At 46.4% G+C, this 72,089-nt stretch overlaps 1 long non-coding RNA gene across 1 annotated transcript; it reads right to left on the bottom strand.

Moving 5' to 3' along the window:
* Positions 1-46,737: 46,737 nt before the first annotated feature.
* Positions 46,738-51,547, bottom strand: LOC119819174. Its single transcript, XR_005286237.2, has 4 exons — positions 51,417-51,547; positions 49,568-50,347; positions 48,332-48,521; positions 46,738-47,570 (listed from the first exon to the last, which is right to left on the bottom strand). It is a non-coding gene; the product is annotated as an uncharacterized LOC119819174 (long non-coding RNA).
* Positions 51,548-72,089: the final 20,542 nt, after the last annotated feature.

Here is a 72,089-nt window from a genome sequence, read left to right as displayed (position 1 = left end):
GCAAACAGACCTTCCGGGTTCAGTGAATTCTACCCGGACTCAGTGAAGAGTGGGCTGAGGGTACTTCACATGCAGCCCTAAATGATCGCTGCAGCCACTGGGGCGGCCCGGATCCAGCCCGCCGAGGAGGTGGGTTGTGAGGTAAGGCACTTGAAGTGGGGCTCATTAGCACTGACCTGCGCGTGCTGCCGTATTCCCACTCTCTTTATCCAGCTCATGTGTAGCCTTCATAAGATTCTGAGGACAATTTTAGCTTTTTATTTTCATTTTTGAGACAGAATCTCACAAACCCATGGTAGCCTTCAAACTCGATGGCAGTAAGTGATGCTCCAGAAACCTCTCCTTCTGCCTCTACCCTAGAATTTGGATTATCACTGTGCACCATCTGGCCCACTTTTATGTGGTGCTGGGGTTCAAACCCAGGGCTTCGTCCATGCTAGGTAAACACTCTACCAACCAAGCGACATTCCCAGCCCCCGAGACAGTCTTCTAGAGGATTGTTTGTTTGTAGTGAACAACACACATTCCCTGCTCCAACATCTCCCTTGGAAAATTTCTGTTTGAGGAGGTCTGTGAGGCTGGGGCTGGTTCAGTGCTGAGAACCGTGGAGGAGCACTCGAATGCTCCCGAGAGCCCTGTCTGCTTCAGGAAAGTGGCTAAGGAAATTTGGGGGTGATTCCTGGGAAAGTGCCAGCGGTGGAGCTGAGCATCTGGGGCTCATGTTACTTTGGAAGCTTGGCTGTTGACTACAGTGGAAAGCCAGCAGGGAAGGCTCGTCATGTTTACACTCAGGCTCTGTCTTGTAAAAGATGAATCCAGCTGAACTCCAGTTCCAGGGGAAAATGGAGCACCTATTGTTTTAAATGCAGGGCTTCGGCACAGCCTGAGGGTTTTTCAGATTGCTTCATCGGACATTTTTTAGAGACACTAGCTAGCATCGTTAGATCTTTTGCAAGAGGAAATTTACGTTCGAGCATTTTATAAGCCAGCTGATAAGACAAGGAATTTCCAATACTTGGGTTGATTTTGAGTTTGAGTCTGCTGTAGCATGGTTTGTTTATTTATTTAGAAACAGTGCCTTGCTAGGTAGCCCAGGCTAACCTCAAACTTGTGAGCCTCCTGCCTTGGTCTCCAAAGTACCTTTATTATAGGTATGTCACCACACCTGTTACCACACCTGTCACCACACCTGGCAGAGTCAAGTTTGTAAGTGGGATATTTTTTTTTTTCTTTTTGGTGGTCTGGTAAGTGGGGACTGAGAATTGAACCCACGGCTTCACTAATGCTGGGCAAGCACTCCACCGACTGAGGTATGTCCTCACCAAAGCCTCCGAATATGGGTCTTCCTTTTTTGCATTTTCCCTTGGTCCTCCAGCACTGGCTTGCTGTGGTGTCTTGCCCTAGGCAGAGCCCTTCTGTAGAGGGCACAGGGAAAGCTGTGAGTCACAAGCTTCTCTCTGGGAAGAACGCTTTGCTGCCCTGCTGGGCAGATCCATCAGGCCAACCCACTCGGCCAACAGTAAATACTGAAGTCCTTTGATCTTTTCCATTGGAAATTGTTAAGTCCAAATAGCTTAAATCTAAGCAAGAAACACCAGTTAATTGAGTCTTAACTCTAGGCATGTCTGATCTTTTCTATATCCTCCTGGAATTTCCGTATTTAATAATCTTGTAGGTCATTTCCCAGGGCTGGCTCTTGTTGTGTTCCGTCCGTGTCACAGGTGTCTCTTATATTACCCTAGATCTTTGGAATTATTGACTACAACTGTAGCCGTCCCTTGACAATAAAATTTAATACAATTTCAGACATTTGAAGAGGCCGCTAGGTTGTTAAAATTCTAGGCATTTCCCAAGGGTAGACAAGAAAAGAGTCAGCGGCCGAGTGTGGGTTTAGACTTGTTCAGCGTCCCACGAAGGTGGAGACAGCCACAGAACCTAAATGGTCTGCAAAATGGTCTCCGAAGAGAGTTCAGGCATAGGCATAGATCTCTGGGATTATCAGTTTGCCAGCAATCGGTAAAGCCCCAAAGATGGTAAACACCCAGAGAAGGCATAGGCCTTAAAGGGGCTAGCACTGTAGGCTGGGCAGAGAAAGATGACCCAGCAGACAGAGAAGCAGATTTGGGAGGGAATCTTTATCTGCCAAAGTTGAGGGCAATGCTAGGTGAGATGTTGCATGCCTATAATCCCAGTATTCAGAAGGCTGAGGTGGGAAGACCTTGCGAGTTCAAACCCAACCAGGCCACAGAAGCTGAGTAGAACGGAGGTCTTGCAGAACAGAATGTTGACCGTGTCTCTTGGAGAGGACCACAAAGATGGGAGTAAGAGCAGGGGAGAGAGAATGAAGACATGGTAGGAAGCCATGGTGTTCTCAGAACATAAGAAGGTCCTTGTGTGGAGTTGGGGTCCTCCAGTTGGAAGGAAGGAGGCCAGTGAAAAGTTAGATGGGACCGAAGGGAGGGGTCTTCAGTCTTGGTGCTCCACCCTTCTGATTGCTGCAGGGAACTGGGCCATGTGCTAAAATGAAAAGAATCTGAGTGTGTGTTTTGTATGTGTGTGGGCATGTGTGTTCAGCTGCACTTGCTTATGTGTGCATGAGTGGCTGGCAGAGGTGGATATTGGGAATCTTCCTCTATCACACTCCACTTTATTTTTTAGTTAAAAAAGTAATATTTTTATTAATTCTTAGAGACTTTTATACAATGTATTTTGGTCATTTTTTACCACCCTCTCCCCATTTCCTCCATTGTCCTTCTCTACCTCCCTACACACCCACCTTCATGTTTTCTCTCTGTCTCTTAAAAATTAAAAACCAACCAAGCACCATCCCTTTGAGTCCAGTCTGTGTTGGCCACCTACTCCTGGGCACGGAGCCTGCCCATGGAATGTGGTCGGTATACCCACTGTCACACGAAGGAAAACCATCCTTCCGTTTTCCGGCAGCAGTCAGATGCCAACAGCCCCTCCATTAGGTTTTTGGAGGTCTGTGTGTGCTGTCACAACTACTGAGAAGTCATCAGAGCTGCCCGATGGTGTCCGGAAATCGCTGTTGAAGCCATTGGCACCTCCGGCTCTTATAATCTTTGCCTCTGCTCTTCTGCCTGGATCCTTGAGCCTCCACGGAAGGGGGAGTGGTCCAGATATCTCTTTTAGGGTTGAAAGCTCCAATGATATTTCCTAGTCTCGGCATGTAGACCAGTTTCCATCTTATTTTGAAAGACCGGCTCTCTCATCAAATCTGGAACTTTTTCTCTCTGGTGAGACCAGCCAGCCAGTGAGCTCCAGTGATCTACCTGTCTTCACCCCTTCAGCCGCAGTCACGGACACGCATTGCATGTTTGGCTTTTACATGGATGCTGAGGATTCGAACTCGGGTTCTCATCATTGTGCAATAAGCACTTTATCCACCGATCCATCCTTCCAGCTCCCTTTTTTGAGATAGGGTTTCTTCTCTGTGTAGCCTTGGTTGTCCTGGAACTGACTCTGCCTCCTAAATGCTGGGATTAAAGGCGTGTGCCACCACCCCCAGCCCCCCCACTTTATAATGTATGGTCTCATTATGTGGCCCACGCTGTTCTCAAACTTGGGATTCTCAGGACTCAGCCACCAGTCCCAGCGTGGAAGCATTCACATTTGTCTTGCTGTTGAGACAATATCCTACACTGTAGGCCGGGCTGGCCTGCAGTTCTATATTCCAATTTGACTTTGAATTTGCAGCAATCCTTCTGCTTCAGCCTTTTGAGTGCTGGAATGTCAGGGTGAGCCACCAAGCTTGGATGGTCTTTAAATGTTTTTTTTTTAAAAAGGTGTGTGTGTGTGTGTGTGTGTGTGTGTAATATGGCTCAGTGGGTGAAGGTACTTGTCAGCACTCCCAGTTTGGTCACTCTTAAGTTCACTCCCCAGGACCCATTTGGTGAATGGAAAGAAACAACTCAAAAGTAAAAAAAAAGAAAAAGAAAAAAGAAAAGGAATCAAGTGCCCAGGGCCGTCCCCCGATGCCACACTGCTAGCCCTACCCACACCCACAAAACATCTTGGACTCTAATACATGCTTCACTTTCTTCTCAACCCCAAAGGTTACACTTAAGAGACAAAAGCTTATGACAAAGGTCACAAATGCTAAGGTCGCCCCGTGGAACCCATCATGGGAAATTCTGACCAGTCGAAGGCCTGATTGTGGTGCACAACCCGCCTTACTGTGGCAACTCTCTCCAGCCCTGGGCAAATCGTATTGACAAAAAGATTGATTGATGGCGGAGCAATCTGTGCTTTGCTAACCCGATGAATCAGCGAGCACTATGAGAATGTGGAGATCTTCATTGGCGAGAAAGTGGAAAACTCCTTAGGGTAGGGAGGTCCCCCTGAGAAATTGTACTGTTCCTGATGTAATAAGAGACTAGAAAGCCTTTTATTATGGGGTAGGTGTGGCAGCTGAGAAACGGAAAGAAAGAAACGTGAGTCATACAAAATCCTCATTCCATGTCCTTCGGCCATTGTCAATCATTCCCGGGAGATGGCTGGTGTACTCAGTGTGGTAGCTCTTGCAGCTGCGGACTGGAGCTTCCGGCCTGGTGGAGACGAAGCCACGCACTTGTACTACTTCCGGCTCTGTTTAACACTTGCTGCTACAGAGATGGAAACTTCCTCACCGGTAGAGTGGTCAGTCATGAGGGAAGCAACAGGAACAGCACAGGTGTCTGCCTCTCAGCTTCCTCAAAATTTAACCCCCCCCCCTCTGCTGGTCCCAGGTTTCTGCCTCAGACGTTGGGGTACTCCCGGAGGTGGGGGCAGGCTCACCCATTCTGCTATAGAGTTTAGCAGAAGCCTGCCTGTGCCTGCTCAAGCTGTTCACCACACCTTAGGGCTGGGCCCCAAGCAGCTTTTCAAACCTGATGGACGACCAGTCAGAACCTGTTTGTTGTTGACTAGTGGCCAAGTTGGAGGCCCCTAGTGCTGTGGTTCTCAAGATCCTGTTAATTGGCATGTTCAGAGACACAGAGCTGGGGACTCCAGAGAGGCACATCCCAGAGGGACATTGATCTTTCTTTAGCTAAACTAACAAGACCTTTAAGTATACTGCAGAAAATAAAGGAAAATTCAAGATGAGAAATTTAAAAAGTATGTTGGCTCTACTTAAATTTTCCAACTTAATCCTACCCCCCTTCATCTTGATTTATCACCCAGGCTGGATTTGAATTTTTACAATCCTCCTGCCTCTGAGGGCTGGGATCACAGACATGTGCCTCCATGCCTGACTCAACTCTTTCCTTTTCAATTCTTTTATTACATTGTATTTTGTGTGTTACCACACCACACAGACAGAGGTCAGAGGACAAACTGCCCTTGCAGGAGTCCATTTTCTCCTCCCATCAGGTAGGTCCTGGGCATTAGACTCCAGTTTCCAGGTCTGGTAGCAAGGTGCCTTTACCCACTGAGCTATCCAGCTAGACCTTTTCTCCTTTAAAAACAAAACTAGGCAGTAAACATTTATTACACATTTATTGGTTGCTTACGCCTTCTGGGTACTCTTTAGAAAGCAAAGAGTACTCAGGTCACTGGCAGGTTTGAAAGGACCCTCAGACCCCACTTGGCTCATCCTTACCAGAACATTTGTCTCCTCTCTGGAATCCTGGATCCTCACCAAGCTCTCTAAGAAGATTCTCTTGCTAGACACATTTTGAGGCTGTTCCTCCTGATGCTTCCAGATCCATGACAGCACTCCTTTCCCACCTGGTCCTGGGCTGCAGGCTCTGTCTGTCCATGCTCAAACGCAGTGCTGAATGAGCCGTGAGGAGGGACCACTGTGGGGAAGCGGCGGTGCTGGCCACCGTCACCGTTCTGTGAATAACCTTCTCTCTGTGCACTTGGATTTGGAACATCTTTTTTGTCCCTTATTTTTTGTGCAGTGTAGTTTTCTGCTAAACCTTCTAACATAGCTTGTGTCTTATTTACTGCTGTATAGATCATAATTAGTATTTTCTTGCTTCTTGAAGAGATTAAATATAGACCTGTTTCTATTTTTCCCAGCCATTCTGTGCATAAGCAAGGAGAAGAAAATAGCTTTCCTTGAGTTCACCTTCCTTCTTTGCCAGGAAGCCAGCAGGACCCGAGCTCCTCAGGGTGGAGTTAGGGGTGAGAGGTGAAGTGCAAGAGGTCATTCTGAATTTAGAGGTACCTGGCAAATCGCTTAATCCCTACCTGGGGAATTACTACAGTAATGTGAACTGAAGAGGAAGCATGCAGAGCCAAGGAGCAGGGAGGGCCAAGTGCACTGCAGGATCAGGGTCAGGGGTTAGATTGTCTGCTAGCAAAGTTCTAAGCTGAGTAGAGCTTTTGCAGAGGCAGCATTCCAGGAAACAAAGGGCCATACTTCCAAGATAAAGAAAGGAGAGCTAACGCTCTTAAAGCTTTAATGCCCTTCGTTCTCCCTAAGGAGTGTGAATGTGGCCTGTGTGTATGAGTGTGTGTATGTGTGTGTATGATGTGTATGTGTGAATATGTGTGTGTGTATGTATGTGTCTCCTCCCACCCAAAACATGCAGGGCGGGGGGCCTAAGCCAGGCTCAGCTAGTCAGACCCTTCTCTCTAGGACTTTGAAGAAGGGAGGAAGCAGGAGATTCAAGGGTGGGCAAATGGACTAACCTTCACTGCCATCTTTGCTGTCCACCACCTCTTCTTGGTTTCCAGTCCTTTTCCCAAGCCCCGCTCTCAAGACCTCCTGTCCTTGTGGACTGTTCAATCCTTGCTTAGAAACAAAATGAACCAGTGCCAGCTTCGGCTTCTGCACTTCGAGCAAAAGCGTCAGACAGGCTCGTCTGTTGGTCTGCTGCGGCCCCTCCAGGAGAGAGCTGTACCTAGAGAAGTTAAGATCAACCTAGCCAAGGGTTTGGAGCATGTTTTAAAGAGGACACAATTATTTGACCGCAAAGAGAAATCCCATGAAGTTCAAGTTCCTAAAGCGCTTCTCAGAATACACCCCAGCAAGAGAAGCAGAGCTCATTCATGTATTTAAATCAAGCTTATTTCTTCCCAGTACTGGGACTAAACTAGTGTATGTCAGGCAGGCGTTCTGCTACTAAGCTAGATCCAGAGACTTGTTTATATTTTGGTGGCAAGGTCTCACTCAGTTGCCCAAACTGGCTTTGAATTGGTGATCCTCTTGCTTGTCTTCCAGGTAACTGAGTTATGTATGGGATTATGTCACTAGGCCCTGCTTAAGTCAACTCAGGAGGGCTTTTTTCTTTAGATGGGGGTCTCTCCGTGTAGCCCAGGCTGGCCTTGAACTCATAGAGATCCACTTGCTTCTCTGCACATCTCCCAAGTGCTGGGATTAAAGGCGTCCATTATCACATCCTTCAACTTGATTTTAATTGTATGTTTTCTTATTTAAGATGAAGAAACTATATTCTCATACCTTCTAGACTATCTCCAGATTCCCAGGGCCTCGAGGGTCATTTGGGGGTTTTTGTTTCATGTTGTTACAATGTTTTAATTCTCAAGAGTCCTTTGGAGGCTCAGTGTGATGCTGTGACACCCAGGGGTGGTTCTCAATCCCCAAACTGCACTGGAGAGTTGAGACCACCACTGTCCTGGCCAGTGGTGACGGCCTCCTCTTCTTTTTTCTGTGGTAACCTTTAAGCATGAGGACCTTTGACAAGGCCATTGCCTAGATTTCTGTGTTCCCTAGTCTCCCACAAAGCTAAGATTTGAAGACTTGATAGGATCCCTAGGGCACTCCCAAGGGAAGGGTTCAAATTGCTGATGCTGGAGGAACCCTGACTCCCCCTTCCTGTTTCCAGGATGCTTTTAATCTGATAAACAGTCCACTTTATTTATATTCCCTTTATAGGACCCTCGGCACCACCTAATAAAATCAACAACTTGAACTTTGAGAATAGAATTTTCGAAGGATAATGTGAGCCAGGAGTGCTGGCATACATCTATTCCCAGCATTAAGGCAGGAGGACTCCTGTGAGCTTGTAGCCTGGGTTGTAAGACCTGCCAAAGTGGGGGTTGGTCATGCCTCACCACGAACCTCCATCTGAGCCAGATGTGCTGAGCTGCTTCTGTTCTTTGCTCATAGAGAAGAAGGGCGAGGGTCCCTCTAGGGAGTGGGAGGAAAATTTTTTTTAAATTAATAGATTTTAAAAAGGTTTGTCAATAATATTTAAAAGTGATGAGAAGGAATCTAGAAATTCTAAATGGTGTCAGCTCAAACAGAGGGGTTAATTGGCTTCGCAGCTGATGTCACCATCGCCTGGGAGTTCAGAGTTTCCTGAGAAAGGCTGAATGGCTCCTAAGCTACCATGACTGTCGCTCACCATAGCCTTTCGAGTTAGGGATGAGGAGTGTTTCTCTCCACACGCTGTAAATCAAGCCAGCAATTCTATCTCTAATTAGGATGGAGCCTGTATTCCAACTGAAAGCAAATATTTGTGTTACAAATGAAATGGCTCATTTTATAATAGAGTCTACCTCCTTATGGGTCTCGTGGTGTGGCTGCTTCTATGAATGGAACTTAACCTGCTGTAGACCTAAGCAGCGAAGCCGCTTGGGTGAGGGATCCCTACTGGCAGGTGAGCCTCATAATTCATTGAGATAGTTTTAAAAAAGCTTATATTATTTCTTAAACTTTCATTGTGAATGTTGATTCCAAGAAGCAAAAGAATCCACATTTTTGAATTTACATCCCAGGTCACTTCATACATATGTATATATGTTACCATTTCTGGGAGACACAGACATGCTGCTGCTAGTCACTCCTGATAGAGAACTAATGACAGACCAAACACAGATGCCTCTAAAGTCCAACTTGGTCAACCAGTGAGTTTGATTGGGTCACTTACAGGAACAGAAACGACCCAAAGAGAGCTACGTCCACCCCAGCATGGATGACAGCTCCCAGCAGCTGGGAACCTGGAGCACGAGGCATAACTTGCCAGCAGCTCAAGAGACTACAGAGTGTCTCTTTTAGGTAACTCAAGTGGTCTGAGACTTTTCCAGATGGCTTGGTTGTTGTCTGCTTTTTTTTTAGGCAGTTCAGCTGGTCTGAGAGTCTCTTAGTGATCCTCACAGCTTACATACATTTGGGGACGGAGAGGTCTGGTGTATTTGCTCACTTTCTGGGACTTCCTGAAGCCTTTGAGTTGCTTACTTCCTAAGCTTAGTTGTTTGCTTCCTTAAAAAGCTTCCCTGCAGGAAGGAAGGCTTCACCTCCCCTTTTAAAAAGCCCTATTGTCTCACCTCCTCTCTAAAATCCTGTCGAAGAGATCCCCTCCAAACTAGAGGGTTTTAATCTGGGAAGAAACTGCTACACAGCACTATGAAGGAAGATCCTGGTACAATTGATGCCGCCATGTCTTCAGAGATCCTCTACCACTGTAGACTTAAGTCACAGGGAACCTGATTCAAATGGTTCCACAGCAGAAAACGGTTTGTTGTTCCATTTCATAGGGACAGGGGTGGGTTGGTTCTGGGATTGGTTTGTTCAGGGGAAAGTCTTAGATCCTGCCCATTTTTGTATCTATCACCTTCTGTGTTGCTCCCCATGGCTATGACAATCAGATTTCCTGCACCAGAGAAAAAAAGTGGTTTCTTCAGGCCTATTTTTTTTTTTTTTGAACAGCCTAAGAATTCCTCCCAGTGCAGGCTCTGCTTGCTGGCTCAAACTGAATGGAGATCCCCTGAAGGCTTGACATTAAGATGACCTTTTCAGAACACAGGGTCTTGGGGGAGACAGCTTCTTTACACGGAAGGAAGAAAAGGAGTTAGCAGCTATTCAGCGCTGTATGTCATGTCAGCTTGTCTCCATTCATACGTCACACTGTAGAGTCCCTCAACTCCAGGGGACTGTCTCACCGCCACAGGTGTCTTCTCTCTAACCTGCACCCCATCAGCTGCCTCCACTTCACCTCTCCAGTGCTTTCTATTTAAAACTGGAGAGAATCCTGTTTCTGTGATCATGACTGGGAGATCAGGACACCACCTACTCATTCATTCTTTTGTGGTTCTTAAATTTTATTTGGAGAGGCGTTAAAAATAAAATACTTATTTGTTTTGTATTGATGTTCATATGCTTGAGTTTATATGCACCATATGTGTGTGAAAACCCTCAGAGGCCAGAAGAGGAGATAGGATCCCATGGAACTGGAGTTATAGGTGGTTGTGAGCCACCATGTGGATGCTGGGAACCGAACCTAGACTCGTTGCAAGAGTTGTAAGTGCTCTTAACTGCTAAGCCATCTCTCTAGTGTGCCCTGCCTTCATAGAATCTCATGTAGCCCAGGCTGGATTTGAACTCTCTATGTAGGCAATACTAACCTTGAACCCCTGATTTTCCTGCCATTACCTCTCAAGTGCTAGGATGATACGCTCCTGCCACCATGCCCAGATGAACATGTATTTACTAAATATCTAGTATATGTCAACCTGGATGTGAGCTGAGGGTATGAAGACATTAGTGCACGGCTTCTATCCTCAAGGACTTTATTCAGAATACAGGCAGACACAGACAGGAAGCCGCCCAGGGCTGAGGTCATTACCAAGCAGGGCTGCACGTAGAGAAAGGAGAACTTTGGATTCAATCAGGGCACTGCAAGTGCAAGGTAGACTGGAGCCCAAGCCGCATTTCTGATGTTTCCAAATTATTGACTGAAAATTTTTTTTTGGCTAATCATAAATCTATGATTAAAGGTTGGTGTGAAGCATTCCATAATAAAAGGAAAGCATCAGGTGGCATTCATACTCATGAGCTTTCGAAGGCATTTCTTGATAATGTCACAACTAATTTTATCAAAAGCATCGCTTTGGGAGCGTTAGTTACAACACCAGATGTTAAAACATAATGCTAAATATTCTACTCTCTTGGAATGTTTCATTTGAGCCTTTTTATTCTCTCTCTCTCTCTCTCTCTCTCTCTCTCTCTCTCTCTCTCTCAGAATCTTGCTCTGTAGCTCATGTTGGCTTCAAACTTGCGACCATCCTGCCTCCTGAATACTGGAATTACAGATAAAAGTCACCACGACAGCCGGGCGGCGGTGGCGCACGCCTTTAATCCCAGCACTCGGGAGGCAGAGGCAGGCGGATCTCTGTGAGTTCGAGACCAGCCTGGTCTACAAGAGCTAGTTCCAGGACAGGCTCCAAAGCCACAGAGAAACCCTGTCTCGAAAAACCAAAAAAAAAAAAAAAAAAAAAAAAAAAAAAAAAAAGTCACCACGACAGCTCTGCCTGTATCACTTTTACTTGTTTTAGAGCTGATGGAGAAAACAGGGGGCTACCATGTGATGCGGAGGGTCCTGGTTGTTGAGAATCACCCTGGGTCTCAGGTGTCTTCCCTTCTCCACGTGTCCATCCAGTCATTGCCGACACCGATTGTCCTCCGTTCCTTATTGTTCACAGAACATCTCCTCTCCTTCAGGGAGGCCCCGCTCCCATGATGTTCCTAGCACAACCGTGCAAATGATGCCAGAGTTTGCAATTTTGTCCCGTCCCTCTTCCAGATGTTGATCTCAAATTTCCACACTCTGTGTGGATATTTCCAACTGGGTGTATTGCTAGAAACACTTAAAGTTAGTGTATCCTCCCCCCTCACCATCCCATTCCTCTCTTGTTGGGAGCAGTGAGACCCCAGATCCTGAATTTCTTGCAATCCCCTGATCTGAGTGCCTACAGCTGCTCTGAGCACGAGACCTTCAGGAGTTCCTGATGGCAGGAGAGTGGTTTCTGGTGGGTTTGGCTGGGGCGTGGCTATCTCTATATAATCTGCCCCTGAACACAATAAAGAGGGCATTCTTGGGGAATTCAAAGGTGACCCGTGTCTCTGTCTCTCTGTCTGTGTGTGTCTGTGTATTTTAACTTCCAGCCTTTTGCCCGAAGCTCGGTAACTGGGTTTAAGCGCACAGAGCGCAGACACGGGGGCGCGGGGCGCGGCAATTGGAGGTCTCCACTGAGATTTCGGCATTCTCTTACTTTTATTCCTAATATTTATTCAATATGAATAAACGACTCTCACACGAATGTGATTCTCATCTTCTCAGCGAAGTGCTTTCTGATTACTTTTCAGGCAAAAAAAAAAAAAAAAAAAAAAAAAAGTAAATATTTCCTGAGTAGCTGTCATGGGACTTGGCCTTGGCCAGAGGGCATGAGGAGAGCAAGCTGCCGAGTCCTCTGTCCCACAAAGCATCCGTGCTAGGAAGGCACTCATGACGGTGGAGACGGACCTCTTGAACCTCCGACGTCCAGAACTCTGACTGTCTGGGTAAAGACAGAACGACAATAATGTGAGAATGTGCTGGGTGCAGCTGCTGTCCCAGGGGCTTAGCCCAGGACAGCTTTGTCTTGACGTGCAGTGTGGGAACGAGATTGGGTCCTCACACTCCTGGCTTTCCCTCCCCTCTGTTGAGACAAGATCTCATTTTGTAGCCAGGCTGGCCTCAAGCTCATGGTGATCCTTGTCTGGCTGATTTCCCTTCTTCCTCTTCCTCTTTATAAAAGTGTTCCTCCATACCCAGTTTATGTGATGTCATGGATTCTTTTGGGAGGTGGGGAGTGGGGGGCTGGAGACAGGGTTTCTCTGTGTAGCCCTGACTGTCCTGGAAATTGCTCTATAGACCAGGCTGGACTTGAACTCACAGAGATCCGCCTGCCTCTGCCTCCCAAGTACTGGGATTAAAGGTGTGCGCCACCACTGCCCAGATCTTGGTGTTAGGGATTTAACTCAGGGTCTTGTGCATACTGGGTGAGCACTCCACTTACCAAGAGATACCCCCTCCCTTTTTTTTTTTTTATACAGGAGAAAATTAAGGCACAGATGGTTAAAAAAAACTCACCCAGGGCTACAAAGTTCATCATCTGTTTACTTCCATTAAAACCAAGAATATAATTTTGTTTCAAATTCTGTGTGGCGTCAAAATAAAATATTTGACTTTAAATAGAACCATAAGTATTCATATATGCACTTTTCAGCAATATTAACATTCTGGAGAAATATGATAAAAAAACCTGCTAATATAATACAAAGCAGTGTACATTCTTTGCTTGCTTCTGGCTCACATGTGGCTTGGCACAGCTATCTTTACATAGCTAATTTTGTACATCATAGATTTGGGTATATTAATCTTGGTTATTAAAAATATTGCGTTAAAATATTATTTTCCTTGGATCATGAGCTTTTTGAAACCTCCTTAAATGTTGTGCCTGAGGCCAGTGCCTTATTCCAATCCCAGCCTTGATGGGAGTACAGTTCTGAGCCAGGCCATCCACCAAGTGTTGTACTTTTGACGGTTACTCTACCCATGTCCACCGTTGCTGGGCTTAAGTCCATGTCTTCTTTAGCACCGCCTTTTCTGATTAAACCATGAATGCCTTGACGGTAAACAGCATTCACCACTGGGCCTTCCAGAGTTTCCTGAATCCTCTAGCGTGGTGATTGGTCGGCACAATGGGTGTTTCCCAGGGGCTGGCATCACATGGAGCTTTGCTAGCTCTCTGAGCTTTGCCATCACCACCAGCTACCTTCACCACAGTTTACAGGCTTTTCTTTCTTTATGGCAAGTTCCCCCAATATTTGGGCAAGTGTCTCCAATTTCATAAAAATAATTATCCAAACAACCGGTGTCATATAAAGATGAGCATGACCATGTTTGATGAAGACACTGTGCAAATAAAACACTTTTTTCCACCAAATGTTTTTCTTTTAGTGAGAATTCTAACACTTTTCAGAATAATATGGCCTTTAAGGAGAAAAACTCCAATTATTAAAAAAAAAAAACAAAAAAACAAAAAAAACCTCCAATTATTTTTAAGATTTATTTTTATTTTACATGTATGAGTAGTTTGCCTTCATGTATGTCTTTGTACCCATGTGTGCCTGGTGCCTGAAGAGGCAAGGAAAGGGTGTTGGATCCCCTGGAACTAGAGTTAGGGATGGTTGAGAGTAGCCACGTGGTTGTGTTCTATGGTATTCACCAGAGTAGATGCTCGAACACGGGTTTAAAGCAATACAAAGTCCTTATTAGCTGGCTGGCAACTACACTGGGAGTTCGGAATCCCATTGTAGCCCCGAGCCTTTCTCAGGGTGAACTTCTGAGCACAAAATCCACGTCCTGGGTTGACATACTTCAGTTACAAGACTAGTCAGCCAGAAGCAGAACTACAGAAGCCAAAAGGCAAAGTTAGTACATTTAGAGACGTTCCCATAACTGGGCTTTGATGGATTAGCCCTTTGTTTTAGTTTTGGCAGGTAGTGCTGTCTACATGCTGAGTTTTACAGCCTGAATGGTACATCATGGAGTCAGCTGAGCTAAAGTCTAGAGGCCTACTAAGGTCTGGGGCCCTGTTACAGGAGCTAGGAATCAAACTCAGGTCCTCTGGAAGAGCATCTAATGTTCTTAACCACTGAACCATCCCTCCAGCTCCAACCCAGAGTTTTGTAAGTGAACAGATCTTGTAGGGAGGAGGAGAATGTTCCTTGGCATCATTACCAACGCTTGAGGCACAGTTGGTAGTGCTGGAGCCCGACTCCGCCCACTGGAGCCCGACTCCGCCCACGAGCTCTGCTCACTACCTTGTCCTCTTCCCCTGTGGCTGTACCCACTCCTTGTAGTAACTTCACACCCACTCCTTGTAGTAACTTCACACCCACTCCTTGTAGTAACTGCTCTACCGGCTGGTTGGGTTTTCTCTAACACTCCTTCCGGGAGCGAGCGAGCGGAGGCTGAGGATTTTCTCTTCTGACACTGGGCTACTAGAAACATGTTTTTTTTAAAGAGAGAGGATTAGTGGTGAGTGCAGCAATTTCTTCAGGGCACATTATATAAACTCTTTGAGAGCTCTCCCCAGGGTAGGGCTCTTGAAGACAAAATAAACAAAACACTGCACCAGGGAATTCAGTACAGGTCACTTGCTTGTTGGTTTCTTCACCATTCTTTCTCCTCGTCCCTTTCTTCTTCCTCCTCTTCCTCTTCTTCCTAGCTTCCTTTCCCTCCCCCTTCCTCCTCTTTCTCTTCTTTCCCTTTTTTTCAGAGTTTTTTTTTTTTTTTTTTTTTTTTTGGTTTTTTTCAAGACAGGGTTTCTCTGTAACTTTGGTGCCTGTCCTGGAACTAGCTCTTGTAAACCAGGTTGGCCTCAAACTCACAGAGATCCACCTGCCTCTGCCTCCCGAGTGCTGGGATTAAAGGCGTGTGCCACCACCGCCCTGCTCTCTCCCCCTTTTTTTCTAGACAGGTTCTCACCGTGAAGCCCAGGCTGGCCTGGCACTTGGTATCTTCCTTCCCCAGCATCCCAAGGGCCAGGATTAGAGGGGTATGCCCGCACTGCTGGTAACCCACTTTTGGAGTGCATTGAGTACTTGATGTCACATTCACTTGTTGGGCTGTCAAAATCTTCTGACCCATGCTCAGCTTCTCTTGGATTTCAGTTCTGTGTGCTGCACCTAGCCATTTATTTTCTTGTTTTTACAAAAGAGACTTCCGAGAGTCTGCTTGGAAGTTGGAGTGCTATGGGTGCTTCTGACTTATGCAGGGAGTAAGACATTGCTCACGGAGTGTCCAGAAAACACATCTGCACAAGACAAAGCACGGTGTGATCACTGAACTGCTGCGGGCATTAGGAAGTGCGCCTAAGGTTTGTCTTACTTGAAGAAATGGGAGGTAAGGAGAACTGGCTGAGCCCATTGGTTTGCTCTGAAGGTAACTGTGCCGAATGCCGCCTTTCTGTTAGCTTTCCCCGGAACCCCGTGCTGGTCTTGGTGAAAACACAAGCGCATACGTTGTGGGGTAGAAGAGCACCCCTGGAAGTCTGGAGGGGGGAGCTCAGTGGTTCAGTGTTTTTCTAGTGTGCCCAAGACCCTTGGTTTGATCGGAAGTGCTCTAAACAGAACTGAAGGCTGGAGGGATGGCTCAGTGGTCAAGGCACCTGCTGCTCTTCCAGTACCCACAGAGAGCAGCACGCAACCAACCATCTGCAGGTCCAGCTCCGGGAATGCTGGCATCTCTTCCGGCCTCCACTGGCACCTACATAAATGTGGCACACACAAACACACACACACACACACACACACACACACACACACACAAAATCTCTTTTTAAAAAAGGAGAAAGGAATAAATATGGAACTGGAGTCTGTGATTTTCCCAGAGCAGTCAATTAGCTGCTCTGTTCTTGTTCCCCATCCAAGCTACTGTAGACTGAGGCCAGGTTTAAAACCAAGGGGGTTAAAAACTCAACACTAACCAAGTCCGTCCAAGCATCTGCTCTAACAAGCTGAGCAAGTCGCTGAGCTTAGATTGAGGTGCTGGGATATTTACTCTCCACACACGGCAAAGAATTGGTGCAAAGTGAGGTGATGGGTGAGGTGGACATTTAAGTCCTGGTGACACAGTGCCACCTCTCTGGGTTTTCAGGGAAACCGGTGACGGTTTGTAAACCAGGCGGACAGAACTTCACCGAGGCGTCCTGCTCAGATGGGGATAAAACCGCAAGCAATGATCAGCATTTGGATTTGCCCACTTCTGGGTCAGTGCCTCACGCAAGACAAAGGTGAGGAGGACTTCCAGGGGGCTTGCGGTTACAGGCAGAGAGTCTGCGCCAACCTATGCAAACCTTGCTTCCCAGGGATACAAAAGCTTGCTATAGGGCTGAACCTTTCTGTCTTTCATCTTGAAGCAGGGTTGATTTTTTTTTTTTAAAAACAAATTAACAGCCAGGGAGTGTTTTACCTGCCTGACTGGTTCATACTGGTTCATATTCTGTTCAGGCTTGGGTCAGGAGTTTCTTCACCCTGCTGGGCGTGGAAGGCTGTGAGTCACAGGGAGAGATGATGTCTCCGGGCGTTACAGCCTGAATGGGGACTTCTCAGTTTGGCCTCCGCCATCTTGTTCTTCCTCGTTCTCTCTTGGATATTGACATGGCTGCTCGTTCCTAAGGAGAACCAGCGAGATGAGTATTCAAATATTAAATTAAGTCCTCTCTCAGTGGCCCAGCAAGTTTTTACCAGAAACTTAAACGGGAGCCCGAGGAAAAAGAGGGATGGGAGGAGGGAGGCAGAGCTGAAAGGGCAAAGGGAACGGAAACTTTTCTGTCTGTTTGGTGATGTTTCCTGTGTCCAGGATCATGGAGCCTTTGTGCACAAATAGAACAGGAAATCTGAATGAAAATATCCACAAATGAAGCTATTTGTGCCACTGAGCCTTGTCTTCCCCGGCTCTGTGACCTGCTTGGTCTAGTGTGGCTCAGAGGGGCCACCTAACTCAGTCAATTACATTTTACACTACTACCTCCCATTGCTACCCTCTTACAGGCCAAGGACTTGCCCAGAACTCTGCTGACTGCAACCTGGGCATCGAGTCTGAAGTAGGGGTGGGGAGTTGGGTAGGTGTCCAATGGGATAGTGAGGGCTAGAAGCCATCCACCAGTGCATCCTGCTTTTCCTGAGGCTTCTTTTGGTTTTCAGGCTCAATTACTGGCTTCTATTACCTCCCATAGGCTGGTCAGGGACACACTGGGCTCCTGGCATTCCTCCTGCCTCAACCACCCACATGCTAGGATTACAAAACCTAGGATTACAGGTGTGAGCCACCACACCTGACACTCCCACAAGACATTTCTAGAGCTGGTAGCTTGTATTTCTTACTGAAAGCACCCGTCCTCACTCCCCACTTCTTTCTCTTAATGATAGTAGTCTATCAAGAGTTACACCTGAAGGCGTTTAGATTAGGCATTCTGTGTACTTGGCTCTAAGCCTAACTTGACCTACAGGACTAACAGGGGAAATACCTAAAAAATACTGTTCAGGATCAGATGATGACCCCCCCCAACATTTAAAGAAGAATGTGTCTTCAGTTTTTCTCCCCCCCAAAATTGTTGAAGAATGCATGCTTCTTAATTCATTCTGAGAGTACAGCCTCAACCTGAATCTGAAGTCTGAAAAGAATACCGCAAGAGAATCAAGCTACCCTCCAGTCTCTGGGGGAATATAGGTTTGAAAGTCCTCTAATGAATGAAATTCAGCAACGTATTCAGAGGGCTGAACACCATGACCAAGTGGGGTTTATCCCCAAAAGGCAAAGTTGGTTCTACATATAAAAATTAATCAGTATAAACTAATGGATTAATAAAATGGAAGAAAGGACCAGGCGACCCTCTGAACTGATTCAGAAAACACGTCTGTCCTAATCCGATACCCTTTCATGTTATAAAACATCCAGTAAATGAACAACAGAAGGGAATGTCTTCATGTGACAAAGACCACGTGAAAAATTCGAGCAACATTACTTAGAGCGGGGAGGAGAGGCTGAGAATGTCTTCCCTTCAATTAGGAACAAGAGCTGCCGTCTCCTATGAATACTGAGTACAGTTCCACATGATCATGATTGTTATAATATCTGAAGTAGCTCAAGCAGGTAATTAAAGGACATAAGAGACACAGAAATTGGAAAAATAAGAAATAAAATGATCTGTTTGCAGATAGTGTGTTCTCATCTTTAGGACATTTTAAAGATTCCACTCATAAAAAACATAAAGCAGGGGCTAGGGATGTCGTCCAGGACACTTGCTAGCACGCATGAAACTCTGGGTTTGTTCTCAGCACCACAGGTAGTCAACTGGTGGTGGTGAACATGGAATTCAGCACAGGGGAGGTGGAGGCGGGAGGATCAGGAGTTCAAAGGAATTCTTGATTGCATAATAAGTCTGAGGCCAGTTTGGGCTACTTGAGACTTTTCCAAACATACACACACGCACACAAAAAACACTGCCATTAATACCAGCATCAGCACCACCAACAAAAATCCAACTAAACTGAAACATGAATTCAGCATACTTGAATGAAAATTAAGAAAAGAATTCCACTTCCAATGGTATCGTAAAGTGGAACATGCCTGGGTCATCTTAACCAGCATGGCCTATGACTTCTGCACTGAAAACGATGGGGTGTTGCTGTAAGAAGTTAAAGATGACAGAAGCACAGAGAAAGACACTCTCTGTTTGTGGAGTGGAAAATTCAATATTGTTAAGATGAAAATGGTACCCCAAATCATACACATACTTTATGCAATTCTTATTTTCTCAGTGGCATTTTTTTTTAGTACAGAGATTTTGAAATTTTTTTGAGATTCATAGATTCTGTATGAATCTCAAAAAAATTCCAAATAGCCATAATAATCTTGAAAAACAATAAAGTCAAAAAACCTACTATGAACCGGACAGTGGTGGCACACGCCTTTAATCCCAGCACTCAGGAAGTAGAGGCAGGCGGATCTCTTTGAATTTGAGATGAGCCTGGTCTACAAGAACTAGTTCCAGGACAGTCTCCAAAGCTACAGAGAAACCCTGTCTCAAAAATAAAAACAAAAAACCAAAACTCTTACTATGTAGTCATGAAAACAGCATCAAAAACAAAGCCAGAAAGCAAGTGCCAAAAAAGAAGAACAGCAGACAGAATGAAATGTTTGTGGATTATTGCTGGGGATGAAAAATGGTGCAGCTAACTTTAGAAATCAGTCTTACATGGCGAAAACAGCTTGGCAGTTTCTGCAAAAGGCAAAGTAAAATACTCTATAATCTAACTTTAATCCATATATTCCTAAGTATATGAAAAAACCTTGAAAGTAAGGACTCAAATGATACTGTGCAACCGTGCCCACAGCGGTGTTGTTAAGAACGGCCGGAAGTTAGAAGCCGCGGTCAAGGGGATTTGAAGATTGGTGCAAGGGAATCTACAAGGGACTAGCGAGCAGTCACAAGAAGGAAGGAAATTCCGAAGCATGCTATGAAAAGGGGCAATGTTGACAGCACCATGCCAGGTGAAACACACCAGACTCCAAGGGACAGATGTGGGAAGGTGCCCTGCTATAAGGTCCTGTCCTGGTCAGTTTTTTTTTTTTTTTTTTTTTTTTTTTTTTTTATCACTTTGCTAAAAGCTGAAGTCGTCTGGAAAGATGGAATCTCAGTTGAGAAAATGCCACCACTAGATTGACTTATAGGCAAGTTTTTGGGGGCATTTTCTTGATTAATTGCCCACAATGGGCAGTGCCACCTCTGGGGCACATAGTTCTGGGTTGTATAAAGAAAAAAAAAATGGCAAGTTGGGCAGGTCGCAGAGAGCAAGTCAGTGAACAGCTCTCCTCTGTGGCCTCTGCTTCAGTTTCTGCCTCCAGGTTCCCGCCCTGACTTCCCTTCTGTGATGGACTGTGATCCGATGAGTAAACAAATAAACCCATTCCTCCTCGTTGTTTTTGGTCATGGTGTTTTATATCTCAGGAATAGAAAGTAAGGCAAGACAAGTGCCGAGCACCAGATAGACAGGCCACAAAGGCTGGGGGATGGGAACTTGGGAGTTACTAATTCGTGGTACAATGTTCCTGTTTGGTGTGATCAAAAAGTTCTGAACATGGATAGTGGTAATAAATACACAACATCGTGAATCTGCTCAATGCCATTGAGATGTACATCTAAAATTATTATAGTCAAGACCGGGAAAGCATTACAGTGGTAAACTCCATCCTGTATATTTTGCCACAGTAAATCTGTTTTAACGCTGCACAGTCCGGGGCCCCATCCTGAGAAGAGCTGAGAGGCAGATGCGGCAGGTATGAGGCTGAGAGGCGGATGCGGCAGTATGAGGTGGGCACCCGCGGACGAAGATGAGGGAGGAAACAGGAGGAGGCAGAATCAGGGCAGAAACTGGTCTAACTTCTTCCGGAACATCCAGAGAGAGGACTCTGTCTTCTTGTGCGAATCTTCTCTTTCTCCAGGGAGTTTGGCCTTGTGGGAGGGTAGCCCTGTGCTGGGGACGTTTTCACATTCCAAAGGTGGGCAGCTGGAGGGAGCGCTAAATCCGTGGGAGCGTTGGCATGCCCCACCCTTGGGCAGATTAGTTAATTATTGAAAAGTGTTGCAGAAGCACACCCAGGAGCTTATTCACTGGCCGCGTGGGAGTTGACATTTCTGAGGGGTCACAAGAGCTCCTCAAGGAAGCTGCAGGACAAACTGCCTTCCACTGGTCAGGCATGCTGATTGGGTCCAGTCACTTGCAGAGAATTTCTGTATCCTGCCTACCGAGACAGAAATTAAATATATCTTGTGGTCCCGTTTGTGAGGTCTTTCTGTTTAGTAAGTTTATAAATTTGAGATAAAGTCTCATGTAGCTCAGGTTGGCCTCACACTAGATGTGTAATCAAGAATAACTTTAAACTCTTGATCCCCCTGCTTCCGAGTTTCAAGGGCTGGGATTACAGACATCCACCACAATGCATTTATTTGTGTGCATGGCCATAGGTGGGTGCATGCTACAATGCTTTTACGGAGATCAGGAACAACTTGCGGGGAGTTGGTTCTCCTCTTCTACCATGTAGGTCCTGGGAACTGAACTCTGGTTGTTAAGCTTGGAGGAAAACTCATTTAACTGATGAGCCATCTTGTTGACCCACTGTGCCCCATTTATGTGCTGTCAGGTTTATTTATGAACCCAGGGCTTCATGCTAGGCAAACCCATGAGAGCTTGTATGTTTACAACTCAGTGGGAGGTCTTAGATAAATGAATTGCAAGGTCTTTGATAAATAAGCCACAGCAAAATTAATTTTAAATTTTCTTGTGCTAATTTCTTTTATTATTTTTAATGTTTCCATTCAAATAATTTATATGGAAGCAAGATCATAGAATATATTCTGTTCTTGGATGGATTTTTTTTTTTTTTTTTTTTTTTTTTTTTTTTTTTTTTTGTCTGAGAAGGATTTCTCTGTGTAGCATTGGCTGTCCTGGAACTTGCTTTGTAGACCACTTCGCCATGCTGGAGTCAACTCAGAAATCTGCTTGCCTCTACCTCCAGTGTTAGGATTGAAGAAGTATGCAGCCACTGTCTGGCAGGATGGGTTTAAAAAACAAAACAAACAAACATACAAACAATGCCGCATTCTAGAGTTCTTTCTGCATTACTAGATAGGATTTTCTCTGATTCCCTACAATAGACACATTCCTTCCAGGTTGTGTGGCGGTAGCTGAGAAGCAGACCTAGGTCTTCTGGAAGAGCAGCCACTGATACCAACCACAGAGTTGATGCTCTAATCTTTAAGGATTATATGTTGCCATCATGTACAGGAACAGCCAGCACCATTTTAAATGTCATTGCCCTGATGTACCAGTTGGTCTCTCCATTCTAGCATATCAGTATAGACCACTTGTCATTTTTTTTTTGGTCACATTTTTCTTGAATTATAAAAATTTATAAAAAAATGTATAAAATACAGTGTATTGCTGAATTTGCCCGAGGTGACTTCTTCCTCATCAGCAGGTAAAGGAACAGAATAGTATCAGATGTCCCAGCATGCTGAAAATGACCAGTGTCCTGACATTTGGCTCCTATAGACTAGTCACGTCCATTTCTCCCTTTAGATAACTGGAATTATATCCTTCATTCAACAGCACATGTGAGCTACTCACGAACTTGTTTGGAGCTGTGAGATATTTATTCACGTTGCTCCATATTTCATTGTGTGAGCACACCATATTTATTTGCTGATGGGCAGTTGGGTAGTTTCCAACTTTTAGCCATGAGCATTTGTGTGTGTGTATGTCTTTCGGTATATGTGTGCACACACTTCTGTTCTTGTATGTATGTAAGGAATAAAACTCCAGGATGAGGAGCAAGCTCTGATCAAGTTGATCGATTTATCTGTGACTTCCCTATGACTACTCGTTCATTTACTGTTGGGTGTCTTGAGCCTCATTATTGATCTGCATGTGTCCCATTTGCTCTCATTTGAATTCTGTGCTATTTCTGCAAATAGTTCCTCCTAGTCTTTGTTTATAGTACTTTTTATTTCACAGAGTCTAATGCTTTTATATAGTAAAATCTGTAATTGGTTTTCTTTATGTTTTCTGCATTTTATATTTTGCTTGAAAGCTCTTCTCTGTCTCAAATTATAATAATCCTCGCTTGTTCCCTTCGAAGAGTCCTTTTATTTTAGTTTTGTATTAGGCTTTCTAATCAGTCTAGATTTTATTTTTGAGGGTGAGAAGTAGAGACTAATTAATTATCTTGCACTCAGAGGATGAATAAAATTAAACCATTTATTGCTTAGACCTTTTAATATCTATTTTTACCATCTCAAAATAGAGGATAGCATCAAAGAGATAAGAAACTATAAAAACATCTTTTTTAAAGCTCATTTTTTTTCCCACTCCAGAGGTCTCCCTTAAGTGACTCTCCTTATTGCCTCAGTGCATTGGAGAGAGCGTTCAGCCGCTGTCTACCCTGTTCTTCTAGAGCGTGGAATGTGGTCTCATGAATCTATGTGCCTAGCAGAAGAAATACACCATCCTGGAACCTCCCAGTAGCCTGAGTACACAGGGGATAGGAAGCCCACACCTCCCCAAGCCTCCAGTTCCCCTTAATCTGAGCAGAAGTCTCTGATTGTGTAGGTCCTCGGCTCCCATCCTCAGCAGAGAAAACTAGCTTGAGTTTTCAACCCCCCCCCAACTTCCTGTAATGACTTCCTCAAGCAAAGCTGACCAGAGGAAACCACGTTCTCGGCTGTCTGAGGGATCTTAAGAGGAAAGAGTGTCTTTGAAGCTGCTCCATTCTCCCCTTAAATCTGAAATGGGTCACACATGGGCAGGCCTGTGCTGGCTATGTGCAGACTCTCTGGGAGAACTGATCCGCATCCTGCTGGCCCCTCCCTGCCCCTACACGCTGGTGGTGAAGACTGATGTCTTGTTAGCTTAGTTAACAGGTTGTGGGAGTCTGTGTAGGGTGGGGAATGGAGACTTCCCTCTGCTCCTAACAAAGAGCTTGCTTGAGGCTGTGGAGCTGACTATGCTGGGCTTTGGGGATCACTCTGTTGGCTGAGCTCCAGCGGCGTCATTCAAGCGGCCTGAAATGACAAGTTCTGCTGCTTGCCTTATAGTTTCCCAGTCTAGGGGTTTGCTGGTGCTTTTCTGGAAGCAATGGGATCTTCTGCTTTTGCTCCTCACAGCACCAACTCTGTGTGTGTGTGGGGGGGCATGGTGCGTGTGTGTACATGTGTGTATATGCACCACAGAATTTTCTGCATTGGCATGTTTTTTACGGTGATGCAGACTCTCATAGCAAAGCGCAGCTGTCCTGTTGGGGCCAGTAGCTTCGGCTAGCTTTCTTCAGGACTCTTGTTTCAGCAGGATCAGAGGGAGATGAGCTCAGGCAGAGCCAGTCTACAGTCTACCCTTTTTCAGAGGAACAGGTGTATTTTTCCCACACATTGGTGGGGGAAGTGATGTCTTGGAGTTTTGAGGAAGTCAGGGGTGAAGTCAGCGGAGACAGTTGTTATTTATATCCATGTGATGTATCTTGAGAGTCCAAGCTTCCATTCTACCGTCATCACGGAACCAGTTCAGAGAAGAGGAAGGGCGTAGCTTGCCTTGTTGAACATCAGCAGCACTAAGAATGTCTAGTGTGGTGTGAATTTCGGGTAATCTGTACCGGGCTGTATGCTGTTAGAAGGGCGACTACATCTTCCTCCTTCAGCCTGCTCTGTGGATAAAATGGTTCACTTCCAGTTAGTTGATCCACTGAGACTCAATTCTATTTTCTTCTAATTTTCCCAACATGATCCACAATGTGAGCAATCTGGGGTGTGTGTGTGTGTGTATATGTGTGTGTATATGTGTGTGCATGTGTGTCTGTGTGTGCACACGTGTGTGTGCATGTGTGTGTTGAGGGGTTGAGTTATCAGATTCAAAATGAGGATGTAGGACTCTAGCAAGCACCAACAACATGGGGTTAAGAATCCCTGATTCTTTAGCATATTAGATAATGTCTTCAGTCACCAGCGTCCATCTTGACAGCGCTTGAGTTCCGACACTTTCTTCCCCCCAGGCTCTTTCCGTTATGGGAAATGAACGTGTCTGGGGACAAACATGACAGAATTGTGAGGGAGAAACTCGGCAGTGAGACGCACTGTATGATATGCTTGACAAGAAGAGAGAAACAACACACCTCAGCTTTTCCTCAGAGGGTTCTCAACTTCTGGTCAGAAACATGACTCAGAAGCCACAGAAGGGGAAGCACCCCTCAGCTCAGAGAGGGCTCTCGCAGCTAGTCTTTACTAAGGAGCCAACAGTGGTCATTTCCGCATAGCAAGATCTGAGGCAGAGCCTAGCCCTACTCTACTGGGTGTGTCAGAGACCGAAAGAGAGACTGTTTGTCCTTCATAATGAGAAGAATCGGGGTAAATGTCTAAAAGGCAAAAGTCTGTAATGATGGGGCAACGAGAAACTCTAAGTGGCGGGAAGCAGGCGTGCATTGGCATAAATATTGAGACTTTTCTGGGGTTTGCTTAACCCCAGCCTTTGAAAGTTTGCCTTTTACGAGAATGAACATGGTTTAGTAGTGAGCAAATATTAGTTCACGTAATTAGAACCCGTTGAGTTGAACAGGAAACATTCAGTGGAGTCTGCAGGTGCTTGCAAGCAAGGCTGAAGTAAGAACATCTTGGTATGTTGATCCCCTCTCTTTCCCCCGAGGGGAGTGTTCCTGGATTGGAGCCACAGGGATAAGAGGAGATAGACAACTTGTATGAACAGTACAGGAAGGCTCTGAACTTATCAATAAGGTTCCCACTCTGGGGAAGGTGTGAAAGGTGTCCCCAGATTTTCATTTTGTTTGTTAAAGGTATGTGGGCATATCCTACCCTACCTCTATCCTTTTTAGAATATGACATTTGTAAAATTCCTCCATCTTAGGGTTTGAGTCTATTATCAACTCCATTTCAGGTTTCACAGACTAAAGAAAGAGTTCATTATGACTTAAGATTAAAAAAAAAGTCAGTTCGCTTTCTCTGTGCCTTCATCCTCAAGCTGCTGCTGGTGGGCTCAATGCTATGTTAAGTCCTTTGCAAGCCAGGGCAGAGAAAAAAATCAATGAGCGGTTGTGTGACTCACCAAAATGCATAGGAAGATGTGATATACACCACGAGGAAAAAACAAACAAACAAAAAAGCCCTGGTGGAAAAATTGGTCTTCTTAGCGAGATTTATCTGTGCTGACATTCAGAACGAGCCAGAAACATGAGTTGAATACTGACAGATTAAAAAGAGGGTGTTTGTCACTAGTATGTCTATATTATTTGTGTGGGGGATGGGTACATGTGTGCACATACATGTGGAGATGAGAGGTCAATACCAGGTTCTCCCTTAGTCACTTGAAGAACCAGCTTGCCTCCATTTTAAACTTCAAAGCCATCTTAGTAAAGACAAAATAGGCGCACCCCTGTTTATGGTTAAAATTCTGTTTCTCTGGGATCAGGCTATGCCCCATCTGTAATCTTAACTAGAAATGGCTCTGATTGTCTGATCCAGGAGTGGCAATCATGTCTTTGTTTCAAAAAATTGTTCATAACCATCTTGCAACCTTACCTTTGTTTCTAAATGTTCTAGGACCACCTCTGACCAACTACCTTGTTATGACTTCCTGTTGTCATGATTACCTTGTTATGACTACCTGTTGTCATGATTACCTTGTTATGACTACCTGTTGTCATGATTACCTTGTTGTGCCCACCTTGCAATGCTGTCTTTGTTTCAGCAGGGTCATCAGGACTAGCTTGTTATGTTTACGTTCTGCTCCTGTAATCCTGGCTGTTTTGCCTTCCAAACCCCCCATTTGGAAACTCCCTACCCTGAGCTAGAAAACCCTTGTCCTTCTCATATCCAATGCTGACCTCTTGAACCCCACCTTAGGGGAAGGCAGCCCATGTACATAGATAAAAAAAGCTTGCTTTAATTAATTTGGCCGTGATGATTTGGGTCAGTAGTCTTTCTCCTCCTGTCTTTGGGATTACTTTATTTTGGAAACAAGGTCTCTCACTGAACCTAGGGCCCAGTGATTCGGATAGACTGGTGGTTTTCAGTCTCCAAGGAACTGCCTGTCTCTGCTCCTTCAGTGTTGGGGTGACACTAAAGTGACCAGCTTTTTCCTGGGTGCTGGGAATCAGCACGCAGGTCCTTCTGCTTGTAGAGCAAATGGTTTACCAACTGAACAGTCGTCTCCCTACCCGGCCTATTTCTGTGGTGTTTGTAATGCCGGTTGCGTCTATAACTATCCACATCCTGGTGCTGTTACAGAACTGGTCTAGGCTGGCTCTCTTGCTGATAGGACTGTCTTTCTGTGGGCCAGCTCTCTCCTACTCTCAACTAAGTGGCTTAAGGGGGATTGGCTTTGTCTGGGCTTTAGGTAGACGGTGACCCTGTCTGGTCAATAAGAAACTATTTCCTTAGCACTGTGATTGGTGGTTGATTCTGGGACGGGCTTGTTTCAGATTGGACTAGTTTGGGAGGTTTTTTTTGTTTTTGTTTTGTTTTTCTTAAATTATCAGGGACAAGGTCTCTTCTTTCTGCTTGGATCCCAAACTGAGGGACTCTCATTCTGAAGCTTCAGGGGACCCATCCACAGAGGGAGAAGTCTAGGGGTAGAGATATCCTTCAATGCTATATTTGAGCAGTTGGAAGTAGCCAATATATTCACGTTTTAAGTCATTTTGTGCTTGTCCCTAGCAAAGAAAACAATCCTACAAAAGTCTTTATTCATTTGCTCTCAAAAGAAACTGTGGTATGAGGAGCCGGAATACAGAGTGGGCTCCCTAAATCTTTGGCTGGTCACCTTCTAAATGAGCTTTTTAGCCCTCAGCAACTAAGACCCCGAGACTTGATTCTTCAGCTCTCTGAGAAGATTTTCAATCCGTAGCCGACTTCTATGTGCTACGTGTTTTTCCATGAATCAGAGAAGAAATATGCAGCCCTGTAGCCACAAAGCAAGCGAGCCCTGCCAGTTTGCCCTTTGTGTCTTTCCAAGTCTTGTTTCTCATGTATCACATGGGAGTGAAGTGTCACAATGACAACCCGGCTGGATGTATCAGCCGCTGAAGAGACTACCAAGAAAAGACTTATTAACTAAGAAGCAAGTTCAATGTAAAAGAACGGCACAGAGTCACGACCATGTCTCTATAACACATTTTCTGCTTTGTCAGGAAAACTCCTGGCTAAAGGCCACATCTGAAAATGTAAGAATACAATGGCTTTCCCTGAGGGCCGCTATGCCTTGGGTACTATGAAGATTTGCCCACAGTCTCTATGACATTCAACGGCTCACCAAGGTAAATTCTAACCCCGTTTTAGGTGGAACATGAGGAGGACACTAGTCACTACCAATCTCTTTTCTCCTTGGTCCCCACAGGCGGACACTTCCGGGGAGTGAGTGCTTCCAGGTCAAAGTTGAGACTCTCCTAGGTGTTTGCTCCCGACTAACCTTAGCTGTAGATGTCTTGTGACATAGCTCTGGTTGGTGAGATCAAGAGAATCTTCTGAGGATTTCTGGAAAAGAGATGCTTTCTAGACATGGATGCTGGCAGTTGTTTCTTCCGGTCTGGGATGTGGGTGTGAGGCTAGCAGTGAAGAACCCATGTGGTAGTCTTGAGCTAACCACAAAGAAGAAAGACATCCTTGAGAGTTAGTGGGACAGGAAACCAGACACAAGCTAGCATCAACTGCAGGCACCCAATTCTGCAACTCTCACCTGTAAAGACACAAGGGAGTGCACCCCTCCCACCTGAGAAATATCCAGCTGTCATCTTCTAGAGGTGGAAGGTGCAGGACAGACAACCTGGGGGAGCTGGAAACACCTGAAGGGCTGAGAATACTCCCAACGGGCTGAGAACATGTCCAAGGAGGCTGACAAACTATTAGTGGGGCTAAGAGCATCCTTGAAGAGCTGTTCTGGGGAGGCGCTAAAAACACACCTCAGGGGCTGAGGACACTCTGGAGGAGCTGAGAACACACCACACGGGCTGAGAACACTTGTGAGGAGCTGAGAACATTTTCGAGGGGCTGAGAACACTCCAGAAGGGCTGAGAACACTCCTGAGGTGGATGAGAACAAGCCCGAAGGGCTGGTAAATACTGGTGAGGGATTTGTAACACTCCTGAAGAGGCTGAACAAATACCCAAGAGGCTAAAATCACTCCTGAGGGGCCGAAGTCAATGATTTCAGTGGTCTCTTCATGTGCTAAAATTTACCCAGCCAGAGAGACTGAAGGACAGATGGGTCGTAATGGTTGATAGCTTGGGAGTCAAGCTGAGAGGACTAGTAATTTACAAACTGTGGAGTGTGGACAAGGCTTGTAGGTGATGGAATGGGTGGAAGGTCCCTAGCCCTGCTGACTGAGGTAAGAACATCCAGGCAGAGGTGTCTTTAGGTAGAAAGCAGGGTTCAGTCAGCAGGCAGCTTGGGTTCTGAGGTGGCTGTGAGATGCCAGGGAGGACACGGCTACGGAAAGATGCAGAGGTCCAGGCTACGGAAGGATGCAGAGGTCCAGGCTACGGAAGGATGCAGAGGTCCAGGCTATGGAAGGATGCAGAGGTCCAGGCTACGGAAGGATGCAGAGGTCCAGGCTACGGAAGGATGCAGAGGTCCAGGCTATGGAAGGATGCAGAGGTCCAGGCTATGGAAAGATGCAGAGATCCAGGCTACGGAAGGATACGGAGGTCCAGGCTACAGAAGGATGCAGAGGTCCAGGCTATGGAAGGATGCAGAGGTCCAGGCTCCAGAAGAGAAGTATTGAGTAGTCTTGGAGCAATTGGAAGCAGAAGCAGGTGAGGAGCACTAAGGGAGGACCTAAGGTATGAAAGCAGAAGAGAGAACCATGGCAAGTTGGGGTTCAGGGAGGAGGCGCTGGCTGTTTTCAGTCTTGCAGAAACCCCATTACTAAGGCCCTGAACTCACTAAGATAAAACACACGTCCCCTCCCCACAAGAATCCCTCTTCTGCCTCTCCAGAGTTGCATCCCGAAGTCTCTTTGGGTACTGTGGCTTCTGTGTCCTCACAGTGAGGACACTCGGTGCTCACCTTCTGGTTGGTACCAGGCATTTCTGAACCCATTGCCTTTTTCCTATTTATCCTGGCAGCCAGATGTAGGGCCCCAGAGTTGAATGTCCCAACACTGAGCTCTTTGGAAACTTCACATCTTCAAGTAGCTGGCACCACACTGGCGTTTCTCGCTCCCTGGCCTCCTCTTTTGAAAAGGAATATGACATTATTAATAAATGACATGATTTCCGTTGGGCGGGTTTGTTGGCAGTCTCAGCAGCATGCTCAAGCTGCTCTGAGCAGTGTTGGTTGTCAGTGACTCTAGGGGAAGTGGATCTGAGGGGGACTCTAGGGGAAGTGGATCTGAGGGGGACTCTAGGGGAAGTGGATCTGAGGGGGACTATAGGAGGCCTGGCTCTTATGTTGGTTCCTCATCCCCATTTCTTTGTAGTTAAAACAAACACAAGACTTTGTCAGCCTGTGTTTATCCTTGGCGATAACCTGGGCATTCTCCCTTTGGCTTCATCTCTTTGAACCAGAAAAAGAAAAGTTTTTTTCTAATGGTGTGTGTGTGTGTGTGTGTGTGTGTGTGTGTGAGAGAGAGAGAGAGAGAGAGAGAGAGAGAGAGAGAGAGAGAGAGAGAGAGAGGTGTATAGAAGCTAGAGGCTGACATGAATGTCTTTAGCTAGTGATCAACCTTATGTTTTGAGTCAGTTTCTTACTGAACCTGGATCTCACTGCTAGACTGGCTGGCCGGGGAGGCCCTGAGAGCCACTTGCCACCACCTCCCAGCCCTGGGATTACAGATAAACATCATCACGCCTGGGTTGTTCATGGACCCTGGGGGAACTGAACTCAAGTCCTCATGCTTCTTGCACAGCCAGTACGTGAGCTGTGCCCTCTCTGAGCTTTGGGGGTTTCCGATTTGGATTTCAGCGTGATGTTTACATTCTAAACTGGACAGAGGGTAAGGTGGGATGGGGGTGGGTGGGAGGGGTGAGGTGGGATGGGGTGGGTTGGAGGGGTGAGGTGGGATGGGGTGGGTGGGAGGGGTGAGGTGTAATAGGGGTGGGTGGGAGGGGTGAGGAGGAATAGGGGTGGGTGGGAGGGGTGAGGAGGAATAGGGGTGGGTAGGAGAGATGAGGTGGGATGAGGGTGAGAAGGGTGAGGTGGGATGGGGTGTGTAGGAGGGGGTGAGGTGGAATAGGGGTGGGTGGGAGGGGTGAGGTTGGATGGGGGTGGGTGGGAGGGGTGAGGTGGAATAGGGATGTGTAGGAGGGGTGAGGTGTCTGCCATAAATTGGAATTGAGGAAATGTATGGAAAGCCAAAGCAACAAAGTAGCATTTCAGAAACAGGGAATTTCTCATAGCATTTTTCCAAAACAGTAGATTTCAGTTACAGTAGGAACATGGATGGTGGGAATGCTAGGGGTTGGGGGTGGGGGGGGCCTCAGCTTGTTTAAAAACAGCCCGGCTATCAAGAGCGATGCAGCCGTGTAATACGATAATCAAGGAAAGAAAGTTTTCATGTTGCAAACACTTCAATGATTCACTCCAAACTGAGATCTTAAGGGTGGTTCACTCACCAGCTTGGCACTCACCAGCCTAAACGGCAGCCTTCTGGTGCCAGACACATGCCAAGGTAAGCAGGCACAGCAGAGGGGCAGTCCCGCAATCTGTTTCTCTCTGCCTGGCAACGGGCATTCATGCAACTGAGGCAAATCCCACAAGGCTCTCAGCCCATCCCTCTGCAGCTGCCTTCCAGGAGAGCCGGCTGGGATGGAAGGCTCAGCTGGAGACCTGACCATTTGCTTTTCTCCTCCCAAGTGTCTGACCTCTCCCGATGTGGTTTCTAGGTATCACCATCCCTCTCTGCTGCTGGGCTTGTCGCTCTGTGATGGCTGCCCCACTTGGGTCCTGCTCACTCTCTTTCTTGCCTCTGGGCCAGGTGTTATTAGATGAATGAGCTGGGGGAGGGGTGAGTGGAAGGCCCCGGCGCATTTTCAGGAAACTGCATTGTAATCCGCTTTCCGGAGAAGAGATGTCATTTTAAAGGAATTTCCAGGTGTGTGTGCGCGTGCGTGCGTGTGTGTGCGTGCGTACGTGCATGTGTGTATGTGTGTGTGGTGGGGGGAGATAACAGTAAGGCAGAGGAAGTTGGAGTAATAGGAAGAGGAAGATGAGGAGGAAAACAGTGGCTGCTGTTCTCCCAGGCACCCAGGATCACATGTACACGGCTGTCCTTATCTACCATGGTCAAACTAAGACACTTTAAAGCAACTCAAAGGAATATCGTATCACTCCGTTTCTTTCTCTCTCTCTCTCTCTCTCTCTCTCTCTCTCTCTCTCTCTCTCTCTCTCTCTCTCTTTCTTTCTTTCTTTTTTTTCTGAGACAGAGTTTCTCTTTGTATCCCTGGCCATCCTAGAACTCACTCTATAAACCAAACAGGCCTCAAACTCAGAGGTCCCCCCCCCCCCCACTGCCTCTGTCTTCTGAGTGCTGGGGTTAAAGGTGTGCACCACCACCACCACCACCACCCTATAACACTCAATTTCTACAAGCAACACTCAGTAATTCTTACAAGATTCTTTATCCCAGCAATCCCATTTTGAGGAATCTATAAAAGCTCTAGAAATAATAAAATAACACTAGCCATCATGTATCGGATAGTGAGTGTGTCCTGAGTGTGTATGCTGACTCATCCCCGAGAGCAGATGATATTATCATCACCCAGGACTGGTGGAGCAAGGGCTGTTAGGCCCTCTGCTACCAGGAGATCTACACCACTCGCCTGAACCCTCCCAGAGGCTAGTATCCCTCGTGTTGCAAGGCTGTCAGTGAGAAGAGCAGGACCCCAAAGTCTTAGCCTTACATTCCGTGAGGAGAGGCCACACGCCACAGAATGCACTGTGCCTCCGCATCTGCCCAGGGTCCTCTCCCCTCATCTCTCAGACCACCCCAGTCTCTCCTTTTTCTGGGCTCCTTCAGTGCTTCGTGGTTTCTTCCGTGGAGCATAGATGTGTCCAGCTCCTTTTTTCCCCAGGCACAGCCTGTCACTCAAAAATGTGGCCCAAGGGTCCGGTTCAGAATTATCTGGGGAGCATCTGGTCTGCAAGTGCTGGCCCACTGGATTGGAATTCCTGCTCCAGACTCTTGCTGGACCCTACCGTAGGAGAGAAAGCTCCCTGGTGTGAGTCTCCCAGGAGCCGGCAACCTGTCTCACTGCGGTCCCAGCTGAAGCACCTGGGAGGGAAATGAGAGTGAGAAGGGAAGAAACATTGAATGGGCAGTTGTAGGGTAGCTGGAGAGGGTAGAGTGTGAGAGCTTTCGCGGGAGAATGAGACAGAGCAGGCAGGCACTCTGTCACTGTCCTCTCCAGCCCCCCTTTCTCCCCCAGACACATAACTTCAGTTGCAGAATACAATCTTTTTGAAACTGGAACTCCAAAACACCAGAATGAGTAATTGGGTCTAAAGGGGTCACGGGGAAGTGATAAACTAACACACAGGCTATTTTAACTGCTGAGTCAGAAATCTCTAAACCACGTTATGAAATACACAGGAAGGAAAATAAGCAGATAATAGGGATGGAAAGAACCCTATCATAATATTTCCATCCACCAATTCTGGCTTAACACACTCTCAGGGGACCGGAGGATGCTCCAACATTACTCCTAAGAGCAGAAGGACTGAAATAAAGCAGATAGGTAAGAAAAGTCCCAGAAGAGGTAGACGCTGCTGAGAATCACTTGACCCTCACCTAAGAGCATCCGTGGTCTGTGTCCTTGGCTGCCGTGCTCCACCAGCAGACGGTGTGCAGCAAAGCAAGAATACCCCCAATATAAACTCAAAATAAAGACTTAAAAATCGACTTCATTTTCCCCTCCCTCATAGAAACAGGGCCTACCTAGCCTTCGTCTTCAAGATTGACTGACTTCATGCGTGTGTGTGTGTGTGTGTGTGTGTATGTGTGTGTAGGGGGGTACATGTTTATCTGGTGCACATGATGAGCATACATGTGGAAACCAGAGGTCAATCTTGGATGTTGTTCCACAGAAGCCAACTATCTTGTATCTTGTAGGGCTTCTCTCTGGCAGAGGCTTAGGATGGATGGTTCACAAGTCCCAGGAATCCTCCTGTCTCCACCTTGCAGGCTGGAATTGCAAACATATATCATCACACCCTTTGTTGCTGTTGTTTTTAACTTAAATTTGGATTTAGGGGACCAAATGCAGGCCCTATGCATATACAGCAAACACTTTTATGAGTTATCTCCCCAGCCCTAGAACTTTTTGTGATAAATATATGTACCATAATAAACATATTATCATTTGAACCATTCTTTTGTTGTTGTTTTTAGACAAGGTTTCTAGGCTGGCCTAGAATTTGTTATGAAGAGCTCACACAGAGCTCTGATTGCCCTTGTCCCCCAAGAACTGGGGATAAAGCTGTGCACCACTATGCCTAGCAATTTTTATCATTCAATTTTTTTTGAGACTGGCTGTCCTGGAACTAGTTCTTGTAGACCAGGCTGGCCTCGAACTCACAGAGATCCGCCTGCTTCTGCCTCCCGAGTGCTGGGATTAAAGGCGTGCACCACCACTGCCCACCCTAATTTTTTTTATCATTCTTAAGTGTGCAATTCGTTGGCATTAAACACATTTCTGCATGATCATCATGATTTTTAGAACTTTTTCTTTATCCACACAGGAACTGTACAACAAGCAATAGCTCACTTTTTTTCTCGCCCCTGAGTTCTACTTTATACCACTTTGAATTGGATTACTTTGTGTGTGGGGGTGGCAGTGCTGGGGTGTTGGCTCATGGATTACAAGTGCTTGCTGCACAGGCATTAGGACCAGAAAAATCTAGGTGCATGTACAGCCATAACCTTAGTCTAAAGGGGGCTCAGGCAGGAGGATCACCGGAACTCACTAGTTACCAGCCAGGAAAAAAAAAAAAACAGGAGCTCCAAGGCCAATAACAAAACTCAGCCTCAAAGGAATGAGGCAGAGAATGATAAAGGAGGATACCTGATGCTCACACATATATCACACTCACACACACACACACACACTCACACATATACCACACACTCACATACATATACACCACACACTCACATACATATACACCGCACTCACATACATATACAACACATACACACACCACACACAAATATACACCCACACACATATGCAACACATACATACATACACCATACACAATATACACCACACACATATGCATACACACATATATACAATGCACACATATGTATATACAACACATACACCACACACATATATAACACATACATATATACACCATACACACATATATACAATGCACACACATGTATATACAACACACACAACACACACATATATACGACACATATATACATACACCACACACAATATACACCACACACATATGCACACACACATATATATACAATGCACACATGTATATACACCACATACACACACACATATATATACAATACACACACATGTATATACACCATATACACATAGACACATACATATATACAATGCACACACATCTATGTACAACACATACACCACACACATATAGAACACATACATACATACACCACATACATATACACCACACACATATGCACACACACACACATATATATACAATGCGCACACATGTATATATACCACATACACACATACACCACATATACACATATACAGCATGCATGCACACACACATATATACAATGCACACACATGTATATACAACAATACACCACACACATATACAGCATGCGCACACGCACACACACACATACACACACACACACACACACACACACACACACACACACACACACACACACCAGCATGTCTGAGACAGTCCTTTGAGGCCTGACAACTACAGGGCTGTAGGTGGACCTGCAGAAATGCTGTCCTAAGCAGTGGCTACTTCAGAAGAAATGAACCCCGAGCTGCTGAACCCCACGTCTTACCCAAGGGGCTACAGACAGGACTGTCCTTTGCTCTGGAGGAAAATGCTGTCTTTCAAGGTTCCAAGTGAGACCTCCTCTTGCTTTAGAGACATGGTAAATTTATCTTCCAAGGCTGTGTGTCACCCACGCATCCTTTGAAAGATGGTCACATGTTGGGTGGCCAGTATCTTTGGTCACAAGTTACACAGAGATGTGGGAGTGTGCAGAATTATCTCCAGGAGTCCACTTTTCAGGGACTTCAGTATATGTTTTGGTCAGGGCTATCTCACATGTCTACCCTCTAGTCAAAAGAGGGGGCACGAAATCGAGTGCATCTGGGCAAATCGATGCTGCAGTAAAATTATGGTTCTGTCTGCAAAGAGGTTAGTGAGACTGACTGGCGCACCCTTGGAGCAACGGAAGTTCTGTGCCCGAGCGGTTTTCATCTGTGCGACGACCGAATCCTTTTCCTATGCTACAAAATAAAATAAAATCACTGCTTACTGATTTGTCCAGAAGTAACTTGCACAACTCAGACATAAAATTTGAACCTGTAGTCCCAAGCAAGTACCCTTTTATTTTATTATTTATCATTCATTCATTCATTCATTTATTTATTTTGTTTTCGAGACAGGGTTTTCCCTGTAGTTTCTAGAGTCTGTCCTGGAACTAGCTCCTTGTAGACCAAGCTGGCTTCGAACTCAGAGATCCGCCTGCCTCTGCCTCCCGAAGTACTGGGATTAAAGGCGTACGCCACCAACCGCCTGGCCCTTTTATTGTTTTGAACAAGTTATTTGACTGCATGGAAGTGCAATACGCAGTTTCAAGGCCAGCTGAGTAACGTTTACCTGTACGGTTCACAGGGGCAGAGTGCTTGCCTAGCATGGGCAAGACCGGGGTTCAGTCCTTAGGAGGGGGTGGGGAAACGCAAGTCACGTGGTGGTCTTCAGAATGATCTATTTTTTGGTGTTTTTGAAACAAGATCTCCCTCTCTCCCCATGTAGCCCAGGCAGGCCTTGACACCGTCTTCTCCCTCACGCACCTGAGATTACAGGCCTGCTATCCCACTTGGCTCAGTCTTTGTAATGAAGAAAAACTCTGTCATAAAAGGTCTTCCATTTTTTGGGAATATCTATAGTTAAACACACACACACACACATGCATACACACACGCACACACACACACACACACACACACTACCTTGAGAACAGAAAGAGATTTATAAATATGCCTTTTCTGGTATCATTTATTTTAAGAGTATTTTTTTTCACCCCATAACAGTCACTTGAGGCTGACAACGTTTCCATGGTAACCATGTTCTCAGAAAAAAATAAAAAGAAAAAACAAAACAAAAACATCACTAATGGCTGATAAATATCAACCCTTCAATGTCTCAACACCTTTGATTACAGCATTGGCTCTGCATGTAAAAGGGCTTCTTCATGTTAGGACACAGGCCACGCCCAGAGCGGCAAGGAAGCCCTCTTTGGATCTGGTACTGGGAGTGGGTGGGTGAGGAGGACCCCAGGGGGAATCTGACTCACTTCCCCCACCAAAACGTCTTTCTTTCCTTTTCAGCAGCACGGTGAGCTCGGAAGCTGTCCTGTGCCAACAGGGAAGGGGCGGGGCAGGCTGGGAGTGAGCATGCCTTTCCCAGAGGCCCGGAAGTTTGCAAATGACTTTTCAAAGCCTTTGCTACATGATTTTGAAATACAAATGCTCCTCTCATGAAAGGGAGGGAAACTTCTGAATCAGGGCCCTACAACTTGGTTGATTCAAATCTGAGTCAAGGGGCATCATGGGAGTAGTGGGCAGGACTAGAGCAGGGCGGTTGACGGGAGGTTTGGTGGTTTGGTCGCTTCTGCACTAATGGGGAGAGAGCATTGCTTTCAACAAGATTTGTGTGTGTGTGTGTGTGTGTGTGTGTGTGTGTGTGAGAGAGAGAGAGAGAGAGAGAGAGAGAGAGAGAGGGAGGGAGTGGAAGGGAGGGGGCGGGAGTGGGGGTGGGGGAAGGCTTGTTAGAGAGAGCAACTTTGAAAACTTAATTTTCCTTGCCAAGAGCTAATGGGCCCTGTGCAGTGTGCATAAAATTACATTCTGAGCAGCCAAGAGAAGCCAAAGGGAGGCCTCTGCAGAGTGAATTTGGCATCCATCTATCAGCTCCATGTGAGACAATCTAGAGGCTCTTGCCCGTAACCAAGAAAACAAACAAAAGCCCCGCGAAGCTTCACTGGGCAACAATCGGTCACTGGAAAGGAACTGGAACCAAGGGAGAGTACTTGCGTTCCATCCACGGTCTCTGAAGCCCAGGAGCTGATAGTGAGGCAGGATTCTTCCCGTTCCATTGAAACTTAACTAAGTCAGCACAGAGGTGTGGAATTAGGAGAATCTGCACGCAGACCACCCAATCTCCTGATGTCTTAAGAACTTTGAGCAGAATAAAGGGATTCCAGAACTATCTTCTTATCCTTGTCCCGTGTTAGCAGAGGTGAATGTGTTTTGGTGAGGTGCAGATCTAGGAGACAATACAGTTGGAGAAAATCCTTCATCCATCCCCATAGCCAACCTTTGTGGTGCTTTGGTCAACAACTAGTTAGGCACTGTTTGTTCTCTCAGACTTCCCAGGTAAGATTTGACTGGGTGCTCATCCTCCCTCTCCAAGAAGGTGAATGTGACAGCTGAAACAGGAGTTAGGTGACTTGTACAATATCACACAGCCAAGGTTACAGTGTAAAAATGACACACAGGGTCACTCTAGTTTGTGACTCAGGAGTGTCGGAGAAGAATGCTACAGCATAAAGGAGAGAGAAAATCTGACTGTTGCAAACTGTAGGGAAAGGCTGAGGCTCCTTAAGGCAAAGACAGCACACATACTCATCAGAGATGTGTGGACAGCCCCCCCTCTCCCGCCCCCAGCCTCAGAAGTCTATCCAGGGTTTCTTTGCTGTCAAGCTCACGTGTCCTCTGCTTATTGGGGTGGCTGCAGCCACGGAGAGAAGCCCAGGCTGCAGACTGTCCCAAAGCCCTGGCTAGTCTCCTCTTGTGCCAACAAGGCAGAAGAGGAAACCATTTCTAGATAGCTTCTCCTGCAGAATGACTTTGCCGAGGTGAGTCCTGGCTGTCTGTGCTTCTCAGCAAATCCTCTCAGGCTCCAAAAGGACTCATCACTCTGATAAACATCCAGTTCCCCAGTGCCCTTGCATTCTGGTCCTGGGTGGTGGGGGCGGGGGTGGGGCAGAATCCTTCCCAGTGTTCTTTTTCTGCAAGACTCCTGATGGGCTAACAGTGGCGATGTCTGAATACCAAGCATCTTATCAGCAAAATGCACCCCGAGTTTATGCTGCCTGCTGTCCCCTGGGGAATGGAGCTCTGTTTAATCCAGACAATGAGTTTGGAACTGGGATGTGATTGTCTGGTGTTGGGAGTTAGAAAGCTCAGGCTGACACCTTTCTCTGGAGTTTCTTTACCTGCCCTTCATACTGGAACAACCTCAACCTTGTCAGTATTAATCCTCTGGTTATTAAAGCTAAGACAAAGTCTCCCACCCCACCCCCAGCACAGTATGACAATGTTTTGATTTTGAAAACACATGGGCACCTCTAATAAAGAAGATAAATAGATCAATTAACATGGTTTAAAAACCCAGTATCAAGCCCCGTTGGATGAACCCACAGTATGAATCTCTAAGGTTTGGTTTAACCAATGTTTGAGCACATAACATAGGTTAGCTATTCCTCTGAAGATTTGATGAAAAGGAAACATCACAATTGGGGATAATTGTTCACATCTGCTTGGCGATGTTTCTACTTGAAAGGACAATGTGAAATTATGGGTTACAATAGATTTCAGTTTGTCATGAAAATTGAGACAAGAAAATTCAAGTCAATGAAAGGCGCCTACTTGGAGAAGATATTCTCTACAGAGGACTCAAGGTAACAGGCTTTGTTGGCAGACATTGTTTTCTTCTTTGATTATTTGGCTTTCCCCCAGGTGAGGTGGGAGGAACAGACGCTTTGACTCTAGGGAGACAATAATTCCTTTTTTGTTGCTTGCCTGCCTTATTTGTGCATCTCATTATGATTGCAAGGATGTCTGTGGCACCCCAAATGTCCAGTGAGGGGCCTGGAGGCCTTGACAGAAGTAACAAAGGAACCCATCCTCCCAGCTCCCGCTGTCCCCAACAAAAGCATATCTTGACACCCTTGATGCTTGGAGACGAACCTCTCCTCAGCTGCTGATGCTGACCACAGACTGGCCCAACCCAGGGGACTGAGAAGGTTAATAACCACAGTCAGAAGCCAGGTACAGAGGAATGACCAGCACCTGGAAAAGCACAGTTTCTGGGGGAAAGATTGCAAACAGAGATAGGGGATGTGCATGGGCTCTGGCTGGGGTGTGGAACAGGCTCAAGTGTGACAAAACTTTTCCTAGGGAGATACTATACGCACGTGTCTGTCTGCACAGCTAGATAGGGACCCATGACAGACCAAAGTAGGATAACATTAAAGTCCAATTTTGTTTTATTGCATTCACTTGTGGGAATATGAATGAGTGGTTACTTGTAAGAGGAGAAATGACTCAAAAACAGCTGCAAATCTAAGGCCCACCCCAGCATGTGTGATAAGCTCTCAAAACTAGGAACCTAGACCATACTATACAGCCTGCAGGTAGCTCAACAGGTTGGGGTGGCTTTCAATGTGCCTCAATTGGTCTACACCTCTTCCAGGCAGCTGGTGTGGTCTGAGAATCTGCTTTCTAGCTTTGCTCGTCTGAGAGTCTTCTTTTGCAGCTTGGTTTGTCTGACGATCTTTGCTGCTTTTACTGTTTACTCTGGAAGGGAGGGGCCTAGTGAATTTGATCAGTTTCAGAAACTTCCTGATGGTATTTTGAGTTGTTTGCTTTCCTGTTTAAAGTGCTTCCCTGCAGAATGGAATCTTTCAATCTCGGAAGAAACTGTAACACCATCACCCAAACTAGTGTGGTGCAGCTCATTGATTGCACCAAGTTCCTTGTGGTGAATTGGAACTAGTTACCCCCTCGCAGGAGCATTGCTGGGAAGTATGGGGCCTAGCTGGAAAGGAGAACAAAGGCTTGTGGGGACAACGCAGGGTGACCCCCCATGTCTCTTGGTCGTCCTATCAGATAACCTCACTTGCTTTTTTGTTTATCTTGAGGCCAAAGTCTTTCAGATTTTATGCTTTCTAGTCAGAAACCTTAGACCCACTGATTGAGTCGAGATGAGGCATGAGGTTTCCATAGCACCTTTCCCTTCTTTAACCTCCATCTATGTGCTGTGGGCTGTGGACCCAGACCCTGAATTTTTTGTAAACAACTTGCTATGCTTACAGCTGCTCTGAGCAAAACAACTTGTTTTTCCTGTGTTTGCAGCTGCTCTGAGCATGAGACCCTTAGGAGTTCCTGATGGCAGGGGAGTGGTTTCTGGTGGGTTTGGCTGGGGCGTGGCTATCAGTTAAGGATCCTTATAAAAGCTGCCCACAATAAAGGGGGCATTCCTGTTTCAAGGATGACCCATGTCTCTGTTTTATGTGTCTTTGTGTGTTTAAATCTCCAGGCCCTTGCCTGGCTCGCGAACGGTCCTGTAGTGCAGGCTCCGCACCACAGGTGTAGTACCGTAGTACATGCAGTAGTATGGACAGGGCATCTAAGAACTCAACATCGGGGATGTCTTGAGTTCTAGGAGCCATATCGCCGCCAGGTCTTGCCTGAGATGATGAACATGGCTGGAGAGAATGGACTTGGCATAAACCATCAGGATGCATGCACTCGTGCATGGGGCAGATAGGCTCTTTATGAAGGTTGGGAAGCAAGTATGAGGCTGTAGGATAACTGGATGGGTGAGTTTTGTCAGTGATGAAGGAATGAGACCTGAGTTGGGCATCAGATGAGGGTAAACAGGTGTGCATCGCTCAGCAAGGACGCCGAGGGCTCTTGTGAACCCAAGGGAAGAGTAGAAGGGCCGGGGAGCATGTGGAGGACTGACTGGGTTTGCAATCCTGGAGTTGGGTCCCATTGAATAGGAAGTCTACGGAGAACAAGTAGTTAGCAGTTTGTAATTGGAGTGCATGTGGGGGGGCACTATTAAGATGACAGGAAGTGAAGGTAGGGGAGATGGTTCAGTGAGTAACAAGCTTGTGCACGCATGAGGACCTGGGTTTGGATCCCCAGTGTCCATGCAAAATTGGACATGGCGGTGTGCACTTGTAACTGGGAAGGGGCAAAGATTCATGTGTCCTGGGGGCTCATTGGCCAGCCAGTCTAGCTTAAATAGCGAACTCCAGGTTTAGTGAAAGACCTTGTCTCAAAATAATAATAATAATAATAATAATAATAATAATAATAATGTGAGGGGGTTAGAGCACTGGTTAGAGGGGTTAGGCTCAGTGGTTAAGAGCACTGGCTGCTGCCCTTCCAGAGGACCCAAGTTAGATTCTCAGTACCCACATGGCAGCTCACAACTGTGTGTGACTCCAGTCCCAGGGGATCTGATGTTTCTCTGGCCGCACACTGTAGGCAGTGGGCATGTGTGTGGTACACATGCAGGCAAAACACTCATAACATTAAAATAAGAAATAAAATAAATAAGGTGAGAGACACATGATGTTGGCCAATAATCTCTACTTGTGGATGTACAGGCTAGGACACACACACGCACAGACACACACACATACAACACCAGGAAATAAGAATAAAATCTCTGATCCTTTTCCCACCCAGCTAACTCTCCATCCCTACTGCTCTCCTGACCCCACAACAGGTTCTTGGGGGCATCAGTTTTTCATGGTAAACATGTTGTTTTCACGGTATGTTTTCTTTCCCCTCACAAGAGCAGAAGACTAAGAGGTAAAGGGGACTCCAGAACAGCGGGGGCTCCCTCACAGACCCCGGATTAGGCACATACCACACCCAAACGCCTGCTTTCACAGAGAGATCCTTTATTAAGTGGGGAAGAAAAGCTAAAGTGGCTGCTGTCTGACTCAGGCAGAAAAACAGTAAATGACCTAGGCAGGTGCAATTTTTAAGAGAAGAGGGTAGGCGTTGTGAGAATGGGCTACGAGGTGGTGGTGTAAGGAATAGGGGGCCAGGGAAAAGGGGTCAGGTGTAGTTGTCTCAGGGAGACAAAGGACTGCCTCTGGATTGAGAGGGGACAGATGTGGCACGTGGGCAAATGGCGGTTTATAAAGGTAAAATGGGAAGCCCCGTGTTAGGATGAGGTGTTTAATTTTTAATTGGGCATGTTAATTAGGTGAGCCAAAGGGGGCTTTTGATTGCTGATCTTGGTAGTCCGCCTCGGGGAGGAAGTGGTCAAATAAGGGCCTAGACCTTGGTAACTGGCTTTGGCCAGAGGTACGAGTTTGGGTGGGCTAGTATCCCTTCGAGAGGTCTATAACCCAGACAGTTCACAGCATGGCACCAGGCTTGGTCAGGCCCACCTGAGCTGCCAGCTTCCCAGCAGTGTGGTCACCGCCACCACAGCCATTCTGCCATCTGCCTCAGTTGCCCCAGACTCCCATTAAGAAGATCTCACAGAGAAGAGGAAACACTTATGACAGTTGGTCCATTATCAGCCCCGTTATTCCAGCTGTGTCTCTGGAAGCACCCGACATGGAGAGCTCTGTCGCTGAGCAGATGTGATGGCCTTACGGGTGGTTAACATTTCCCAAGCCTCGTTTTCCCACATCTGTGAAATGGACTCATAACGTGTTGTTTTAAACTGGCATTTAATTTTTTTTATGTATGTTTATGTCGCTATAATCTGTGATGAGGATTAAATGTGATAACATGTTTTTGTTTGGTACAATTCTGGTACCATGGCAAATCAAGGTTAGGAAAGAGGAGGAGGGGAAAGACCCTTTTTTCTTTTTACTTGATTCAGTTCTGCAAATTGGGATTCTGTCTGAAGTCACCCCTCAGGCGGGTATTCCACCAGCTCCCCAGAACCCCAAGAGAAGATAGGGCAGCCCTTTGTGTGAGAGAGAGGAAGAAGGAGAGGTTCCATAAAGGTATTTTGACGCTAGGGTTATTCAAATACCGGCAGTGGCAACCAGACTCTAAGGGTATCTGTATGGATACAAAAAGGTTTCCCTGTCTTGGGGTTTCACAAGTTTTCTTTATGTGGTCATTTACACCACCTGCAGAGCCACAGGGAGGACATTAGCCCTGTCTAAAAGAGGCAACCTGAGCACAGAGAAGTCTTCACATACATGTGCATCACCCTCCCTCCTCTCCTAAGGAACAGCAGTTCTTATAGAACTGGAGACAGAATCCCCTTGCGCAGAGAGAATGGGGTTTTAAGTGACAAAACTTCAGTGTGAAGACCCCATGCACCGGGTTGTGATAAGCATAGGACTGTCCTTTTTATGCGCTTGCCACCCTCTAGATTACTGTTGAGGCCCCTCAGTGGATCTGCCTCCAAGAAGTTGTACGCTGTAGACGAAACCCCGGATTAGTCAGAAGCTCTGCGCTCTCACCTCTGTCTGGCCAAAGCTGCTGTGAGCCCTTGAAAAAGTCACTTCACCCGATACCTTACTTGAGACACTCAGGAGGGACATTTGAGCATTATCTGTTATAGCCAGTCCTGACTGCTCATGTGAATTCTCTCTGTGTGGTGATGTATGTATGTGGCATATGTGCTTGCTAGTATGTATATGTCTACAACAGCTTGTGGAAACAGCGGTAGATGGTAGGTATCTTTTCTTGATCATTCTCCACCTCTCTCTCTCTCTCTCTCTCTCTCTCTCTCTCTCTCTCTCTCTCAACTGCCATCTCTCACTGAATCTGAAGCTTCTCATCAGTTCAGCGAGGGAAGGCTAGCCAATGAGCTTCGGGGGACTTGTCTCTGCCCCCTCCTCTCACCCCAGCGAGAGATCACAAGCAGCCTAGCACACCAGGTTTTTCAGTGGGTATCAAGCTTATACTTGCAGGCAGCCCCATGCTGGTTGAGCTATTTCCTCAGCCTTTGGGATGGACTGATCCAGTGTCCAGAGACCCACAGTAGCAGAGAGGATGGGGTCCATGCTGGGAGCTGAACTCTGACCCTTCACTGCCTGAAAGACATGCCAGGTCGGAAGGTGGGAGGCGGGGCAAGGGCTGCAGAGCCCGTGTTGGTTGAGTTGGGGAGCAGGAAATTGTGTACATGGGTAGTGGTGACTGCTGCTTTCTACTCTGTCCAGCGACACCCTGGCTAGTACAAGGCAGAGAAGGGTGGTTATCTTGCCTCACAACTTGACTGGAACATCTTTAGCCCCTGACCTAGAGCTGCATCACCAGGTATCTGGGGGTCAGGAGGGAATTTTACACTTGATTGAATTAAGGCACTGGCTTTCCTGGAACTCCAGCTTACAGATGGCAGATTGGGGACTTCTTGGCCTCTGTACCCCATGAACCAGTTCCTCACAATGAATCTATCTATCTATCTATCTATCTATCTATCTATCTATCTATCTTCTATCAATCATTCATCTATATATATATATATGTCATCTATGTATCTATGTAGCTATCATCTATGTATCTCTGTGTGTATCTATCTAACCATCCATCCATCCATCCACTTACCTACAGAAAGAAAACCTCTAGGAATTAACCCTTGGCCTTGACATTGTGAATAGCCAAGACACATTGACTATGATCCATAGATACTCTGTTCATTTTAGAAAGAGGAAAGGAGATAAATGAGGATTCCAGAACATGCCAGGCACAATGCAGACTCCACTACTCAAGAAGAAATGAGAAGTTCTGAGGAGCTGGCACAGTGGGTAACTTCACAGTGGTTTCATATCAGCTCTCAAGTCCCCACATAAATGTTGTGGTTTGGGTGATGGGGAGGGAGGAGCAGAGGACCGGGGACTTGATGTCCAGCCAGTCTGGCCAGAGCTGCAAGCTCCAGTTTCAGTAAGAGTCCTTATCTCAAAAAAATGAGGTGGAGAACAGTTGAGGGAGACACTGAACCTCAGTCCCTGGCCCCACATGTGCATACATGGGTATATGCACTCCCCGTCACACACATATGTACACACCTACACGCAAGCACACACACACACACACACACACACACACACACACACACAGAAGAACAACTACTACTACAATAAAAAAAGAATTTCAGTTTTGAGACTGCTGAGTTTGCACCTGATTCCAGAGTGTTCTGGATCAATAGGGATGCCTCCTTACCACCAGGCTAGGCCTTATAGAGTAAAACCAAATGTAATATGGCTGTTGGCAATGGACAGTGGTCTTGTCAGAAATGTCACAGACATGGCCCTTATGGCCTTCTTCAGAGCCAAGTAGTTCATTTCCATAAGAAGCCGTCCTCTGGGTCTTGTTCTCTGAATGGTTGACAATAGATAGCCCTCGTGAGTGGAGCTTAGCCCTATTGCTTAGAAGGCTTCTACAGTGTTTGGATGAGAGTGGCCTCCATAGGCTCATATATTTGAATAGTTGGTCTCCAACTGGTAGAACTGTTTGGGAAGGATTAGGAGGTGCGACCTTGTGAAGGAGGTATCACTGGGGTGGGCTTTGAGGGTTTCAGAAGCACCCACCATTCCCAGTTAACTGTCTTTTGCCTCCTGGTTGTGGATCAGATATAAGCACTCAGCTGCCAGTCCAGCACCATGTCTGCCTGCTGCCATACTTCTCACCAGGACGGTCTCGGACATACGCTCTAAAAATTGTAAGCAGACTCCCAGATACATGTTTTCTTTTATAAGCTGTCTGGATCACAGTGTCTATTCACAGAAACAGAACAGTAGCTAAGACAATAGCCTAGAGGGCCTCATAGGAGTAGCAAGCTGTAGAGGTGCGTCAAGAAGGAGCTCCCCGGAACTGTACCCCTAAACTTAGAGCTTGCTTCTCAGTGACATCCAAACTTGAGAAAAATAGAACACAATGAGAAACACACACGAGCTACTTGTCACTAGCCAGGATGTGGCAGAAATCTTTCTGAAACCACAATGCTGCCATTTGCCACTACTTCAAGTAAGTGATTAGTGGGTTTCAATTTTAAAATAAATAGGCCAGCCAGCCACTGACCCTTCTCTACATTGGCTGCTGTCATCATACTCAGTCACTGCCTGTAGGCCTATCATTCTGTTCTGGAAGCCCGTCATCAGCAGCTGGCAGTCGCTCACACTGTGCTTGCTCAAAGTTGCTGTTGATGGATGGTTGGATGGCAACTTCTTTCTTTGACTGGTGTAATGGCAACTCAGGACTGAAAAAAAATGTGACGTTTACAGCTCATGTTTCTTCCTGGGAACAAGGGATCTGACAGAAAACACCTACAATATAGACCAACCTTCAGAATTGTTTTCATTTCATTTTCCGTGACATTTAATTAAACATTTTAAATAAGATTAATTTTAACAATTTTTTTTTAAAAAAAAATGGCATATGCGTTTGGATGAAGGAGGGTGAGAAAAACCACCTCTGCAGAAGAGATGGCCCCGAGTGGCTGCCGTGCTGGATGTCACTGTCCCGCATCCTCTGGAGAGCAGGCTCATCCCAGCCAGGAAAACACAGCTGTGGCAAAGAGGCTCCGAGCTGGCCTCTTCAGCGGTCCCCTAGATGGTAGGGGCGCCTGGCACGGCTCTGCAGTTTGGGGCCACTTCACAGGCTGACCATCTGTGTACTTCAGAGTTTGGTTTAGAATTTGTCAGGGTTTGTCGCAGACACCTTTATCAGCCTGCAGGTCTCCCGAGGGTTCGTCAGGCTTGCCATGACTTAGACTGTGAGGATCAGAAGCTAAGAGTCACAGAAATAAAAACAAACAAACAAACAAACCATCAGTGTCTGGTGACCTGAGATATTGAGCATATGTATACAGTTTCTCAGCATGTATTCAGCCTAATCATGCACACATGCCATCTTGAGTACAGTGACTTTAATTTTCTCCTTAATTTTTTTTACACTCATTTGTGTATGCATGAACACTTCGACCCACTAAGCCAACTCTCAGATCCTATTTTTAAAAATTAAAACATTCACACACCTATTCTAGGATAATACATAAAAATTATGTAGCGTACCAGCCTTAGTCCATTTGGGGCTGATATAAAAGAATATCATAGACGGGGTTACCTACAAAGAGCAAAAACCATTTGGCAGGATTCCCAGAACCTACTTAAAGACAGAGGGAGAAAGCCGGCTCCACAGAGTTGTCCTCTAACCTCTATATGTACGCTACATATAGATAATATGCATACACACAATAATTAATAATGATATATTTTTTTAAAGAATTCATTTGGCTCCTGGCTCTGGAGTCTGGAAAGTGCAGGCAGCCCAGGCTGCAGCTGTTTAGGGTCTCCCTGCAGCATCGTAACATGGCTAAAGGCCTCATGACCTGCGAGAGCCAACCTACTACAACAGTGATCACGGGAGTGGGCTTGTTAAAAGGTCTTGTAAAGGTTCTTTGCAAAAGTCCTTTTAATACCTCCTTTTGTTTGTTTTTATTTTCTGAGACAGAGTATCACTCTGTAGCCTGGGCTGGACTTAAGACTTACTGAGTCACCCAGCTTGGCCTTGAACTTAGAATCTTCCTGCTCCAGCCTGGGGTTTCAGTTCTGATGCTTCCCTGGACACTGTTCACTAGGCATTAAGTTCCCAGAACGTGGATGCTGGGGGCGAGTTTCAACCACAGCACCATTTCTATCCCAAGTAGCCCTTCGCCACCTCCGTGAGGGAGCAGGATGTCTGGAGAGAAAGAAGAAAGTAGGGAAGTCAGAGACTAAGGCGTGGGTAGGGGGAGATACCGCAGCATGCCCAAGGCAGGTGGGGACTCCTATTGAGCATTCCCGTGAAGACCCTAAGCCTAAATTAAAGGTAGAAACCCAGAAGAGCATCGGAGGGCATTGTAAACTTCACTGTATTGTTTCAGAGGTGAGGAAGAAACATTCTTCCAGACAATTCAGGCTGGGAAAATACAGTCTTTGAAGTAACTCGGGCTTCTTGGCTGTGGCCTGTCACTTTGAAGTTCCTAACTCACCCTCCTGAGGAAACTAGGAGGCTCCTAGTGGTTGAAGCCAAAGTTCCATGGAACAGAAAGAGCCAAGCAGCTCCTGGCAGGAAGCTAGGCTGAGTCGCTTTGGTCGGTTGGAAACCTCTCAGTGTTCCTCTGAGGGCAGGGCAAGAGGGAGTATGGGCTGTGCTTCAGCCGAGGGTTAGATTCCCTCCACCCTTACAGCAGGCAAAGGGGGAGTGGGGATGAAGTCATGGATGAGCAGGAGGTGGGGGTCACCATGGAGGGTTTCAAATTCACAAAGGCTTTTCTGCTGAGGGGAAGACAAGGGCGCTGGCCTAGAGAACAGGCCCCAGAAATCCTAGCCTTGTGGTTTTAATTACCCAGTTAGTCATTGGTTTACCGTCATCCAACTTTAATAAGCTAGACTGTGGCCTGTGAGAGGAAAAAGAATTACCCAAGTTTATTTGTGTTTTGCCACCACGGGCTACGGAGCAGCCCGAGGTAGGATCCGCTAAGGCCACCAGACCTGAACAGGGGTGGGTTAGGGACCCTGGATGGCCTATCTTTTTTATCTTTGGAACTGTAGTCTTGAGCGCACGACCCCAGACACTAGCCCATCCAGTTAAGCTGGAAAAATTTAAGAGCCAATTGTTTATAAACTGCTCAGGCAAAGACTTCAGAGCACAGAGCCTCTGAAGGCAGACTCCAGATTTTCAAGCCCTGAAGGAGGATGGTTTGGGTGGGGGGCTGGGACCCTGATTGCCCTCAGATTGCTCACCCAGTTTTACTCAAGAAGCAACAGTCTCCATGGCCCCTGAAGCCCTGTCAATGCCCGGGAGGAATGAGTGCACCCGGCTGGCACCCTCTAGGGTAGAAATCGGCAGGGTTTTGTGCCCCCGACCTTGGAGCAAAGCCTGAGCTCAGTGCGCTGGCCCCTGCCCGAGCTTCAGCTTCCACGTCGAGAAACCTGATCCTCCAGACTGCAACACTCCACCCCTTTGGCTTTTCACAACAGGGGTGCCTGTTCCCGGGCTGGCACAGCTTTGCTCAGTCTCCTGGCTTCAGCTTCCTTCCTGAGCACCTGATGGCTCTTGGTTCACTGCTGTTATATCTGTCTGGGCTTTCATTTCCACTGTTTCGCTGCAGCTGCTGTGACCCAGCTCCCAGGCAAGACTGTCGACGCCAAGGCTGCCGCTAGCAGGAGAGGACACCTCCATCTGCCAGCATTTGAATACTTTCCTGTACACACAAGGCTCCGGGCTACCTGTGCTATTTTGGTTTCCTTGACCGGTGCAAACCAGAGGCACCGGCCAGGCTTTTCCTAGGGAGAAGCGGCTCACCACCTGCGCATGTCAGGAGCTCACCACACTGGTTTCTCTCTGAGGCCACCTTAGCGGTGACTTCCTGAAGCTCCAGCCAACTTCCTGTTGTCTTCACATTCTGTTCGCCTGGGTTCTTAAGGTGTTTCAGTTCAGTCAAGATGCAGGGGCAAGCTGGGCCTGGTGGCGCACGCACTTGGAGACTGCAGTAAGGCTAGTTTGGGCTTCATTGGGAGATTCTGTTGTGAAAAAACAAAAACCCAATCAATTAAACAAACAAAAGCAACAGGAAAACAGCCCTGCATAGGACTTTTTGACTGCTGGATCCTGGGTGTCACATTGCACTGGACACACAGGTCCCCAAGAGTACTCTGGAGGAGACAGTGTGCTTAAGTCATCGAAGGTGAATTCTAACAGGAGTCCAACCTCCCCCACCGAAAAACCAACCAACCAAAACCCATCAACAACAAAGAATTCCATCAGCAATTAAATGTACGACTCTGCCTATTTATCTCACTCTTTGTGATTCCAAAACACAGATTTATATACTAAAGGTTCTGATGGGTCTTATTCCCGTTCTTCTCCTTTTGAAGCCCGGCATGATTCTGACCACAACGCTTTTCATTTTATACCTATTTATAACCTCAAAGACCAAGTTAATGTCTTTTGGACTGTATTTTAGGAAATTATCTAACAGTAGTTTTCAAACCTAGGAGGTCCCCGATGCTTTAAGAGTGTTAGGACATAATAGCATTTTGGGTTGTCACAAATCTTATGAAGTGCTATTGGCGGTGTGTGTGTGTGTGTGTGTGTGTGTGTACACGTGCAGGGAGCGGCAATAATAAACTTCCTGCAGGGCAGCCTGGTGTTAAGCCAAGTCCCAAAGTGCCACTTCATTCCGAGATACACTGGGGGAGCAGGATTAGATGTGTACTTAGTACGGTGTTTTGAAGGTCTCTGTGATTCCGACACCCCTTGCTCTGGGACCCCCTCCTCGCTTTTTGTTAGGTGCTGGCAAGGACCTTTGAGTCCCGTCCTGTTCTGTCCCCACCCACCCTTCTCCAGTTCCTGGAGAGGGTCCAATTTCGGTTTTTGTGGGTCTGAGCCCATTTGGAGTTGGCAGAAGCAACCAAAGGGCTTCGGTCTGTGGCTTCATCTATTCTGGCGGAGAAAAAAAAAAAGGCTGCGGTTCAATTGGTCCCTAGGGAAGGCTGGGGACGCTACTTTATTATTTTAAAAAACAACATTAGCCTCTCAGAGTGGAAAGGAAGAACCCGTGGCTCTAGCCTTAGAGAAAGCACCTGGTACCTCGCCAAGGTCGGGAGACTGGAGGAGAACCGTGAGAACAGAGTGGACCTCCCCATCTTCCCAGAGTAAGGCGACAGCAGCGGGCCTCCCCAACACATAGAATTTGCAGCTCGGAATCACTTAACTCGTGTCAAAACAGAGAAGGCCCATGGCAACTGGCGAATGTGCCCAAAGAGGCAGCGTGTGTTTTATGAAAACAAAGGGGTGTGGTTTCCGGGCCAGAGGCCCGGGGCTGGGGGTGGACCTCAGGCCTGGAGCCCGCGAAACTCGCTGCCAGCCGGAGCCCTAGCACAGCCTGGCTGTCCAAGGAGCCTAGCAGCTGCAGGGTCCCCGCGGGCCGCCCGCGGGCCACAGGTGCTGTGTGGCTTTAGACCCTGGAGCAGGATGCCCGGGAGGAGGTGGGCAGTCGACCTGCCTGCGTCTGGGTTCCTGCTTTCAACGGAGGAAGTCGACTGCCAGGGAGCTCAGAGCAGGAGGGCCGCCCAGGGATGTTGGCTCGTGGATTGTTTGGACGCTTGCCTCTCTTTGCTTCCTTCCCTAGAGCGGGTCAGGGGAAACGAAGGCCTTTGAAAATTTTTGAAAGTGATCTTTAGGGCAACGTTCTACCAAGTGTGGCGTGCAGATTTTGCAGACACAGACACCGAGCTCCTAGAGAAAGGTTTTTAGTTACCTTGGCTTGTTGCCAGGCCAGGAGGCCTGCTGCTTCTGCTGCCTGTGCTGTTTGTGCCTGAGGTCTCTCACCGTCACTCCTCTCTCCCCTTTTTAAAGTCCCCTATTGAAGCATATTTTAAAACTTTGTTTTTCCAGTGTTAAAAGTTATAGCTGGTCCCGGTGGTGCACACCTGTAATCCCATCACGTGGGAGGCTGAAGCAGGTCGGTCTTGACATGAGTCCGAGGCTACACTGGAGTACACAGAGACACACTACCAAAAACAACCAAAACAAAAAGCCTCAAGAATTGTAAATACTTAAGGGAAAGTGGAAAAGGCGCTCTTGGTATTGAGTGTTACCGCCCATCAAGAGCATTTGACAGTTTGCCTGGCTCTCCATAGAAGGTAACTTTAAATCACTGTCTCTTATGAACTAAAGCCTACACATTTATCTACAAAATTAGATGACCCTGCATGAGACAAGCAGTTAGACTCATTCCCTGGTGCAGACAGATAAGGAGACGGATCATGGCTAGGTTATAAAGGTGGCGAATTTCCGAGATTGCCAGTTTCTTCCTCAACCTCAAGCCTGGCAGCTTCTGTCTCCTACCAGTTGGCCCCCGCTGATGGACTGGCTCAGCAGGTTCAAGACCAATCAGGACAATCAACCATCTCTTCAAACTGACCAGTCCTAAATTAAGGGGATAAGACACTTTAAAGGCTTCAAAACCCCCAAACCTCAGAAAGAGACTGGGCTTCCCACCTTCCCGAGTCCTCCCTCGGGTTTTGCGGAGGATCTTTCCTGTGTGTATGCACTGCGTGTTGTCTCCTCACTCCAATAAATTCCTTGCTTCAACTGCTGACTTGGGCTGCGGTGTTTAAGATTTCTCTGCTGCAGCCTGGTGCGCCACAGAGGTCACCTGCTTTTTAATCCTTCAACTGGCTGAGAAACAAACCTGACCAGAGACCCCAGACTGTACCATTACCCCCCCCCCCTCAACCTGTACCATGGCCCTCCCCCGGGACTGTACCATTTCCAGACCCCCTGTCTGTATCAGAAGTTTAAAATGTAAATGACTTTTCTGTGCAAAAGAAATGCAAATCATGGTTGTGAAGTATGGGAAAAAAAAGAGAGAAAAAAAAGACCTCCCCAAATATATAACCCCAAAGGTTACAGTTTTGGGGCCCCATAGGACTTCAATCATATTTAAAATTTTAACTTTGCAATGTCCTACAGCCCTCCTGTTTGTTCTCTGAGTGCATATTTATACCTCCTTGCCTTTTGTCCCATGCTTGTCACCCACAGATGCTTTAGTAAATGAATGATGTGAATCATTGACACCACTTCTTGTCAAAACTGATACATTCCTCCTCCCTATAGACCCCAGCCTTCTACTACAGCAGGCATGCACACTAACCATCTACTGTTGACTCTCTGACACCAGCGAGTCCCTCCAGAGCGTATCACGACAGCAGTAGGACCTAGGAAGATTTATGCCCCACCTTTGCAGCGTAAAGGATCTCTCCACCTCAGAAATAAGCTAGAACTGTCAGGTATGAAAATGCGTCATGCCTCTCCAAGTAATCTATCTCTCTCCTGCATATTTATTAATATCATATCCATGGTCTGAGACCACGGTCTTGGCCCTCAGAATGCCTGCCATGCCCTCAGCTCTACTAGAAGCCTTTGCTCCCCAACCCCCACACATATCACCCCTAGACGGAATGAGCTGCGGCTGTGTAGCTGGCTGTTCCTAGTTAGAGAGCTCACAGAGGACGGCTCAGCCTAACCAGCCCACTGAGAGCCCTGCCTTGGCAAATGTAACAGGGAGACTCGCAGTGAGTACAAGAGAGAGACAGAGCTCTGATGCTCAGAGGTCAACAGACAGATAAATAGTCAGAATGGAACAGCCAAGGAGCCCCGTGGTGGAGCTTGGAGGAGCTGCTGGGCTGGTCAGGAGACAAAGTGGCTGCATTTATTTATTTAGACAGGGTCTTTCTTGTCCCCTAGGGAATTCTTCTGTTTTAGCTCCCTGAGTGCTGGAATCACAGACACGTGCCCGCGCAGCTGACTCAGCTGTTTATTTTATGGGCTGGGAATTCAATCCAGGGCCTTGCACTAACAGAGAGCACTCTGGTTCTATCACACCCCCTTGCACAGACAGACAGCACTCTGGTTCTATCACACCTCCTTGCACAGACAGACAAGCACTCTGGTGCTATCACACACCCTTGCACACACAGACAAGCACTCTGGTGCTGTCACACCCCTTGCACACACAGACAAACACTCTGGTGCTACCACACCCCCTTGCACACACAGACAAGCACTCTGGTGATACCACACACCCAGCAGTTGTTTTTCAGGACTCCATTTGATCTCATAGACTTTTATTGAGCTCTACATTTTTCTCTGCTCCCATTCCTGCCTCTTCCCTCCCCTTCAACCTTTTCCCATGGTCCCCATGCTCCCAATTTACTCAGGGGATCTTGTCTTTTTCTACTTCCCATGTAGATTAGATCCATGTATGTCTCTCTAAGGGTCCTCATTGTTGTCTAGGTTCTCTGGGATTGTGATTTGTAGGCTGGTTTTCTTTGCTTTATGTTTAAAAAACACTTATGAGTGAGTACATATGATAATTGTCTTTCTGGGTCTTGGTTACCTCACTCAGTATGGTGTTTTCTAGCTCCATCCATTTGCCTGCAAATTTCAAGATGTTGTTATTTTTCTCTGCTGTGCAGTACTCCATTGTGTAAATGTACCACATTTTCCTTATCCATTCTCCGGTCGAGGGGCATTTAGGTTGTTTCCAGGTTCTGGCTATGACAAACAATGCTGCTATGAACATAGTTGAGCACATGTCCTTGTGGCACGATTGAGTATCCTTTGGGTATATCCCCAAAAGTGGTATTGCTGGGTCTTGAGACAGGTTGTTTGTTTCCTAATTTTCTGAGAAATCACCATACTGATATCCAAAAGGGCTGTACTAGCTTGCACTCCCACCATCAATGCAGGAGTGTTCCCTTTTCCCCACAACCTCTTCAGCATAAGTTGTCATCAATGTTTTTGATCTTGGCCAATCTTAGAGGTGTAAGATGGAATCTCAGAGTTGTTTTGATTTGCATTTTTTTGATGACTAAGGATGTTGAACATTTCCTTAAGTGTCTGTCTAGGATGATTATTTTAAGGCAGGGTCTCATGTAGTCCAGGGTGGCCTCAAACTCCTGATTCCCCTAAGTCTTGGGATCACAGACCAGACCAGACTGATCACACCTGATGATACGGTGCTGGGGACCAAGCCCAGGGCTCATGCGTGCCAAGTAAACACTCTACCCACCGAGATGCATTCCCAGCCCTTCCTCAAGGACTTTCTAGGAAGAAACACGCTTCTTTGGTTAGACCAGTTCAGGTTTGATCATTCATTCATTTTTTTCCCCACAAGCATATCACAGATTCTAAGACAAATAAGACAATGTTTAAACTGCTAAGGAGCTCTCAATCCTGCAAGTGTGGTGAGAGAAGAGAGGGGTTTGTGCAGGGGTGAAGTGTGAGGATGGGTGCTGTGTACATCACTCGGTGGGGGTGGGATCCTGGGCTGTGCTGGTGGAGGGAGAAGGAACTCCATGCTTTGGCTGCCAGCTTCTCTCCTCTGGTTTTCTTAGCTCTGGCCAGGAACTTCATGTAACCAAAGCCATATGTTCAACTTGGAGTAATTAAAGGGCAGCTTCAGCCAAAATTTGGTGCTCCGTCTGATGTTTTTGGTGTTGTAATGCCTTTTTTTTTTGCTTTAAATATTTGTTAATGTAAGTTGTTATATTTAACCCTATGGTATATTCTATTAGTCGGTAAAATTTGAACATTGAGAGACTTCTGGTTCCAGTTTTTTAAAGTGAGAATTATTTGTGGCCTTTTCCATGAGAACATTCACTCCTCTAGGTTGGTCTCAAAGGGTTTTCAGTTTTGGAGATGACTGTAAATTTTGTGGCTTTTTTTTCGATAGATTATATATAACCTAGATTGGCTTCAGAGTCACTATGCAGTCAAAGATGACCTTAAACTCCTGGTCCCATCTCTCACATACTATTACACCGCCATACCGCATGCTCACAGTAGACTTAACTGGTTTTAGGACTCATTAAGAAAGTGTAAGGTAGTGTAAAGCACCAGTCCTTTCTGTCATCCTTTCCGCCGTGTTTCTAATCCTGAGTGTCCTGGCACCAAGGGTAGCAAGGCTCTGGGGAAGAAGGACCCTTATCTAGAAATAGATATCCCACTGTGTGCACCCAACCCTGCAGTCAGGCTGGGTGTGCACTAATCCAGATGTGCCCTCTAGGCTGTGGTGTTCTGCAGAAGCAATGGATAGGCTGGCCCGTTTCCCTCTCCCTCGAGGATCCCCATGGTGCTGGTGGGAGAATGCCAAGTTTGCTCACTTTTATTTGGTGTGGGGCTATAAGCTGCTATAGTGAGGAAGAGTTTCTGGGATTTTTTTGTGAGGCCTGTTTCAGCTTCTGCTGTTTTATTATTTATTTTGCTTATTGTTTATTATTATTCTCACTGTGTAGTCTAGGCAATCCTCTTGCCTCAGCCTCCAGAGTGCTGGGATTACAAGTGTATGCTGTAACTACTGGTTTCAGCTTCTTTTATAATGCACATGAAGGCAACTTCTACTCCAGATGTTGTGTGTGGAAAGGCCAGCAACTTTTACACCAGATGTTGCATGTGCAAGGGCCAACAACTTCTACTTCTGGATGTTGCATGTGCAAGAGCCAGTAACTTCTGCTTCCGGATGTTGTGTGTACAAGGGCCAGCAACTTCTGCTTCCGGATGTTGTGTGTGCAAGGGCCAGCAACTTCTGCTTCTGGATGTTGCATGTGCAAGGGCCAGCAACTTCTGCTTCCGGATGTTGCATGTGCAAGGGCCAGCAACTTCTGCTTCCGGATGTTGTGTGTGCAAGGGCCAGCAACTTCTGCTTCCGGATGTTGTGTGTGCAAGGGCCCGCTATGTTTCTAGAAGTCGTTTTGGTGATGGTTTCCTACAGGGAGCAGAGACTGTCCTCCAGGTCCTCAAACTGTACATTTAGACCAGGCACTCTCCAGATACAAGCAGGGTTTGCCTTGCTATGTATCATCAGTGCTTTCCTGAGAACGGGTCATCTGGGCATATCCCGGAAACACGCTGGGGCAGGGTCATGCTGACCCATGAGCTTCTCAACCTTCTTGTTTGAATTACTTTCTTTGTTGCTGTGATAGAGTGCCAGACAAAAGCTCCTTAGGAAAGAACAGTTTATTTCGCCTCTCAGTTTGAAGGTAAGGTCTGTTCTTCAGGAAGTCATGGCTGGTCACATAGTATCCAGTCAGGTATCAAAGAGAGAGGAATGAGGAAAGGGGGCCTCTGTTTACCCTCTTCCTTTTTATACAGCCAGGCATCCCAGATCACAAAATTGGCACGACCCACATTTAGGGTAGGTGTGGTTATAATTTAAAAACAGCGCGTGCAAATGATGCCATCATGCGAAGGGTTTACGTGGAGGGTTTATTGGGAAGGCATAGGAGACACAAAGACCTGCCTGCTTCTTTGGAAGAGCTGCAGGAAAGAGAAAGGGGAGCTGGTGGAGCTTGTCTCTTAAAGGGGAGGTGTAGCATATAATGATGGAGCAGCCATAGGACCCCGGGCTGGCCAGGGTACTGCCTTAGTGCGTCCTGCCAGGTCCCAAAGAAGACTGGCATAACACCTGAATGCTAACAGTCTTCCCTTTCTGTTTATTATAAAAAAGTTAAAGGTGAGGAATAACAGGTGGGACAGGAATGAGGCTGTCAACTTCTCGAGACTGCTTCCTGCTGTCCTGGGGCATCCGAATCTTGGGGGGACCTGAGAAAGCTGGGGTGCTGGCCAAGCCCAGGGACAGCTAGCTGTTTCACTGTTCTCCGGGCTCTGGGGTGCTGTCCAGTTCCTCTTGGATCTGGCAAGATGCTGGCAGAGCAGAGGATAAGGTTAAGTTTAGGGGAAAAATTTTTTCTTAGGTCCTGGTATTTGAGGGAAGGGGTCCCAAGACTAGGGAAAGGTGGGATGGTACTTACCTGGAGTGAGTCTGCCTCTTCAAGGGGAGGGGTCCCTGGAACTTACAAGATTGTTTTGGGTTTATTAAAAGGTAAGTTTTTAGACACGTTAGAAATGGCAATACATTCACACCAGAAGTGATTCTGGTTGAAAGCATGAGCACTCTCTCCCTATCCAGAAAATTGTGGCAGATGTTCTTTGCACAATGAAAAGCACCTTTTAAGTCGACAGTTAGAGAACAGCCTAAGGGAATTTGAAATACTGAGCTGTGGCTATGATAATATAGTGGTATAGCAGAATGGGTGGTACCCTGCCAGAACTAGACTAACAACCTACCAGAACTCTGTCAGTTAGTGTTGAAGTTACAGACGGTGACGGAACGCGAGAGAGGAATCGGGAGCATGCCTCATTCTTTCACGCATCTCAGGTCACTTTCTCCTTATCACCAGTTAAGCTTTCCCGTCTCCACATAAACCAACCTTAAAGCACCTTCTAATTCCCCAGGGAGACAGGTGGCTGGCCACTGAGGGCAGTCACTGCGAAGCAAGTCCCTTTAAGCAGAGCAATGGGAAGAAGTTGCACTGAAATCTGTTTTGTGACTTTTCTCTTTTCTGAGGCTGTGTCCAGACTTAGTATTAACTCTAGAGAGCGAGGCCTGTGACCTGAATTCTACACAGAGAACAGAGAAGGCAGCTGAAGCCTTGGTTGCTGCTGTTAACCTGACAAAGCTTCCTCTAGCCTAGCCCTCAGATGGGCATCAGAGTTCTGAGAAGGATACATTTTACCGGAGTTAGTGATTAAAATGACAGAGACTTACTCGCTGGCTACCTAGACAGCCACCCCAGGGTCCTCCATAGTTGTTGAGGGCAGAGGTCTCAGGGCAACCTCTGCTTTTGGCCCGAGCAGGTCCAGCAGACTTGTGGAGGACCATCCTATTGGTGTCTAGGCAGCTCGAGGCAGCCGATTTCCCAGTATCCTGTTGTCCGTGATCTGAAGAGGGTCTTGACAGCAGCTGAGGTGAAAGACAGCTTTTGCTCAGTGACTGGTGCTGTCACTTCTGAAGCAAGTTCCAGGTGGAGGTTCTTCTGTTCCCATCCATCTTCTTTGGAGGAAATGGGGGTGTTGCCAGGAGCTGGCATGTCTCTTTATTACAGAAGCTCTTTAATTAAACATTTTAAATGCCATATTCTCAGATCTCTGAGCATTTGAGGATTGTCTGTCTATTAGGTATATCTGAATAGATAAACTTTGTTTCTACTTGTTTTAAAATTAACTCTGAAACCATATACTAGTCTTATCCCTGTAATTAATTATATCAGTACTTAGTGTGAATTCAATTAAAGAACTTAATCATTTAAAGAGTGACTGTTTTCTTGTATTTCTTAATAGTCTACAAAATGATAGCAGCTTTCATAGACTGGAAGTTTCGTGCCGAACACGTGGCAAAAACATAAGTACTTAGATGTAAATGTCTAAGTTAGCTTTTGTTAATCTGAATAGATCTTCTTAACCTTAAATTTAGAATATATTTTAAATCAGAGTTGAATCGCATATACAGTATGTTGTAACAGTTCTAACCATATATTTTTTTTTATCATTGTCCTAAAGTTCAAAACACCAATCTAAAATGTTTGAGACTTGTTGCTTCTTAATCTAGAAGGAGATACACTAAACAGAGCTCATTAGGACTAAGTATACTCTTTCACTTTAGTCAAAGATGGCTGCCAGCCGCACGGCTGCCTACCTCATGATGAGGTCACCAGCCAAGATGGAGGAGAGCCATGTGGTGGCTGTTTAAAACATGTCTTTTTAAACAATAGTTACATACATACATATTCACAGTTTAATCCAAGTTACATACGCATACACACAGGGTTAAAAACTAGCTTACATTCAGACATACAGAGTTAAACCCAAGTCATATATGTGTACACACACACACACACACACACACACACACACACACATCTTAAACAGGAGTTGAATAAAACAAAGGGAAAACCGGCTGGTGTGTGAGCAAGATGAAGCTGGCTTCTCCATCTCTGACTCCCACACTGAAGCAGACCTACACGGGACATTTAGAGAGGGGAAGAGACAGACATAAGCAGGTTTGGGAACAAAGATAAAGAAAGTAAAGAATTCTTTGTGTGGTCCAAGGACTACTGAGGCCAGATTGGATTGGAAAGGAGTGGTCAGTGGGTCTCCAAAAGACATCCCAATGGGGCGAGGGGCTCTGTGACACAGCTCCCAATGATGAGGCAGAGGAGGATTGAGTGGGCACAATGAGTAAGGTAGAGAAAGAGAATCAAAAGGCCTGAATGTGCTGGCACCCCAGGGATCCAGGGAGGATCAGACTGAGTGGGCACAAGCTGTGTAGTGCCCACTACAAGAACAGAGACCAAGAACTCTGAGCCTGGGAGAGACACAGTTGCCTGGCACCAGGATTTGGAGAAAAGCCAGGTGAGGAGAGGATTGTGCTCGAGAAAGGAAGCCTCACATCCAGGACAATGCTCAGAGCTGGATAGCCCTGCCAGAGACTTAATTGCCAGTACTGAATGGAAGGCGAAGCCACCAGTGAACAAGAAAGCAGATTTGTTGCAAGTGGAGGAGAGTGGATCTGTCACAGGTGGAGCAGGCGAACAAGACCCCTGCATGAAGTGGGTGCCTTTGGCGAGCCCCATCACGTCATGTTATCAAGCAAACATGCCACATGCAACAGCGTTAGTGCAAGAGGAAGTGAGACGAGACAAAGAGAATAAGCTCTGCCTGGCGGGCTCTTTTAAAGAGTGCACAGGTCACATGGATGATGGCGGAGAGGGACCTAGTGACATGTAACTGCTTTGGTGGCGAACACAGGCTGTTGCTGTGGAAACTAACATGGGAATTCTTTAATGAAAGAAGCAGAATTAGGAAGAACAGAGAGAAGGCTTGGAGTGAAGAGGAGATAAAGATTGAAAATAGAGTATTTCTTCTAACTATTGCATTACTGGCAGAAAGCTGCAGAGGTCCTGTAAAATATCGAAATATAGGGTGCCGGAAAGCAGCCATTTTGATGAGTATCTAAGGGATATTGGGCCAGATCTGACTGCAAAGGTGGACACAGTTCCCACGAGTGAGGTAGAGAAATAAGATCCAAGGGTCTTAGCGTCCCAGGAATTTAGAGAGGATTGGATAAGTAGGCGCAGGCTGTCCTGTGAATTGTCACTCAGAGAGTAGGGGCCAAGGGCTCCAAGCCAGAGAGAGCTGTGGTTGCTTGGTACCACAGGGCGGGCTGAAAGGCAAGAAACCATGCTTGAGAGAGCAGGCCTCACTTGTGGGAAGTAGCTGTAGGTAAGAATCAGCGAAGAGGGTCAACAGTAGCCTTAAGGACTGTGGCTGGGGGTTCCTCCATTTCCAAGGACACCAGAGGGGTGCCAGACGCTCAGTGGTCACTCCCACAGATCCAGCATTTACACGGGCAGGGAGAAAGGAAACTGACCGATTCTGCTGGTGCTGTGTAGTTGGCCCAACAATCTGTTAGTTGGAAAAGTGATGTTGTCACATGTAGACCAGATTACAGGGTCCCAGCATGCCTCAGAGTGCTGGCAGGCAGGAGGAAGTGCCAGAATAGCCTTGCTGCCTGCCAAGGTCATGGAACCAATGTCACAATTTAAAAAATGGCAGATGCGATAGAGAGACGTCATCATGTGACAGGGCTCATGTGGAGGGTTTATTGGGGGAGGGGAATGAGAAGAGGGGAAGAGATTGAGGTGCAAAGGCCTGCCTGCCCCTTCGGAGTAGCTGCGGGGGTAAAAGGGAGGAAGGCAGAGCTTGTCTCTTAAAAGGGGCTGTAGTGCATGAGCACAGATTACGTAATGACAGAGCAGTCATAGGACCCTGGGCTGGCCAGGGTACTGCCTGAGTGCATCCTGCCAGGTCCCCAAAGGGCAGGCCACCATAATGCCTGAATGCTAACAGGTGTTCCCACTCCTTTTAACCTAAACTAGAAAATCTCTTTCAGACCTGCCCAGACATATGTCCCCTATATGATTCTGAATCTTGCTAAATTGACAGTCACTAATAACTGCCACACACCCCATGAGGTCTACTTCACCTAGTCTTGGGGGCCAGGCTTCCTTTTGAATTCTCCAGGTACCAGCTCATATTCCCTCTCTAGCAGGTATTTATTTTATACCCAGCCCTGTGATATTGGAACTTCTTTTTTCAAGATTTCAAGAAAGAAACAATACTCAAATGACTTTCTCTATTTCTGATTAATATTGGAATAACAGTATTATCGTATAAGATACTTAATCAAAGAAGCCTTTTACTGAGGTTCCACGTGGGTCTCTGGCAAGGGACCACAGCCTTAGCATCTCCCTTGCTACCCAGATCTTATTAGCACCCAGTTGGGACGATGTGGATCCTTACTCTTAGAGACTGCGTCTCCTCTCCCTTCCCAGTTGCCCTTCCTTCTGTCTCAGGTGTATTTATATATCTAATCACGATACTGAAATTAGCGGGCCAGGTTTACCTTCTAGGCCAGATTTAAAAAATCCAGGTGTCTCTAGTTGGAATGGAGGGTGGAGAGGGGAGGGGCGCTGCTGAAGAGATGGCCCACTGCTAACAGCGCTTGAAGCTCTTGAGGAAGGCCCAGGTCCCATTCCCCGTACCTATATCAGGTGTCTCCCAGTGACCCACAGCTCCACTTCCAGGGACCTTATGCTCGCCTCTGGTCTCTCTAGATGCCTACACACATGTGGTGCATGTACAAATATTTAGACACATACATGTAAATATAAATATTTTTTTTAAATTTTAAAACCTTTGTTTTGACTGCCCAGCATTTTTTTCCTCCTTTCTTCTCTGCACATCACCCTTCTCCTTACATGCACACCTCCTAATAGTGCCACTTCCTATGACATCATGGAGGTTAATTACACTCAAACTATCATATGCTCCTACTTGCGATGAAGCTGATTCTCCTAGTCTCAGAACTGACATCAACTCGGGCCTAGTCAGCAACAATACATTGAAGGCTAAATATGGGCCTAAGTCAGACTAACAGTGGCAAGTCCCTGGGTATTTGTTGTAGCTGCTAGAAGAGAGGGGCTAACCTGTTCTGGTATGACCCTAAGGCTGATGATGCCATCTTCCCATGGGGTGAGGATAGAAGAGCCGTTAGAGGAAAGCAGCATTGAGAGAGCACCTGCCGGAATCCTGAAGTCAGAGGTGCCTCACACTTCCAGCACAGGGGTCTGTGAATGAAATGTTATACTATGTCCCCGCCACACCCCAGTTATAACCATGGAATCCATCTCTGCCACGCTATCAGCAGAAAAGAGAGACTCCCTGGGTGTCCTAGTCATCATTAAAGGAAGCAGGGAAGGAACCCACAGGCAGGAGCTGATGCAGAGGCCATGGAGGGGTGCTGCTTACTGGCTTGTTCCCTCTGGCTTGCTCAGCCTGCTTTCTTATAGAACCCAGGACCACCAGCCCAGGCATGGCCCCACCCACAGTGGGCTGGCCCCTTCCCATCAATCACTAATGAAGAGAATGATTTACAGGCTTTATTTTTCTTGACCGAGGTTCCCTCCTCTCAGATGACTTTAGCCTGTGTCAGGTTGACTAAAACAAGCCAGTACCGTGGACTTGCAGGGCTTTCAGCCCATAGCGGAATACAGGCCTAAGAATTCTTTCCTTGTTTGAATCCCTGCCCCCCCCCCTCGCTCCCAAGCATGCTCTCGCAGTGTGACTGTGGCTTTGGCCATCTAGGTTCTAGGTCCACAAGTCATGGGGCCAGTGTTCTATTTGAACGGGTCTTCAAGTCTTCAGGTTACAGTGGACTCCTGCTGGACAAGTAACTTCATGTCCTGCCCAGGCTCCAGTGGGAATTACATTCAGTTCTTAATGACTCCGCCCTCCCCCCCACCCACAGACGATTTAAACAAGATAGAATCTATTTTCTTCTCATGGACAGAATCTGGATGGAGGCTTTCTGAAGCTGTCAACAGTGCGGTATCATTCTGTCTTACTCTCTCAGCCTCCTCCACATTGGACATATACATCCCTCTTCTCCCTGGGAGAGGCTGTGCTTCTTTGTTGTGCACACACCACTCTCCCTGATGTCACTGCACAGGGAACCACCAGCAAGGGGGGCTGGAAAAGGCTTCTCATTTCTGGTGCCAGGTAGACATCAGGAAGCCCTTACTGAGAAAGAGCGGTAAATAGATACCTGGGGGAAGAGGGAGGCACTCTGTAGCAGGTTAACCTAATGTGTCACGTCAAGATCCTTACAGGGTTAACCCTACAGCTGGTGGGACCGATGAAGCCCCCCCCCCAGCCCCCCAGACAAAAGGATAATTGCTTCAGACAACTCAGTAGACACTCCCCCTCCCTGGTGTGAATGCTGCCATGGCTTGGGACCTCAGGGGAAACCTTCACTATTATTATCTGTCCCGACCACTCACAGGTCACCACACAGGTCAATTCCACAAGAACAGCTGGGCTTACAATCGAGTGAGGCCTCAGAACCAGTTCGGGAAGCTCCCAGGGAGCCATGTCCTTACTTGACCCCCATCCGCCTGGGAATAGACAATAGCAGCTTTCTTCGTGCCAAAGCCAGGAGGGGTTCTTGTTGTCACTACCGGTAGACAGGGGGTGGGGATGAATACTCGAATGGGGGCTTTCCATACAGGGTTGCCTGAGCTCCTTCCGAAGATCAGGAGAACTGGAACTAGACTTCAGATACTATCTTGGCAGGTCATTAGTGGCCATGTGACGATCACCTTCGCCATTCGTTCACTGGTTATCGTCGGAGAGTGAGCTTGGTTCAGGCCCTCAGCCTTCCAGACAAGGGGAATCGTCATCATCTTTATTACTAAATGTTTATTCCATCTCTGCTGTGCAGACAGGACTGTTGTAAGCGCTGGGGAGGGTCTTGGAGATGAGAAGAGACACACTGTTCCTCCTCTTGCAAAGTCTAAGTCTAGGAGAAAATAAGAGTTATTTCAAAAGTCTCCTCGTGTCATGTGAGCTTCCGAAAACAAAGGGAGAGTTCAGGAAAGGGGAGAAGTGGGGTTCTTCACCTCCTGCCCTTGCAATTGAAGTGTCTTCAAGAGGCAGATTTCCCAATCCCCGTGTGTGTCTTCCAGAAGAGACGGTGAGGGTGTAGCACAGCTCACGTGGACAGGGCTTGGGGTTCACAGGTGAAAGCTGTCCTTGAAAGCAGCCCCTCAGGTACCGCCTGCCAATTCCAGTCCCCTCCTGCTTCCTAGTTGAGCCCTACCTCAGTTTACCCTCTCCAAAGTGGAGCGATTGTACGTGTGTCACTGTCGCCATGCTCACCCCCACACTGGGCGCTGGAGTAGCTTCCCGAGAACTGGGGTTTCCTCAAATCTTCCTTGGAGATGTCAATGCGACATGACTGGCTTTTCAAAATGAATGATGTTGGTTTGAATTTATCTGTCTTGAATTTTTTTCCCCCAGGAGTAATGAATGAAGGACAAACACCGAGGGAAAAAAAAATGCCCATGGAAAATGATGAAAACCACCAGAAATCCTGGGGGAGGCCCCAGACCTCCGAGTCTGATGCTGTTGGCAGACATGAAGCAGCTCCCTCGTGACTGGAGCCCTCGTCCTCGTCCTCCTGTCTGCACTTTGGCAGCCATCACTTCTTCAGGAGTGGGGTCCTCCACCTCTACAGCAACGTGGGGTTCTCGAATCTGTCCGCATATAGCTTTCGCTCATATTTCCGCCCGGTTTTTCATGCCGTGTTCACTCAGTGTTTACTGAACGCCAGTCCTCGGCTTGTGAAATCCTTGTCTCTGTTTGCTATCTGGAGGGCTTGTACTTATTTTCTTCCCTGTGTCATTAGCTTCATTTCCCAGGAGTGATTGGCACTTGCAAGCAGATGTTTCTCGGCCCCTTTGTCTGATAGCACTGTCTCGGTCGCTCAGGGAGGCACCTCTTCTCCATCAGAGTTTCACATGTCCTCTGCCCAGGTTAGGGTCCATGTTCCTGGGCATCCTACAGGTCTTCATAAAGGTCAAAGTATCTTTGCTCAGTCAACAAGGAAATCAGAGCCACCTGGGTCTAAGTAACAAAGACCCGAGTCAGTAGGGCTGACTCACCTGATCACCTGACAGGTCTACATGTAACTTTGTCCTCTGGGCCAAGGGAAAGGAAGCTGGAAGGAAGAATTATGGGTCCAAATGAAGATAAAGCTTAGAGGGAATTGAAGCCAAGTGTCTGCTTGGTGATTAAAGACCCAGAGAACCACGACGCCTCCTGTGAAACAGTGTCTTCGGGAAATGACAGAGAAATTGAACCTATGAAATCGCAGCCGTAGGGTTGCTCAGACAAGACCTGTATCATTAACAACACCAGCCAACATGACAATAAGGATGGGAAAAAATTTCCTAAGCCCCATCCCTAGATGAAGAGCTACAGGCAATCGGTGACTGCTGAGAGAGGGAGCACCAGTTTTCTCAAGGGGCGAGCCCTGGATAGGCTATCCAGTTCCAAGTGGTCAGCCCCAAACATGTACATACAAGCAAGTAGTATGTATGGACTTGGTAGGGTATATGTATGTACATACACTTCACACTAATCTTTAAAGATGGGAGGGGACACAGAAGAAGCTAGAGGGGGAAAGGAGAGGTGGAAATGGTATAAATACAATACTCATATATGAAATTCTAAAATTTGTTAAATTAAAAAAAAATAAGAAGCGAGGTATGGCGGTACATGTCTTTAATTTCAGCACTTGGAAGGCAGAGGCAGGCAGATCTCTGTGAGTTTGAGGCCAGCCTGGTCTACAGAGTGAGTTACAAGACAGCCAGGGCTACACAGAGAGACCCTGTCTTAGAAAATAGAGGAGGAAAAAGGAAAGGAAGAGGAAGAAAAAGAATTGGTGTGGGAAATCCTTCTGTATATGTGTTGATATTATTGGTTAATAAAGAAGCTGCTTTTGGCCAATGGCTTAGCAGAATTTAGCCAGGCTGGAAAAAAAAAATATATATATATATATATATATACATATATTCTCTCTATATATAAGAGAGGGAGAGAAAGAGAGAGAGAGAGAGAGAGAGAGAGAGAGAGAGTAGGTGGAGTCAATGAGAAAACTCCAAAACAAGAGTCTTGTGACTTCAGTTCCTTCCAAAATATAGAATGTTCTTGGAATGTATTTTTGTGCTCCTCCCAGGTGTAGTAGATAGGAATGAGCTAAATTCAGATTATTCATTACAGGTGGCTATTGTTATTTGTTTACATGTCTCTATGGAAAAACATGTTTTGCCATGTATGGCTTGTCCTTGTGACTGAGGAGTCTACTCAGGTGGCTCTTCTTCACTTCCAGGGTATAAATTGTCTGATGTTCTCAATAAAGTTGTCTATTGCATGAGGCTTTAGTCCACCTCAGTCTTAGGCCCCACCCTCCCAGGTTCACACCATCATCTAGAGCAGTAAACACATGGTAGTTGAGCATGTGATATACATGTCAAACAAATATACACACGAATAAATACAAACAATAATAAAATTGACAAAATTAGAAACATATCATGTTGGTGGAGGTTTCTGTCCTGCTCGGTCTGGCAATAATCCACAGAAATCTGTATTAATTGTAATACTGTTTGGCCTATAGCTTAAGCATATTTCTAGCTAGCTCTAACATCTTAAATTAACCCATTTCTATTATTTTATATTTTACCACGAGGCTCGTGATTTACTGGCAAGGTTCTGGTGCGTCTGTCTCTGGCCACCGCTACATGGTGTCTCACTGACTTTGCTTTCTTTCTTCCAGCATTTAATTTAGTTTTCCCACTTAGCTCTACTCTGTCCTATCACAGGCCAAAGCAGCTTCTTTATTCATTAACCAGTAAAAGCAACACATATACAGAAGGACCTTCCCACATCAAAGAATGACTTTCATAAAGTGACTAATTGGGTCGTGACAGCTGAGCCCTCATGGAAGAGACTAACGACTTTCTAAGTGAGGTCTGAGAGAACGGCTCCTCCCCTCTGCCCTTTCATCCCCCTTTCCCATGAAGACACAGCATTTTTTCCTTCACCTCTGTGTGAGAATAATAGAAAGTCAGTGCACTGGAAGGTTCTCACTAGACACCAGTCCAGCTGGTGCCCTCCTGACCTCCAGAACAACGGGATAACAAACTGCTGTTGTTTATAGATTACCCAGCACGTGATGTCTTATAGCAGCACGGACATGCGATGTCTTCTTATAACAGTGTTGAAGTAACCAGGCTAGCTAAGGGTAAAACAATTATATTTTATTTATTATAAGGGGAAAACTCACGAAACAGGAAATGAGAAATCCAAGCACACAATGTCCCATGGGAAAAGGCGCAGAGAGAGCATCTGGAGGTGCACACATTTTACCCTGGGTCCCAACGAAGCCACGCCTTAACTAAGACACACCTCTTAAAGGTGATTGGCTAACAAGGTTTCCCATCATCTCGTCCTTTTGTCTAAACAAGAGCAATCCAAACCCAATAAAAACTATATACAATAGGAACAGGTATCAAGTATAAAATTACAAACAACATAAGCAACATTAAGTAAGGAACACATGACAAATGTTTTAATAAACATTCTATTTTAAGGAGTCTAAATCAAGAAATAAGCTTGGCTAAATCATAAGATGAAGGTAACTATGACTATCTGATCTTCAACCCCATCGAAGGCCTGAGAAGGGAGATAATATTACTGGAGTGGACAGGAATCTAGCAGCTTCCAAAGTGAGCAACCAACTTTGGCTAAGGCCTAGCGTAACTGACAGACCATTTTTAGAGGCAGGAATTTTTTTTTTTAAGAATCATCTTACCCTGTCTTGACAATATTTGACAATCTTTTTCCTCGTGTCCTGTGTATCCATTTCTGGATACCATGTACTTTGTCAGTGGTTGAGATATGGGCAATTTCTTGCCCAAACGCTAATTGTGCCAAGAAGAAAACAAACTCCGAGTGGAGTGTCTTTGGTGCTCAACATTCTGTCAGGAATAGATTGGTGCTGTCAGGAGCAATCATGTCTCATGTAAACAGAACCCTAAGTTATTTAAATGCCATATTTTACATATCCTTGAAGTGGTTTAAGATTACCTATCTAGGCAGAATACAATCTCTATGTATCTAAAGAACTTAATTAATCTGACTGTTTATATAACAAACATGAGTAACTATTGACCTATAATATTTAATATCTATATAACTTAAAGACTAAGGCTTCATGTCAGGATATTAAATAATCTGTAAACAACTGTGCAGTAAATGAGGACAATAACCTCAAAATGTAAACAATGTGTAACCATCTTGTTTAGAGGTAAGAATAATATATAATACAATATAAAAAATATATTCTAAAGGTTGTATCAGTATACAAAATGTCCTAAACAGGAGTAGAAACATGCATATATATAACCTGACAGAATAACTTCGCATAGGTGAACAAATATTGTAAACAGAAATAAATATAATTTGAACTTATATCAACATACAAAGATTATACCAATGTAAATGAAACAGAGGCTGTGGAGGAGTGTTGCTTACTGGCTTGTTCTCCATGGCTTGCTCAGTTTGCTTTCTTAAACACCCTAGGACCACCTGCCCAGGGGTGGCACCATCCACAGTGATCTGGGCCCTCCCACATCAATCACTAACCAAGAAAATGCCCCACAGACTCATTTACAAACCAGACTTATCGAAGCATTTTCTCAATTATGATTTCCCTTTCCTAGACATGGCAAAAGACAACCAGCACACTGAGCAAGTGAATATTGCTGGAACCACAGATCTGAAAGGATGAGGACTCTAGATTGGTGCCTGGGTCATTTACTTAGGCTCTTAAATCCTTTTAAATCATGACATCTGGGTGGTGGGAGGTGGAGGCAGGAGGAGCTCTGTGAGTTCGAGGTCAGCCTGGTCTACAAAGTGAATTTCAGGTCAGCCAGGGTTGTTACACAGAGGAAATCCTGTCTCAAAAACCCACCTAAAAAAAAGAAAAAAAAGAGAGAGAGAGAGAGAGAGAGAGAGAGAGAGAGAGAGAGAGAGAGAGAGAGAGATCACAGTGGGCTGTGCATTTTACTTCTCTGACATGTGCCTGTGTCCACTGTGCGTCACAGTCATTGTCATCGTCGTCGTCATCATCATCATCATCATCATCATCATCATCATCAGCAGCAGCAGCAGCAGCAGCAGCAGCAGCAGCAGCATTAGCAGGATTTAAATCCCCTGGGTCTACATTCTCTTTCCCGGCTTTTCCAGAGCTTAGCACTCCTAACCCAGATAACCAAAGCCATTCATCCAGTGCATCAAGTGGACCTTCCTACAGATGCCTAGTACACGCCCCCAAGCAACCCAGATAAGCACTTACAGCAAGAACAGGTGAATAAGATACTACCTGTGTATCTTATTCCAATGTAGTTCACAGAATTTGTAAGAACCCACTGAGGTCAGCTCTGTAGAGTGGTAGAGTTAAGTCAGGCCAATCTGAGGAAAGAGGACAGAGGAACAGTCTGTTACCTGAGTACTTGACAAACTTGTGGATTATGGGGACATAGTCTTAGCATTCAATCTCTCTCTCTCTCTCTCTCTCTCTCTCTCTCTCTCTCTCTCTCTCTCTCTCTCTCTCTCTCTCCAGCCCTTTCCTCTCTTTCTGTTTGCTTTTGTCCCTGTGAACTCCCACCGCGATGTACTTCCTGGGGAGGCACAGGCCCAAAGCCCTTGGTCAAGACACCTTGGAATGATCCCTTGGAAACTGTGAGCCAGAACGACCCTTTCCTCTTGGGAGTTTTTTGGCTTCAAACATTGTCACAGCATGGAGAGCTGACTAACAGACCCCAAGCTTAGTTCCTGCCCCCAAGGGCAAACCCTGTTACCAGATATGTCACGGTGGCCACCGGCAACTTGTTGGACACATTTTATCTACAGAGGTGTTTTATAATGCTATAGAAAAAAGTTGATTCAACATATATTTTGAAAGAATTGAATTTATGGCTTCTTTGGGAGAAACAAAATCAGGAGAGTTCATGAATCTGTCATTTCCTGTCTGAATGGACAGTGTTGTTCAGATGGGACATGTACCTTGGAGGTCCCCACTCTCTGCTACTCCCTCACATGGAGACCTGGTAACCACCCTGGCACTAGTATTGCTGACCTTAAAGAGAAGGACTCCCCTACATACTAATTGCTATCCAGAGGGATTTTTCATCCTTACCCCTCATAATTCTCAGCACCCCACTGGAGGGATTCTAGACTAGCCAGGGCTGTCAGTGACAGGGACAGGAAATAAACGCAGCTATTTTAAACAATTAAAAGTAAGAGTGACTGACAGACAGGCTTGGGGCGCTGGGAGGGACACCTGAGAGGTGGTGAGATGGAAGGACAGGCTGCGGGAAGTACAGACGTGGCCTCTCAGCCCTGCCAGGACGCCAGCTCTCCTTTCTGCCCATCTCTGCCCGTCTGCATAGTGGCTTCATTCTCTTCGCCAGAGATGCCTGTGTCATGCGGTGAGGATCGTGGCCACTCACAGCCCCAGTTTAGAAATATTAGCAGACAAAAGCTCTTTCTTCCTCCACGTTCTGAAAACCGGTTCCAGGGAAGGTATCTGCCTTTATGTGGGACACCTACCTTAGGCTGCTTTCTTTCTAAGTCATGGGTGCAGCTGGTTGCTGATTAAGCAGGTGACATTGCTTATCTAATCTCCTTTTTAAAATGTGAGTAGAGGCCATTACCACTTCTATTACAAGCAAAGAAATAGACACAGAGAAATTACGGGCTATGGTCAACAGAGACTGGAACGGCACTGGGGTACCAAACTTTTTCTTCCTTTGCATCTGCTGCTTGCTGTTGACAATTGCCAGGCCTTCTAGGTCCCTCATCTTCAAGAAGGTCAATCAGAGGCCAAGAGAAGGTTCTGCAAGGAAAGGTACTTGCTGCCAAGACTGACGACCTGAACTCGATGCCAGG

The sequence above is a fragment of the Arvicola amphibius genome, chromosome 7 (assembly GCF_903992535.2).
Source record: "Arvicola amphibius chromosome 7, mArvAmp1.2, whole genome shotgun sequence".
In the NCBI taxonomy this organism is placed as follows: Eukaryota; Metazoa; Chordata; class Mammalia; order Rodentia; family Cricetidae; genus Arvicola; species Arvicola amphibius.
Note: the sequence above shows the minus strand (reverse complement) of the source record. Positions and strands in the feature narration are given on the sequence as shown.